The 72,089-nt window shown below is 38.9% G+C and overlaps 1 protein-coding gene, 2 long non-coding RNA genes and 1 other non-coding gene across 4 annotated transcripts in view; 3 read left to right on the top strand and 1 right to left on the bottom strand.

Annotated features, from left to right (window-relative positions):
- Positions 1-32,349: 32,349 nt before the first annotated feature.
- Positions 32,350-32,456, bottom strand: LOC118486094. Its single transcript, XR_004877950.1, has one exon. It is a non-coding gene; the product is annotated as a small nucleolar RNA R71 (small nucleolar RNA).
- Positions 32,457-45,200: 12,744 nt separating this feature from the next.
- LOC110901683 lies at positions 45,201-46,267 on the top strand. Its single transcript, XM_022148489.1, has 3 exons — positions 45,201-45,649; positions 45,731-45,812; positions 46,238-46,267. Exons 1-3 carry the CDS (start codon positions 45,201-45,203, stop codon positions 46,265-46,267), a joined length of 561 nt encoding a protein of 186 aa, XP_022004181.1.
- A 1,573-nt stretch (positions 46,268-47,840) lies between these two features.
- LOC110899260 lies at positions 47,841-50,095 on the top strand. The gene is made up of 3 exons (XR_002570043.2): positions 47,841-48,188; positions 48,283-48,355; positions 49,557-50,095. It is a non-coding gene; the product is annotated as an uncharacterized LOC110899260 (long non-coding RNA).
- Positions 50,096-71,338: 21,243 nt separating this feature from the next.
- Positions 71,339-72,089, top strand: part of LOC110903231 — a 1,229-nt gene continuing 478 nt past the window's right edge. Inside the window, exon 1 of the long non-coding RNA XR_004877591.1 lies at positions 71,339-71,749. This is a non-coding gene — a long non-coding RNA (uncharacterized LOC110903231). The remainder of the gene's footprint in view (positions 71,750-72,089) is intronic.

Genomic DNA, 72,089 nt, shown 5'->3' with positions numbered 1-72,089 from the left:
AAGCATGTCTTCTAGGGTTTGGATGGTACGTTCAGACTGTCCATCCGTTTGTGGGTGATAAGCAGTGCTCATGTCCAAACGTGAGCCAAAGCATTTGTGCATAGCTTGCCACAGTTCCGAAGTAAATCGAGCGTCTCGGTCGGAAATAATTGAGGTTGGCACTCCGTGCCTCGAAACTACTTCCTTTAAGTAAATCTCTGCCAAGGTAGAAAACTTGTCCGTTTCCTTAATAGCCAGAAAGTGCGCGGACTTGGTCAATCGATCTACTATTACCCAAATAGTATCATTTCCGCGTTGAGACCTAGGTAGCCCTGTAACAAAATCCATGGAAATTTGCTCCCATTTCCATTTCGGGATTTCTGGTTGTTGGAGTAGGCCTGCCGGCTTCTGGTATTCTGTCTTGACTCTCGCGCAAGTCAAACATTTGCTGACGTATGTTGCTATGTGGGCCTTCATACCAGGCCACCAATATGTAGTCTTCAAATCGTGGTACATCTTGTCCGAACCAGGATGTACTGAGTAGCGGGACTTGTGGGCTTCATCCATCACGAGTTCGCGTAAATCTCCAAAGAGTGGAACCCAGATACGCCCTGTTACATAGTAAGCACCATCTTCTTTCTGTTCCAATTGCTGTCTCGATCCTCGCAGAGACTCAGCCCTGATGTTTTCCGGCTTCAATGCTTCGACTTGAGCATTTCGGATCTGGGTAGGGAGGTTAGACTGTATGGTAAGTTGCAATGCCCGCACGCGCTTTGGTATAGTGTCCTTTCGACTGAGGGCGTCTGCCACGACATTGGCCTTGCCCGGATGATACTTGATGGCGCATTCGTAGTCATTCAAGAGTTCGACCCATCGACGTTGTCGCATGTTCAATTCCTTTTGCCTAAAGATATGCTCGAGACTCCTGTGATCGGTGTAGATAGTGCACTTGGTACCGTACAGGTAATGTCTCCATATCTTAAGAGCAAAGATCACTGCTCCCAGTTCCAAGTCATGCGTCGTGTAGTTCTTTTCATGCGTCTTGAGTTGTCGAGAGGCGTAGGCAATAACTTTCTCACGTTGCATTAGCACGCAACCGAGCCCATGAATAGACGCATCGCAGTACACCACAAAGTCGTCAGTGCCGTCAGGCAACGAGAGAATAGGAGCGCTACAGAGGTTATCCTTAAGTCTCTGAAAAGCAGATTCCTGCGCTGCATTCCACTTGTAGGCGACGCCTTTCTGAGTAAGAGTCGTGAGGGGTTGTGCAATCTTCGAGAATCCCTGAATGAATCTGCGGTAGTAGCCCGCCAAACCCAAAAATTGGCGAACTTCAGTGGGAGTCTTAGGCGTAGGCCAGTTCTTTATCGATTCGATCTTAGCGGGGTCGACATGAATTCCGTTCTTATTAACCACATGGCCGAGGAAATGGACTTCTCGAAGCCAGAAGTCACATTTAGAGAATTTGGCGTACAGTTGCTCGTTGCGAAGAAGTTCGAGGATAAGGCGTAGGTGCTGTTCATGCTCCTCTTGACTTTTCGAATAAATCAGGATGTCGTCGATAAACACAATCACGAATTTATCGAGGTAAGGCTTACATACGCGGTTCATAAGATCCATGAACACTGCAGGTGCGTTAGTCATTCCAAAAGGCATAACGAGGAACTCGTAATGACCATAACGAGTCCTGAATGCAGTCTTGGAAATATCTTCATTACGAACTCTCAGCTGATGATAGCCTGATCGCAGGTCAATCTTTGAATAGTAGCTCGATCCTTGCAACTGATCGAATAGGTCATCGATGCGCGGGAGAGGGTAACGATTCTTGATGGTAACCTTGTTCAACTCACGGTAGTCGATGCACATTCGGAATGTGCCATCCTTCTTCTTGACAAAGAGTACTGGTGCTCCCCAGGGTGATGAACTAGGACGGATAAATCCTTTATCCAAAAGTTCCTGTAATTGCGTGGAGAGTTCCTTCAGTTCTGCAGGGGCTAATCGGTACGGTGCACGAGCTATGGGTGCTGCTCCAGGAGCTAGCTCGATTTGAAATTCGACCTGACGATGAGGAGGGAGTCCAGGTAGTTCCTCAGGAAATACCTCGGGATAGTCGCGTACTACAGGAAAATCTTCAATCCTCTTTTCCTTTTCGTGGGTGTTGGTGACAAGTGCTAGGATAGCGGTGTGCCCTTTCTGCAAACACTTCTGGGCTTTTAGAAGCGAGATAATGCCTGTGACTTCTCCACCTTTGTTGCCTTGAACGATGAGGGGTTGACCGGAACGACGAGGTATACGAACTGCTTTCTCTTGACAGAGGATCTCAGCGCGATGTTTGGATAACCAATCCATACCAATGACGACGTCGAAGCTTCCAAGTTTGACAGGGAAAAGATCGATACTAAACGTATGGCCAGACAATTCTAGGGTGCAGTCGTGGATCACATGCGTGGCCTCGATGTTCTTACCATTAGCTATCTCGACGGTATGCTTAGAACTTAATAATGCGGGCGAGTGCTTAAGTTTCTTACTAATGCGAAGGGATACATAACTGGCATCGGCACCGGAATCAAATAACACAGAAACATAACGATCATCAAGTAGAAACTTACCCGCCACGACGTTGGGGTCGTTCCTTGCTTCTCCAGCTCCAATCACGAAAGCTCTGCCCCTTGCATTTCCAGCATTGTTGTTCTGCTCATTGTTCCCAGCTCCCTGATTATTGTTGCGATTCTGATTCAGTTCAGGGCAATCCTTTCGCATGTGCCCTGTTGCCCCGCATTTAAAACATGCTCTGTTGTTTCCCTGCTGCTGTTGCTGTTGGGGTTGTTGCTGATTCTGCCTTGTCGGGAACTGACTTCTACAGTCCTTTGCTTCGTGCCCCATCTTGTGGCATCGCTGACACTGACCCTTGTTGCATGCCCCATTGTGGTGCCTGTTACACTTGTTGCACTTAGGGTAGTTTCCCCGGTAGCCACCCTGTTGCTGAGTGCCTTTGTTGTTGTCAGTTTTCCTTTGCTGAGCTGGGGCTTGAGTAGGGTTAGCATCCTTGCCCTGATTTCCATCCCACTTTCGTTTACCATCACTAGAACTTCCTTCCGCAGCACTGATCCTTTTGGGCAACCTGCCCTCTTCCACGGCCTGATCAGTGAGTTTGTGAGCAAGTCGAACGATCGGCTGAATGGTAGTGTGGTTGGCTGAAGTTACATGGCTTCGAATTTCTGGAGCCAGACCCTTGATGTACAGTTCGATTCTTCGATACATAGGTCGAGACATGTTTGGACAAAGAGCAGCATAGTCGTTGGACAGCTTGGTGTAGGTCTCAATCTCTGACCCAACCATCTTGAGTTCATAGTACTCATTCTCCAGCTTGTGGATGTCATCCCTGTGACAGTACTCTTCCTTGATCATATCCTTGAAATCTTCCCACGCAGTAGCGTTTGCAGTCTCCAAACCAAGCATTTGAATTTGCGCCTTCCACCATGAAAGTGCGCTTCCCTCTAGAGTACCAGTAGCAAATTTCACCCAATTAGCAGGGGGACACTCGCAGACAGCGAAAACAGCTTCGACCTTCTCAATCCAGTGCAGAAGGCCTATGGCACCCTCCGTGCCATTGAAAGGAAGAGGCTTGCAATCCATAAAGGTCTTGAAGGTACAGACACGTGGTTGCACAGGTGCAGGCTGACCTATCGGGTGAGCTGCGAAAGCTGCAGCCACGGTGTTGAGCAGGCTAGTGAACTGAGCCGGGGTCATGTTGACGTTTCCTCGTCCGCGTCCACTCATTGTCTTCATAACCAGAAAACATAGTATGAGTGTGTGATAGCGAGAATAAGATAGAAGAGAGAAGATGTATCTATCTAATCAGATAAACTAGTACGTATAGTAAAACAGAAAGCATAAGACAATTAAGCAAGTAACTATGGGTCCGAGCTATGAGGTCAGATAAGTCGAGCCTTGTACTTGGAGTGTAGTGTCGTCACGAGTCACGGGTTATAGTCTGGTTTTTCTCAAAAAGATTTTTCCCCTTTTTAAAACCAAGTTCACTATAACCAATGGCTCTGATACCAATCTGTCACACCCCCAAATTCCACCCGCGGATAACTCCCGCTTCGAGGGCGTGACTGACCAGGATCCAGCCACCAATTATACTAAGCATTGGTTAATATCAAAGTAATACTTACTAACCATGAGATTAGCAATATCCAGTTCAGAGTTTAAAGTTTTAAAGTTCAGAGTAAAAAGTAGCGGAAGCATAAGTAAACAGTTTTAGACAATGTTCATAAGGTACGCATAGTAAATGCCCAACACACGGGCAGACGACCACTACACATCCCAAGTAGCTGCTCCAGTCACTGGCCACCTGCAAAGCATGCAGTAAAGGGGTCAACAATAATGCTGAGTGAGTTCACTAGTTGTCCAGTTTTAATTACCAAAAACTTGTTTCACCAGTTAATTTATCCGTTTATACATGCCATGGGGAGCTACCCCAAAAGTTAGCGACTAAACTGTTTTCCAATACCGAACACTAGGTAACCGAATGCGTTTCCGCAGGATGCCCCGATGTCAATGTTCTATCATCATTGACGGATGCCTGAGTACATTAGTTCACGACCGATCCCATACCATGGCACGGTGTGAGGCTGGTAAAACCTAAATAGCGCTATCAACTAATAACCCGTTCGCCTGGCACCGGCGACTAATCGGTATTATGTAGTAGGGACTTGAGTGATAGAGTTGCGTTTAGTGCCGTTAGTTGCATTCCGTATAAACAGTAATTAACTAAAAAGGTTTCCCAATACAAGGGAAGATAAAGTAAGTTTGTTCCCAATAACTAGGGAAGGAATGTAGACGGTATCCCCTTTTACAAGGGGATAGGGTTGTTTTAGTCTCGTGTCCCAAACCACCGGGACGCATGCTTTTAAGTTGTGAACTCACCTTGGGTTGCTCGGTATGACACGTTACTTGGTTAAATATGTTGGTCACCACGTCCTAGCATGGTTACCAAGTATGGGTCAAGTTGGGTACAAGTAAACACGTATAAAACACTTATGACAATACACAAAGCAGTCACGTATAACATGCAATATACAAACAGTGGGGTATTGGGCCTAAACAGTTACACAAGAAATCCAGTTAACAGACAATCCAACAAGTACATCGGCCCAATAACAGTCCAGTCGAGACGGAGGTGACTCGCAACCAAGGTTGCGACTCGCAACCGAGGTCTCGGTTCGTCATGCTTTGGTTGCGACTCGCAATCGGAGATTCCGACTCGCAACCGGCAGTTCCGACAAAGTAGTTGTGGTTACGACTCGCAATCGGATCGATACGCGTTGATTACGACTCGCAACCGGGCGGTCTCGACAAATCTTGGTGCGGTCTCGAGTAGCAACCAAAGGTTGCGACTCGCAACCGTGATTACGTGCACAAGAAGACCTTCTAGAACCTGCAAACTGTACTATCCAATGATATTGCAATTTCATGAAATCAGGTTGTACTATGCCACTAAAACATGTTTTCTTGTCTAACCTTTGTCTAAAATGGATCAAACAAGGCATTTTCAAATATTCATGAGACATTCATCTTGTTCATCATTATTCAAGCAACATTCAGCAACACTCATCATCATTAACCCAAATACTATGCATAAAACCCACTAACCAAAATCTTATATTTCTCGGACAACATTAAAACACACAAACAAGTTATCAAAACAACATTTTTATCATGAAAATCCTAAGAATCAATTCTAAACCAAACCGATTCATATGGTGTCACACATATGCAAACCGATTTTCATGAGCATCATAAGTCAATGGTTTGCATCATTTTTAGCCACAAAAATGTCATGAACACATTAGCAACTTATCCGAAACTAGAAACATGTTAGCCGATTATTCATTTTACACACAAAACCACATCACCAAGTATACAACTATACTAGCTAAATTATGTCCTTCATGCTATCATCTAACAATCAACAAATATTTTAAAGACACTAACCGGTTGGTGAGGTTCAAGGGTGAGTATGAAACTTCTAACGGGTGTGTGTGTGTTGATCCGAGAGCTCCTAGTGGTCACCGATTTGATCCGAGAAGAAGGAGATGAGAAGAGGTGATCTTGGTTGCTTAGGGTTTTAGGGTTTTAGTGAGAGAGATGAGAGGAGGGTGTTAGAGTGTAGTGAGTGTTGTAAAAATGGATAAGGGAGGGGTGGGTTGGTTTATATAAGGTTCCGAATGGGCTTAGGGGGTTTCCGGGTTGGGTTCAATTCCTACAAGGCCAAGGCCTAGCCGGCCCATTACTAATGTTCACTCGAGACCGTGGTCTCGAGTCGGGTTGCTTGTGGTTTCGGCTCATATGTATTACACGCACACATATATATATATATATACATATCTAAATACACCAACACGTAGATACACATAACATGTAACACGAAAGTTCACGGGTTTTCATTTAATAAATATACACACGTAAGTTACATCGAAGGATTGTCCGGGAAATTCCGAAGTGTCACAGTCATGCTCGTGAATCATTTGATCGTTAATTCTTCAGATCCTTGTGGTGTTGATGAGTGGTCAACTGCAATCCGATCATCTTTATCTTTTGAGTGCCTTCACGTCGTGTCTTCATTCCAAAGCTTGTCATCAAACATGTTCTCCTCGCCTTTAGCATCTGCACATGCAAGAAATCTAAACGCATAATGAGAACAATCGCTTGGAAAATAGTTTTCCATAAACAAATGACATATGTGAGATCACATCTCAATCAAACACCTACCGACAACAGTTTGAAAGTTTAAAAAATTGTTCAATTTTAATCCTTTAACTTTCAAAACTCGTTAACTTCGACTGTTTATGAAGGTGCAATTGTTTTCGGCTTTCGATCAGGATTTTGGGTAGGATAGACTCGAGTTCCAACATCAGTCAATCAAAAATAAACTAGAGGCAAAATCTTTTTGGCTTTTATAAAGTTTATATTAAAACACACCTAAAATCTTTTTGGAATTTTTCATTTTTCAAATTTAAAGACGGAAAAAAATAAATAAATATATACAAAGATGCAGAAACTGAAAACAGTAAATAAATATTTACATACATTCTTTTTGCGAGTTTCGAGGGTAAGAGAATCATATCAGTGTACCGTCATGCCAAAACGCTCTTGTTGTTCAGTTAGTTAACATTAAGATAAGCATCCTATAACGATTATCGGTATTGTTGTCCACTTAAGCTCAACTTATCAGATGTAATCATGGCGAGGGGATACGTTAAGGTATGATTTATACTTACCGACCGGTGTTCATCCACACACGACACATTCCCGTATCAAGGTATGCACGAGGGTTCATCATACCGGTGAGTATACTGATTATCATCTGTTTGACCGTATATGATGTGAGATTCTCACTTATTTTGATTGAAAACAAGCCATATGTGATAGAATCACTTATTGATGAGGAACTTGATTTTCGATGCATGAGGGCACAGGAGTAAGTCCATGAACAGGTCAGTACTTTTGTACCGCAGAGAGACGAACTTGAGTCCTGGATAAATGTGATATATTATCACTCATTTGTTTGGACATGTGATTGTTGATCACTTTATTGAGGTCGTATGCAGTATGTACACGTATGTATAGTATCATGGAAGATCTAGACTTGCGTCCCCGTTATTTTTCGGTAAAAGAAACAACCAGGATACCCAGATGATAAGCAGCATAAAGACCGAATATCTCAGAACCTCGGCAATCTCTCAAACGAAATTTCAGTACTAAGACCATATGCCAATGTGCGGTTCCCACCTGGTCTTCAATCGATTTAAGATTTATATCACCCTGCACACTTTAAAATGATTGTGAGCCTACCGATACATCTTATATAGAGCTGCTTATCGCTTTTCATTTTAGGTTCAGTTTAATGAGGTTTAGACAGACCACTGATGTACTATCATATTCTCTTTTTCTCGCCAGGAAACTCATTTTTGATTTTCTATTGTTTTTGTGTTTTCAAATTTTTCGATGTTTTTGGATTTTTCAAATTTTGGATTTACTCCCCCTAAAATCAACAAACTAAGATAAATTTAAAAGACACAAAGATATTTACAAAAACGATTTCCCGATGTCGGTTAACTCATGTTTTACCTCAATGCCGTTTACCAAAATTAATTTTAATCAAAAATGATTTTATCGAATTTTGGGAAAATCAGTTGGCACGTCGGTAAGCGGTGCGGACCATGACAACATTGATGAGTTTCATATTGAAACAATCACGTGTGAGGCGATATTCGAGATCAACGTGTCTGGTCAAAGAGTGCTGTACGAGAGGATAATAACTCATAAAGCAGCTTAAATATCGACAAGTAAAGGAGAGATTAGAAAATCAAAACCGTATCCTGCCACTGTTTCATGCATTGCAAGGAATCTGAGCGCTCTCCCAAACTGGATATCCACCCGGTGTGGATTTCAAGGTTGATATTTCAGCTACTTCAATTAATCGAGAAATCTCTTCACAGCAACAAGATCAGAAAACTTCAGGTCCGGCTTGTCTTCCACATTGCACCAGCGAAGGTCTTTGTCTTTTTCTTTGAGAAGTGGTGTGCGGTGGTTCAATCCACGCCAAGGCATCCGCACACCTGGTTGGTTTGTTCAACGAACACATTTTCTTCAATCACACCGCGAAGAAATGTACACTACACGTTCATTTTGTCGATTGTGAACTTCAGACGTGCTGCAGGTGAGTACATTTTGATTTGAATCTATCCCGGGGACCCGATTAAAGCCTTGAACAATCACATTTTTGGAATGATTTTCATTTTGTCGAAGCATTCAATTTCTTTCAACAGACAACTTTGTTTCCCCTTTCTTTTTCTCTCCATCAAAGGCAACAATTTCTTCTGTCGCCTATCTTGTGCAAGGACGCTCCACCATCAACAATCTTACAACTATCGAAAGTTCCTCCTGGAACATCCTACACACTCACTCAGAGATTAGTTGGAGAGGGGGACCCAAGCCTTCATAGACTTGGGTTGCCCCTGAGAATCAAGAGATGTAATTTCAATTTCCTGATGATTTTCAAAACCTGCACCTCCCCCTGAACTTTCACCCGTTTTAGGTTTCCAAGTTTGTTTTTGTTTACCAGTTTGATTCTTATAAATAGATTTTGAAACTTCTGGTTTTAATGATTGTGAAGAACTTGGTTCCCTTTTAACCGTTTTGCCTTCAGATTTTAAAGCTTTTTCAACTGCTTTGAGGTTTTGACGTCGTTGTTTTGTCTCTTGTTCTTTAACAGTTCTTTTGTCATGTTTTCATGAAACAGGACGACGTTGTGGGTGAACCTTTTCAGGTGGGGCTCTTTCAACAAAATTTGGTTTGGGCGAGTTTGTGCAGTCTTTAATGATGTGCCCAAATTTCCCACATTTGAAAAAAGTTCTCCTTTCAACAAACTTAGGAGAATCTGATCGACGACCTGATGTAGAAGTTGTAGACCCAGAGGTACTAGCTTCACACCCGTTTGTGTGTTGGGTGTAATTGTTATCACTATTATGTTTCAAAATGTTGACTTTTTGTACAAAATCGGTATTTGATTTATTTTCAAAAGTCTCCACTTTATCAGTACCTTTGGAGGCCACAAACTTAACATCTTTTGTTTTCTTCTTGTAACGAGCTCCTTTAGAATCAACCTTAGCCTTTGGCTTTGGAGCTCGTTGTTGTTGTTTACCCTTAAAAGCAATTGGTTGTTGCTTTGTCGGTGATTTCTGTTTTCCAAATTGTTTTCTGATTTCAGCTTTTGGAATTGGGTCACATTGAGTTACAATGACTCCTGGAATTGTCAATCAAAGATTGATTGAAGTTTTTGATTGGAAAATCTTTGTCTGAATAAATTTTACTATCACCGACTAAAGTATACAACAAGTTATTACTCTTAACAGCAGACACACATTCCTTGTCATCTTTGACATCCTTGACAGGATCTATCACTTGCTTGGTAACAGGTTGCACGGCAGGAGTAGGAGGATCACAAAGAATATGATTCTCAATTGGAATTTCTACTCCTTTCGTCTCATCAAGTGATTCATCCTGGTCATTCACATCTGATTCATCATCTGAAGAATCATAGTCCTCAATGGTTGAAGGACTTTGATTTGAAGCACATGATGACCTTTCTTTGTTATCACATCAGCCCTCCGATGAATTGTCCGGTTTAAACCATAGGCCAGTAGTAACTTCCTCATAATCAAGAGGCACACTGCGTTCATACCGAGGCATATCCTCTTCATCGGGAATTTTGGTATAGTTGTGTCTCAAAGGGGGTGGACACGCCTTATACCCTACGCCTTTCACGTTCCCTTTCAGTTTTTGAACGTCAATTATGTGATCGAGCACAAATCGGGAGTTAGAATAACTCTCCAATTTTTGCTTGATAGCATCATGCTCACATTTGGCAATGGCTAGTTCCCTTTTGGTTTCCTCAACAAAGTTAATGTAATCGTTAATGCTAACTTGTTTATGATAAACAACTTTGTTCACTTCCGAAACACTTTTCTTTAAGGTTTCAATAACAGATTTAAATTCCTTTTCATTGTCACACCCCGACCACGTAAAACAACAAATCATGGCGGAAACGTCGGGGAGTGTTGTAACAGAATCATTGTTTCACAACCATGGATCAAATGGTTTTGTTTTATTAAATTATTGAACTCAATGTTTTGGTACAATTCAGATAAATACAAATAACTGTTTCTCAGTTTTAAAGTCGCTAAGGCACAAGTCCATCCTATGTATAGCATGCATCAACAATCATCACAAAGCAGTACCTGAAACATATATGAAAATAGGTACGTCAGCATAAAAATGCCTGTGAGTAACATAGGATTTTATGAATTAGACTCATGGCTTTGGATAAAGGAGGAAAAGGTTTTATGTTTTCAAAATAGCCATGAATCCAATGTAAAAAGTTTTGTTTCTGAAAACGTGTCGTTTTGTAAAAGGGTTTATAGTATATACAAAATATACTTTGGTTTTGGAAAGTTTGTATAAATAGTATAACAAAGTATACTTTAGTTTTGAAATAGTTAATAGGTAGTATATCGAAATATACTTTAATAATTAAAATATTAGATTTGGCAGTATATCTCAAGTATACTTTAGTTTAAGGATAAAAGTATTGGTAGTATATCAAATTATACTTTGGTTTATGAAATAACAAAGTAGGTAGTATATCAAACTATACTTTAGTAAACAGTAGCATATCAAACTATGCTTTGGATAGTATATCAAAATATACTTTGGTTTAAAATAACAAGATTGGTAGTATATCAAACTATACTTTGGTAAACAGTAACTTATCAAACTATGCTTTTGGTAATTAACAAAGTAGTATGTTAAAACATATGTTGGATTTTGTACTTAGTATATCAAAATATACTTTGGTAGATCACATTTGAGAGTACATCAAACTGTACTTTTGTAGTATATCAACATATACAAAAAGAGTGTGATTTGGTATTCAATCATGCCTTAGTGTATCAAACTACACTTTGGAGACTATAGAAACACCACAAAGGCAATTTCTATTTGGTTAAAATTTGGTTTCTGACATTCCATACAACAGGAATGGGGTGTCTAGTCCTATAGCGCCATATCATACTACCAATCGGCTGGGTGAATGTATAAAAATGGTACAATCCAACAATTTGTTTATTAAGTTTTGGAAAATCAGTGTTTAAACCATAGGTAATTGTTTAATTTGTCAAAAGAATATATATTAAGCATGTGTAATCATATAGTTTAAAATCAGGAAAATAACAGATAGGCATATATGTTTCACCCCAAAACAATTGAAAACAGTAAAAGAGGGGACTATGTACTCACTTGAGATTGCAAGTATCCTTGATTAAGTGTCCTAACCAAGTTCGGGAAATCAAGGAATCAAGTAGCACCTAGTATGGATCACTATGTTAAACAATCGGATCCTAAATCGAGAGATAGGATAGAATGAAGTTCTATAAATCAAATGAGTATTGCAACTCATATGGTATGATTTAATAGAGCTAGCATTCTGATTTGGAAGGTCTACCTAAGTGCTTTTGACCCGTTTCAACCCATTATGGTAGTATAAGCCACTATAATGCGTCGTTTGCGTAAAATTATGTTCGGATGGTTAATTATGTGCTATGTCAATTCTTACATGCCCAATTATCCCTATACATGTTACTCAATCAGATTATATGTCGAAAATATGTTCACATAATCAAAATACGGATTTAGCTTCAAAAGGGCATTTTGGTCATTTCCTATGGGCATACAAGCTAACTAGCAAATGACTAACCAATCCTAGGTGATCATAAGGTTATAACCTCAGTGGTTATTCCCTATGAATCTATGATCACTTACTAAGCTTGGTCGGATCCTAAAGATCGACCCAACGGGTTGGGTTCGGAAGTGTAAGCGGTTGTTTAGACCGCTTACCTTACGACCCTAAACAAGCACAAACTAATAGTGTCGAGTTAAACATGTCAAAACATGTTTAACCTACTGATTTGGTATCAAAACAAAGTGTTTTGATACCCTAAAGTAGTTCCGTTGCAAAATGCGTGCTTAAACGCATTTTGACCGAAACTTTGACTCGACACTACAACTAGTTAACGTGGTAATCAGCTGCTTAATCACGAAGGATTATAACTATCGTGATTACAATCACGTTTCAAAGTTAAATTGAACTTTGACTTGACCAATTGATGGTCAAAACCGAAAGTCAAACTGTTGGCCAAACGTTTGACTTTCTGCACTACACCAAGAAAAAGCAAAAAAAAGAATGAAAGAAGCTCACTAAGGGTCCTTGCTATCTTTTCAACAAGAAGACAAAGTCCCAATTCAGCTTAGGAGAGCTCCAAAGCAGATGTGAAGGAGAGAAAGAAGGAATGAGCAATGAACAAGTGAATGGAGTGGCCTATTTATACTTGTTGGTGATCAACAAGATCATGACAAGTGGTTTGTTTAGCCATTAAGCAATGAATCACAACCATACAAGTGTTAGGGACAGCTGGTATTACTTGGAGAGCACATAAACTTGCCCATCACACAAAGAAATTACAAGTTTGGTCCCTGAATTAACAAACTGTTGCTGAAAACAGACTTTCTGCCCAGATGTGATGGTCGCGTAGCGCGACGGCATAGGCAGGGGATGCTCGCGCTACGCTACCATGTGTCTGATTCAGCAAGTTTCAAATAATTACAGTTTTGGTCCCTGCACGTGTTTAAAGCCTTTTTCGATGCGTTTAAACCCCGTTAACCTCATTTCAAGGCTCTAAAATGAAGTTAAAGTATAGGGGACTCAAAACATGCTCAAAAATATCTCGGATGTCGGTTCGTTTGATCGTACAATCGCGTTGTTCGGTTAATTACGACGGAAGTCGTAACGAACGCAAAATCGATCCAAATTAAGCGACGAATGGAATTTTTGCATGCCGATCACTAAAATAAAAATATTTTAGTGTGTACAAAAATTTTGGATGTCCAGATGTGGTCAGAACGTAAGATATGCGCGAAAATGCAAACTTATGTCGTTTTTGACACTTTTAGCCCCTGTAAGATCATATAAGCATGTTTTCGCACACCGAACCTATCAAAGCTTATTTCTAAGCTATGTTTAGGTTATATATGGTATGTTTAGCTTATGATCAAGTTCCGGACTATTCGTTACCTTACGAATCGGTATAGTTTCGCAGTTTGACGCAAATAGTCCCTGCGATCGAATAAACTTGTTTTTGCCATACCAAACCTTCCAAAACTTATTTCTAAGTTATGTAAAGGTCATTTAAAGTATGTTAAGCCTATTTCACTATTCCGGAGTGTTTTTCGCGCTAAACTGATTATGTTTACGCACCAGTGCGCGTATAACTTTCCAGAAAGCGATTTAAAGCTCGGAATTGAACAAGAATTGATATGTGCAAAGGATACACATATTTATACACATCCCAGGTATGAAACACAATGTTTCATAGGTTTGGAATTTGTTTGGTGTTCGTGGTGACACAGGTGTCACAGTCTCCCCTACTTTAGAAAATTTCGTCCCGAAATTTAATTCTAGAGGAAACTTGTGAAGACAACTGTGATCGTTTCACTTTCAAATGAATCCTTCGTTTCCCAAGTAGAACTCTGGGTCACGTTTGGATTCTTAGCGAATCTGTTAACTGCCAGAATGTCGTTGTTGTAGTACCGAAAACATGGGGTTTTGAACAACGGATAGGAGAATGTTTCCTATGAAGACTATTATAGGAAACTTGTGTGTGCTCGAAATCAGAGTCGGGGAATGCAAAATAAGATTGACATTGGTCAAGGTCCAGGACTTCTAGCAATTTAAATAACGCTACTTTCGCAATGTAATAAGGAACACTTATATATAGCAAGTACCAGCGGCGTATCCACCATGCCCTTTTTACATTGTTCTCGTCTCGTTATTCTTATCACTATAGGTCTTAACACATGACAAAACTTGCTGTGGTTTCTGTGCACTGAATTCCATAATTACGTATGCATCCATAATTACGTAATTCCTTGCACAGTCCGCACAGTTCATCTCATAATGTGTAGGGTAAAATCAATCGAATAACCATGAAATGACTTGACTAGACCACCAAAGGATCTTTTTAACTAGATCAATGAACGATCCTTTTAACCAGATCAACACATGATCTTCCTTAACTAGACCGTTGTATGATCTTTTTAAATAGACCACTTAAGGGATCTTTATAACTCGGAACCAAATAATCGTTTTGAATCAGCACTTTGGAATCCAAGGTTCTTACTGTTTGCATAGAAGCCCCTTAAGGATTTAAGACAGTACTTTGAGTATCCTTCTGAGAATCTAACATATGAAAATACGGAAGGTTCTACCAGGACTTAAATAACGAGCTTTGGAGTTACACATAAACACAAAATCACCAAATTGTGTATTCGTTAATTTAATTATTAGCTCGTTTGTGAATTTGAAGTACACTAGAAATCCAATCACGGACTTCAATTAGCACTTTAAAATATCCTCAAGAATCTAACTATGGAGATAGGAAGATCTTATAAGGATTTGGAATTTGTTTCTGTCGTGTTATAACATTCGTATTAGGATAAATAAAGAATCCAATTAAGGACTTACGACAGTACCGTTATCAAATCAAAGATTTGAAATGGTACTTCAAGTATCTGATTAAGAATTGCACCTGTACTTTGTTTCTTAAAAGAAACTAGTACTTAGGATTTGTGGGGAGATCACAAATGATCATAGAATAAAGGAATCACACGAGAAGTTTGTTCTGAAAAGAACATGGTTCTTTGGTGTCGATATTGTAGAGGTATGCCAACACATATACAATCGGATCAGTTTTGGAAATAAAATTGGAACAACCATTTTATTTATAATAACTGAATTGTCTCAAATGTCAAAAGATAACAAACAAAGGAAATACAAAAGACTAATTGTTCACTGCTGCATTGTCGTTCGCGTTTGCCTCGTTTATGTTAAATACTCGTCCGCGTGCTGGATTTGCATTAGCAAGTCTTGGGCAATTGTTCTGGTAGTGAGTAAGATCACCACAGTTATAGCACGATCCAGGTGGAAACTGTGCTCGAACAACAGCAGGATTTGCAGCATTTTGGTTTTGGACAACATGACGGCAGGTTTCGACCAAATGTCCCAATCGCCCACAGTGGGTACACTTGAGACACGGTGTTTGATTCACATGATGACGGTTGCATTTGTTGCACAAGGGTGCAGTACCAATATAGTTCTTCCTAGCACGAGGCTGTGCTGGCTGATTTGGTGCAACCTGATCATTCTGAGCGACTACTGCGAAGTTTTGTGAAGCCTTACGCTTCTTCGACTTCTTAGAGGACTCGGTCTGTTTATCCTTTGGTTTATCTTGTGCTGTCTTGTCAGATGGTCTCGGATCGCCTTTTTGGAAAAGCTTACCCTTCCTGATTTGAGATTCAGTCAGGGTGGCAGATAGTTCAATGGCTTGTCTGACGGTAATAGGGTTGCTACCAGTAACAATATCCTGAACTGGGTCAGGAAGACCATCGATGTATCTTTCAATCGCCTTATCCAAGGGCGTAACCATGGTAGGACTTAACAGACTCAATTCCTCGTAACGATCAGTGTAGGCTCGATGTTCACCGTTGTCTTGTTTGAGATCATCAAATTCCCGTTCCAAAGCCCTAAGCTCATGACGAGGACAGAATTCCTTCATCATTAGAGCCCAAAGCTCTTCCCAGGTTTGTGCCATTGCTACATCGGCACCTCGATCCCTCATTATGCCATTCCACCATGTGAGTGCTCTTTTCTGGAATACACTCGACGCAAACTCAACTTTTCGCTCGTTTGGGCATTGTACATGACGAAACGTGCTTTCGAGACTCTCGAACCACTGTAGGAGCCCAGTGGCCCCTTCAGACCCAGTAAATGTAAGTGGCTTAGCTGAGTTGAATGTCTTAAAGGTGCACTGAACATTGTTATTGTTATTGTTTGCCTGATTTATCTGAGTGATAAGGTTCGGGAGTACAGCGAATTGCTGAGTGATTAAGGCTGCCAAAGCGGCATCCTGAGCTTGATCACGTCGAGGAGGCATATTCTAAAAGAGCAAAGAAACACGAGGGAAAAACAAGTGAGATGTCATTGGATATTCAAAACTGGATGTTAAGAATATCGACAAGGCATAAGGATTGTGACCATTTGTTCGTTACTTAAAACAAACAAACGACACTGTGACAAATCAAAGTAAATGGGTCAACATAATGTATCACTGAAGACATGCTCGCCTATAAGTGAACACTCACCCCAAGAGTTCCCAGGTAAGAGTGACTGGTCCGATACTACGGATTTGTACGAACACTCTAGCCTTAGACAGAAAACTCAGGGTACAGGCATTCACCCTTCCAGTTTGCACGTGTTCACATTATTTAGACCCAAACTTTGACGAGATTTTAAAAACACCAAAGGCTTAAAAGCCTAAAAACAAATCATCTAAGGATAGATGACTTCTTGTGATGTTTTGAAAAATTTTGACTTGAGAGAACGAATTGTGTTTTGTTTTTGTTAATCACCTAAGGATAGGTGAAGTGTATTGTTTTAAGACTAAACACAAGATAACTTGTGTTAGGGTCCTAGGAAGGTTATAGTCTAGGTCAAAGCATTACTAATAACCTAATTCCCTATAACCATTGGCGCTGATACCAACTTTTCTGTCACACCCCGACCACGTAAAACAACAAATCGTGGCGGAAACGTCGGGGAGTGTTGTAACAGAATCATTGTTTCACAACCACGGATCAAATAGTTTTGTTTTATTAAATTATTGAACTCAATGTTTTGGTACAATTCAGATAAATACAAATAACTGTTTCTCAGTTTTAAAGTCGCTAAGGCACAAGTCCATCCTATGTGTAGCATGCATCAACAATCATCACAAAGAAGTACCTGAAACATATATGAAAATAGGTACGTCAGCATAAAAATGCCTGTGAGTAACATAGGATTTTATGAATTAGACTTATGGCTTTGGATAAAGGAGGAAAAGGTTTTATGTTTTCAAAAAAGCTATGAATCCAATGTAAAAAGTTTTGTTTCTCAAAACGTGTCGTTTTGTAAAAGGGTTTATAGTATATACAAAATATACTTTGGTTTTGGAAAGTTGTAAAATAGTATAACAAAGTATACTTTAGTTTTGAAATAGTTAATAGGTAGTATATCGAAATATACTTTAGTAATTAAAATATTAGATTTGGTAGTATATCTCAAGTATACTTTAGTTTAAGGATAAAAGTATTGGTAGTATATCAAATTATACTTTGGTTTATGAAATAACAAAGTAGGTAGTATATCAAACTATACTTTAGTAAACAGTAGCATATCAAACTATGCTTTGGATAGTATATCAAAATATACTTTGGTTTAAAATAACAAGATTGGTAGTATATCAAACTATACTTTGGTAAACAGTAGCATATCAAACTATGCTTTTGGTAATTAACAAAGTAGTATGTTAAAACATATGTTGGATTTTGTACTTAGTATATCAAAATATACTTTGGTAGATCACATTTGAGAGCACATCAAACTGTACTTTTGTAGTATATCAACATATACAAAAAGAGTGTGATTTGGTATTCAATCATGCCTTAGTGTATCACACTACACTTTGGAGACTATAGAAACACCACAAAGGCAATTTCTATCTGGTTAAAATTTGGTTTCTGACATTCCATACAACAGGAATGGGGTGTCTAGTCCTATAGCGCTATATCATACTACCAATCGACTGGGTGAATGTATAAAAATGGTACAATCCAACAATTTGTTTATTAAGTTTTGGAAAATCAGTGTTTAAACCATAGGTAATTGTTTAATTTGTCAAAAGAATATGTATTAAGCATGTGTAATCATATAGTTTAAAATCAGGAAAATAACAGATAGGCATATATGTTTCACCCCAAAACAATTGAAAACAGTAAAAGAGGGGACTATGTACTCACTTGAGATTGCAAGTATCCTTGATTAAGTGTCCTAACCAAGCTCGGGAAATCAAGGAATCAAGTGGCACCTAGTATGGATCACTATGTTAAACAATCGGATCCTAAATCGGGAGATAGGATAGAATGAAGTTCTATAAATCAAATGCGTATTGCAACTCATATGGTATGATTTAATAGAGCTAGCATTCTGATTTGGAAGGTCTACCTAAGTGCTTTTGACCCGTTTCAACCCATTATGGTAGTATAAGCCACTATAATGCGTCGTTTGCGTAAAACTATGTTCGGATGGTTAATTATGTGCTATGTCAAGTCTTACATGCCCAATTATCCCTATACATGTTACTCAATCAGATTATATGTCAAAAATATGTTCACATAATCAAAATACGGATTTTAGCTTCAAAAGGGCATTTTGGTCATTTCCTATGGGCATACAAGCTAACTAGCAAATGACTAACCAATCCTAGGTGATCATAAGGTTATAACCTCAGTGGTTATTCCCTATGAATCTATGATCACTTACTAAGCTTGGTCGGATCCTAAAGATCGACCCAACGGGTCGGGTTCGGAAGTGTAAGCGGTTGTTTAGACCGCTTACCTTACGACCCTAAAGAAGCACAAACTAATAGTGTCGAGTTAAACATGTCAAAACATGTTTAACCTACTGATTTGGTATCAAAACAAAGTGTTTTGATACCCTAAAGTAGTTCCGTTGCAAAATGCGTGCTAAACGCATTTTGACCCAAACTTTGACTCGACACTACAACTAGTTAACGTGGTAATCAGCGGCTATAATCACGAAGGATTATAACTATCGTGATTACAATCACGTTTCAAAGTTAAATTGAACTTTGACTTGACCAATTGATGGTCAAAACCGAAAGTCAAACTGTTGGCCAAACGTTTGACTTTCTGCACTACATCAAGAAAAAGCAATAAAAAGAATGAAAGAAGCTCACTAAGGGTCCTTGCTATCTTTTCAACAAGAAGACAAAGTCCCAATTCAGCTTAGGAGAGCTCCAAAGCAGATGTGAAGGAGAGAAAGAAGGAATGAGCAATGAACAAGTGAATGGAGTGGCCTATTTATACTTGTTGGTGATCAACATGATCATGACAAGTGGTTTGTTTTGCCATTAAGCAATGAATCACAACCATACAAGTGTTAGGGACAGCTGGTATTACTTGGAGAGCACATAAACTTGCCCATGACACAAAGAAATTACAAGTTTGGTCCCTGAATTAACAAACTGTTGCTGAAAACAGACTTTCTGCCCAGATGTGATGGTCGCGTAGCGCGACGGCATAGGCAGGGGATGCTCACGCTACGCTACCATGTGTCTGATTCAGCAAGTTTCAAATAATTACAGTTTTGGTCCCTGCACGTGTTTAAAGCCTTTTTCGATGCGTTTAAACCCCGTTAACCTCATTTCAAGGCTCTAAAATGAAGTTAAAGTATAGGGGACTCAAAAAATGCTCAAAAATATCTCGGATGTCGGTTCGTTTGATCGTACAATCGCGTTGTTCGGTTAATTACGACGGAAGTCGTAACGAACACAAAATCGATCCAAATTAAGCGACGAATGGAATTTTTGCATGCCGATCACTAAAATAAAAGTATTTTAGTGTGTACAAAAATTTTGGATGTCCAGATGTGGTCAGAACGTAAGATATGCGCGAAAATGCAAACTTATGTCGTTTTTGACACTTTTAGCCCCTGTAAGATCATATAAGCATGTTTTCGCACACCGAACCTATCAAAGCTTATTTCTAAGCTATGTTTAGGTTATATATGGTATGTTTAGCTTATGATCAAGTTCCGGACTATTCATTACCTTACGAATCGGTATAGTTTCGCAGTTTGACGCAAATAGTCCCTGCGATCGAATAAACTTGTTTTTGCCATACCAAACCTTCCAAAACTTATTTCTAAGTTATTAAAGGTCATTTAAAGTATGTTAAGCCTATTTCACTATTCCGGAGTGTTTGTCGCGCTAAACTGATTACGTTTACGCACCAGTGCGCGTATAACTTTCCAGAAAGCGATTTAAAGCTCGGAATTGAACAAGAATTGATATGTGCAAAGGATACACATATTTATACACATCCCAGGTATGAAACACAATGTTTCATAGGTTTGGCATTTGTTTGGTGTTCATGGTGACACAGGTGTCACATTCATTTCGAACTAAAGCCATATTTGCCTCTTTGCACTTTGACAGTTCAACAACCAAACTCTGATTGTGACTATGAACCGTTTCAGATTCACGTTTCAATTCAGCACATTTAAGTTTCATATCAGCACAATCACTACATATGCTAGGAGTTTCAGATTTTACCTGACTCGTAGAGGCTGAAACATTTGCCATAAAGGCAGTTTGACAAGAAAAAGATCCATCTTCAGTGAGAATCTTCTCCATTTCTTCTGATGTAACATCAGCTTTCTTGATCAAGTCAGATTTTTGACTTTTTGTCTCCTTGGCATCATCCGACAAACTATCAGCTTCAGAATCCATTTCCTCCTTGACGTCCGATTCTGAACTGCAATCACTCACACCTGAGCCATCTTCATCAGTACCGCCACTATATCCTGAACTATCATCATTTCCCGAAGATTCACCATCGCTAACATTCTTGACAATTTCAGCATAAAACGCAGTTCTTGTTTGATCACCATTTCCCAACTGTATGGCCGGACCACAATCGACACTTGGATCGAATTGAGGTTTTGAAAGGGCGTGAGCTTGAGCAATAACATGCGGTGGAGGTAGATAGGCATGTGGATCGAAAACCGGAGGTGGAGCTGATTGTGGAAACGGAAAAGAGCTTGTATTTGAAATAAACGCCGTTTGTAACTTCGGTTGCTGAGCTGAACTGGAACTAGCTAACTGGTTAAAACCTGCAAGATATATTTCGGTGTTTTGAGTAGGTGCAATCCTTTTAGCTTTCCGCATTTCCTCTTCGTTCTTGTGTTCCAACTTCTGAATGAATTCATAGATATTAACATTGACAGCATCTAGAACACCCGTATGCTTTAAAAGCTCAATGAATGGGCTCCACTTTGGAGGTAGAGCATCAGCAAACCGTGCTACCATTTCCTGTTGAGATGCAAGAACACCAAAATAATACATTTCACTCATCAAATGATAATAACGAGTAGTTATATCATTTAGGGTTTCATTCTCTAAGAAATGAAATGATTTGAATTTCTTCTTCAACAGATCATGACGTGTCTTTCTAGTAGCTGCATTTCCTTCTCCTCTCGCTATCAAAAGATTTTGTATGTTTTGATTCTGATTCGACACCAAAGCCCATTGACTTGCACTTATTGACTGTTGTTGTCGAGGTATGGTATTCGCTAAATGTTCGGCCATCGATGTCGGTTTTTCAACTGGTTGTGAGTCCGTACTCCAATCTCATGGACTTGTGCAACTCATGATTGGTGTATAGAAGTGAAAAATCTGGTTACACACTTGAAAACAAACTGTTAACTTAGTTTTGCAAAGCTTTTGTGAAAGAAAAGACACAAGTTTCTCGACGACACTCTTTTTTATGAAACCGTGATATTTAGAAGCGCGATTCAAATCAACTCCGCGAATACCCGACCCCACTCCCACTAGTAATTTGTTTACTCAAACAAATAAACTACTGAAAATACCCATTATAGGTAGATCCATTAGAAATCAAAGACCCCGTAAAAAATGTGACTTCAAAATTTTAGGAACAATCATATGTGCCCATATGTGGTAATGGTTATCTAGTAGGCCCCAAGTAAAATTCTAATGCCCATGATAGAAAATATTCTTGATCCAATCTTTGGCCCATCATTCAAAAAGTCTGTTGACAAAACATTCCCACCAAACACTTTTCAAGCAAAACCTAGACAAACACACTCCAGCCGACAACTCTATCTAATTTTTTTTTTTAATTAGACCAAAATGTTACTGGACCTTTATCACTGACCACCACTTATAGAAAATCTGATTAGACCAATCCTTTGTCCAATAATCTTCAAATGCACATGGGAGTAACTGATGTCATGTGATTTCAATGGCCCAAATGTGGTATCCCACAAGATTATGTCTGACATCTTCCTTTTACAGCTGCCAAACTTTGTCTTCTTCTTTAATAAACAACTCCACTTACTGCCCTTTCTCTCTCTTCGATTAACACCCTCCAACAATCCCAAAAAGAAATTCAACAATCAGACGCTAAATCCAATAACAACAGCAATCAATCGTATCTCGATCAGCATTTGCAGATCTAAATTCATTTCAGATTTCATCGTTTGAAGCTTCATTAATGGCGACGAAACTGTTTTGTATAATTGAGTTCGACGAGACTGGATTTTGATCGACGAAACTGAAGTGAACTTGGCGACGAAACCGATTCCAAACTGAATGTGAATAATGATGAACGACGAAACACTAGAATGTGGATCTGATTGACGAAACAGAAGGTGAGATATGGACGACGAAAGTGAATGATATGTTTGTTCAACGAAACTGAAGTGTGAATGAGAATCGAAGAAACAGAATGATGATTGAGTGTGCAACGAAACTGAATTCCTTTTGACCTCCGACGAAACTGAATTGAATCTTTATATCCACGAAACTGATTTGATCTTGACGAAACTGAATGATGAATGATGATTGACGAAACTGAATTTTGAGATGACGAAACTGGTTGATGATTGACGAAACTGAATTAAAGTTGGATGACGAAACAAATGGAGTTGATATGCGACGAAAATGATGTTGAGATCAGACGACGAAACAGAAAGTTAATAATATTGACGAAACTGTTGAAGCCCAATGGTAAAGCCCAATTCACGTCAGGTTCACCAGCCCAATTCAGTTTGAAGTTGAGTGTTTGTGATCGACGAAACAAAAGGATGATTAATAATGTTGACGAAACTGAATGGATAAGGTTTGGGAGTTGGTGAGTTTGGTGAGATTTTTCAAAGAAAACTTATCTTTTTTTGACAAAGGACATAATTTTTCAAACTTTCAGCATGTCTATCTTACCAAACCGTATGGTGACACAATATTTTAATCAAACCTTTTATCCTTTAACTTTAAATTCATCAACAACTTAAACAGTTAGTTTACAAAAGATCAAAAAGTGAATGATTTGAAGAACACATATGAACCTTTTGAAGATCTGATGAACTGATAAATTTTCAAACACTATTTTGCTTAAAACTTTCAATAAAAACCAAACTCTAAACATGCACACATGCAATAAAACAGGGTTTTCACTAAAACTATAGCAAAACAACACGATTTTGACAGATTTTTAAGAGTTCATTTTCCAGAAAATTATGACTTTTCAAGAACAATAGTTTTCAGAAAATGAACCACAAACAATTCTAACACTTGATAAAATCCAACGATGTTTGATTTTAAACAAGGATTAGAGCCAAAGCTCTGATACCAATTGTAGGTCCCGTTTTTCCGGTGGATCGATAACGAAAACCTATCCTTGTTTATCACAAACACGGTAACGGGTGCGGAATCCCCGTGACGGTGCAAACCAAACAAAGTGCAAAACACACGGAATAACCAAAGATTCAATATCTATTGATTATGGATGAGTACAACCACAAACATATACAAACAATGTTTTAACGGACTCTCACTAAGTCTCTCTGTGCTCATCAGTTTCACACAGAAACTATGAGGGGTTATATATACTATACTGACACAGACTATGACGAAACACATACATAACTCTGCGAAACAACTTTTGGGCCAAACATTGGGCCTGAAGAAGCCCACAGACGACGAAACAGGCCAAGTCCACTAAAGAGATGAATTGTGTTTCGTCATATTTCTTCACATATTCATAATTTCCAACATAAGACAAAATAGGTGACATCATCATGACATCACTAAGGTGATGTCATGGTGATGTGTCGGCGGGAAAGGTCGCGGCTCTCCGTGCTTCGCGTGTCGAACTCTGGGGCGCACGACGGAGGAATGTCGTGACGTCGGGCTTGAGCCGGACCTAACCGTGTCGAAAGCAAGTCGAACCAAGCCGAGTCGAACCGAGCCGAGTCGCGTCCACACAAAGTGTATCAACAAAATTCCTAGGATGTGTAACCCCTATTTTTATCTTATAGTATGTTATATAAAAAGGGATATATTCACAAATATATTAACATTAAATTTTGTGATATATATAACATGCCTATATATTTACGTAAATACAATCCAAAATAAATTATAATAATAATTATGATATGGGTATTAATCAAAGAAATAAGATAACATCCATAAGTATGATATCACAAAAATATCAAAATATGAAATATTATTCGCTGCAAGCAGTATATTTTATGATTTGTGATATAATCCAAAAGTTTTCCTCGATTTAAAAGATGTATTTGTCAAGGTTTTGATAAAACATATAATTATACTAATTTTGTTAAAATATAATGTATCAACATTATTTAGATACGATAATTAAAGTATATAATTCTTTATTATTTCTTATGGTATTATTAAATATGTAAATTTTTAATCAAAATTTGATAAGTTATGTAATATTTAGAAATTATATATGGTCAATATTGATGATAATTAACATGCTAGAAATTTTTTTAATACACAAACGCTATCTAAGAAAAGTTTTTAATATATATTATTATTATTTATCATCATTATTATTAATATAATACCCTAAATTAAATATTATTAAATTTTGTTCTAAAATTAATAATATTATTTTGGGAGAATAAAATATTTGGCTCTTGAATAAAGTTATGTTAACTAATATTAAAACATGGGTATTGTTCCATGAATTTGTCCCTTTTGAAAGTGAGACCAAATGGAAAGAGAGGAGGGAGAAATCGAAAATCTTGGTGAGAACTCAAAGTAACACAGCAACCAGCAAACGGAAGAACAAATGAAAGAAAAAGCAATAACCTTCTATATCGCAAACATACATCCCCAAATCTCTGATGGTGAGCTATCGACTGAATGTAGGAATTATGGCCAGATTGTTGATGATTATATAGCGAAGAAATTGGATAAAAGGGGTCAGCGATTTGGTTTTCTAAGATTCATCAAGATTATCGACCCCGAAAAAATGGTAAAGGCTCTGAACCAGATTAGTTTCTACGGATGGAGAATTAGAGCAAATGTGTCAAAATTTGTGAAGATTGTGAAAAATGATAAGGTTAATAAAGGTAAGAGATGGGTGGAGAAACCGGCACAACAAGTAAACAACGAACACATCAGGCCTGAGGTGAAAGATGGTGCAGCCTTAAAAAAAGGAGTGAGTTGGGCAGGGGTGGTGGCTGGCAAGAAGATACAGCAGGAGGAACAAATTGGACTCAATTTTGCTAATGAGTCAAAAGCCTATATTAACTGGAGAGGAAAAGTTGTGCTGGGTGAACTACAAGAGCTGGAACAGATTAGAAAAATAAAAGAAATAAGGAAGCAGCTTGGTCTCAGGAATGACCAAGTGAGATATATCGGAGGTCTAAATGTGCTCATCGTCTTTGATACAGAGGAACACATGGATTTCTTGATGTCAAGAAATGAAGAAGTGTGGAATATTTGGTTTAAAAGCCGGAAAATATGGAATGGAGAGTATATTCCGTTTCAAAGAATCGCTTGGCTAAAAATCAGGGGTGTTCCGATGCAATTATGGATTGATGGCGTCTTTAATTGTATTGGTGAAAAATTCGGGAGAGTGGTAAGACCCTCTGTTGCAGATGAAAATGATCTTAGCTTCAACTACGACTCGGTTGGTGTTCTGGTAAATCATGGGGCTACAATAAATGAAAAAATCTCAATTAGGTGGAAGCATTTTCTGTATGAAGTCTGGGTCACGGAATCCAATCAATTCTGGGATCCGGATTTTGTTACGGAATTGGATACATATGATACTCCAGGAAAACCCACTCCACGAATCTATTCCAATGAAGAACAGTCGCCGGCAAAGATGGTGACAGTTGATGGAACAGCAGGTGAACCAGTTCAGGCAAATAACTCCCCGGAAATCGACGTATGCATGGATGAAGGAAGACGGAACGACGGAACTCAAAGGAAACGAGGAGCCGTTAAAGTCAGTTGAAGAGTTACCGTTGAATAATGCGAGTTCCGAGGTAAACATCTTAAAAACGACATTTAATAAAGGTGGTGATGTAGTAAACGAGGCACATGAAGGAAATAACTTAGATGAGGTGAACATTGCGGTAAATAACGGGCCCAATAACCAAGCTGGGAGCTCCAGTGGGCCAAGAGTAAAAACCCACAAGAAAAGTAAAAGGATTAACTTAACAGAAGCCCGTAATGCAAGCCTAAGGCCCAATGCGGATATCGGCAAAGGCAGGTTACCAGATCTTAACATTGAGTTGTCCGACGAATCAAGAATAAGGCCAAAAAGGAGAAATATAATTAAAAGAGGTAGGGCTCACAGAAGAAGGAACAACATTAAAATAAGGGTAGCAGAGGAAGATATAGAAAACGTAGGAACAACGTGAAGGGGGTCTGGAAGACGATCTTAAACCTGATTGGGAGGAGAGTTCAAACCAGGAGGAGACATAATCAGGGACGGAGTTGCTAGAAACACAGGCAGAAAACGACCAGAATGGGAATGGAAAGGAGGTTCTCGAGGAGGAAATTAGGGCTACAATGAAGTTTGGGGAAAAATTGGGATTGATTTGTCAAAAGCAGAAAACTTGGTAAAGGAAGTTGCTGTAGAAGAACAGGAGGATGCAGGGATACAATGAATTTCGGATCTCTAAACATTAAAGGTGCAGGTGGTGCTGGGAAAGCGGCAGGAGTAAGAGCTCTTTTATCAAAATTTAACCTTTCGTTTATAGCCCTACAAGAGACTCAGTTCAGGAATTTACCGGATAGTGGGATTAGAAAGTTTTGGAATAACTCAGAGTTTGACTTCTCAAAAGTTGATGCGGACGGGAGATCGAGAGGCTTATTATCATTGTGGAATCCAGGTTTGTTCAAAAAAGAATTGGAAATAAAGAAACAAAACTACTTATTAGTAAAGGGCAGAGTAGTTGGGGAAAACATTGATTTGGTTATCGTTAACGTTTATGGCTCGACGATTTTAGCAAACAGGAGGAGAATGTGGGATGAATTGTTAGCTATTAAAAGCGAAATAGATGGACATTGGATTTTGATAGGTGATTTTAATGAAGTCAGGATACCAGAAGACAGATTGAACTCAGTTTTTGACGCAAACGGAGCCATAAGTTTTAACAACTTTATAAGTAGTGGAGGCTTTCAGGAGTACAATATAGGGGGGGGGTATGAAATACACTTTCTTATCAGGAGATGGCTCTAATTTAAGTAAGCTAGATAGAGCTCTAGTTTGTGGTAACTTTATGACGAAATGGCCGAATGCAAACTTATTGGCATTAAATAGGGAAATTTCAGACCACAACCCTATTATATTAACGACAGTAAATAATAGCTTCGGACCATCCCCGTTTAGACTATTCAATAGTTGGTTCACAATGAACGGGTTCGACGAGGCGGTGAGAAAAGGTTTAGAAAATTTGTTTGAGTCAAGGTTTAAAGATGAAGTGTTGGCTGAGAAACTAAAGGCAGTAAGAGATGAACTTAAAGCATGGCGAAAACGGAAAAAAGAAGAAGATGAAAAGGAAATGGCGATAGCACAAAACAAGTTGAAAATTCTGGATGGTCAAGCCGAAAGTAGACCACTAACTGTACCAGAATTGGCATCTTGGCAGGATTGTAAGAAAAGAATAAAAGAATGGCACGATGTTCAGGCAATGGATATGCAGCAGAAGGCACAATCACGCTGGGTGGAATTAGGAGATGAGAATACCAGCTATTTCCATGCCATTGTAAACAGTCATGTGGCGAGGAATAGAATCAATGGTTTATGGATAGAAGGGGAGTGGGTCTCCGGCCCCATTTGTTATAAAGAAGCAATTCATGAAGGCTTTCCAAGTAAAATTCAAAGAGCCGGTAAGCACCAGACCTAGAATCGGACCGGATGGTTTCAAACGGTTAAGCTCTGATCAAGCAAATCACATTATAACAATGTTTACTATGGAGGAAGTTCGAAAGGCTGTCTGGGAGTGCGGTGTAAATAAGGACCCTGGGCTTGATGGTATTACGTTCAACCTAATAAAAACTTATTGGGAAGAGCTTAAGGAGCCGATAATGCAGGTCATGGCACAGTTTTTCACACATGGATCAATTCACCATTCTTGCGGAGCATCGTTCATCGCAATCATCCCGAAGGTAACTGATCCTATGACTTTTTCTGATTTTAGACCGATATCACTAATTGGTGTGGTAAATTAAATCATATCGAAAGTTTTAGCGAATCGTATGAAAGGGGTTATAAAAAGTGTGGTATCGAATGTCCAATCGGCTTTTGTGTCCGAAAGGAATATTGTAGATGGCCCCTTGGTAATTAATGAAGTAGTTGGGTGGGCAAAAAAGACTAAACGTATGGTTTTTGTGTTTAAAGCGGATATAGAAAAAGCTTACGATACGCTAAATTGGAAATTCTTAATATCTATATTAACACATATGGGATTTCCACCAAAATGGAGAAATTGGGTTATGGGGATCCTATTTGCCGGGAGAGGTTCGATATTAGTAAACGGATCCCCAACGGGTGAGTTCCATTATAAGAGGGGTTTAAGACAAGGGGACCTTTTATCCCCTTTTTTATTTATTGTGGCTATGGAAGCACCACACGTCATGATGGAAAGGGCGAAAAATATAAATGAATATTCGGGCATAAAACTACCAAATAATGGCCCATACTTAACCCATATGTTATTTGCGGACGATTCAATATTTTTGGGGGAATGGGAGGAAAACAATGTAAAAAATCTAAGGAGACTACTTAGAATCTTTTATCTTTTATCGGGATTAAAAGTTAACCCACGTAAGAGCCAAATATATGGTGTCGGTACTACCGAAGGGGAAGTCACATACATGGCATCAATTTTTATGTGCAAAGCCGGGAAACTACCATTTATCTATCTCGGGTTGAAAGTGGGTGCAAACATGAATAGAGTAACACACTGGAAGGAGATAATAGAAACTTTTAACAAGAGGTTATCTAGTTGGAAGGCCAGACACTTATCCTTTGCGGGTAGGGTAACTTTGACAAAAGCAGTTCTGGGTAGCCTGCCAAACTATTATCTGTCTATTTTTAAGTGCCCGGTAACTGTGTTGAAAACACTGGAAGGGATCAGAAGGAAGTTCTTGTGGGGTGGGTGCAGTGCGAATAACAAAATCAGGTGGGTGATGTGTGTAAAATGCAACATATAAAACACATCAATTAAGGCATAAAACTAACCCTTTTTAAGTACTAATGTTGGAAAAAGAGTGTTTTTGTCTTCCTTTTGTATTTTCAGGATGAAATGAGCTCAAAATCACAAAAGAAGCAAAAAGACCACTAATTCTACCATAAATACAAGAAAAGGAACAAAAGTAGACTGCCCGGACCCTCAACGGCACCTCCCAAAGCAAAAAGGAAGAAACAGAGTCTGAACACGCCCCGTGTCCAGCGAACACGGGGGCGTGCCCAGGAAGCAGCAGAAAAGACAAACCAGTAGAAGCTTCCATTGCCCACCACGGGGCCGTGTCCAGCGAGCACGGGGGCGTGGTGAAAGTACAGCAGGCGCATTAATTGTAATTCGCAATTACAATTAATGAGGAGAGAGAGTGTCAGGCGGGCACGGGGCCGTGTCCAGCGGACACGGGGCCGTGTCCAGCCTTCTGTTCAGCCTATAAATAGAGGAGCTTGGCTTCATTCTCTCTCATCCCTTGGCACACCACCTCTCTCACACCTCATCCACCACCCACCACCACCATAACACCATCATCCACCACCATCATCCATTGTCCATCGTAGAGTGTGTGAGTCGTCTCGGGATCCAAGATTGATCGTAAGAGTTCTTGACAATCAAGGCCATGTTTGCCTAAGTCTCTTACATCACTTGGTGAAGACAAGTGTTTAGTATAATACTTTTTATTTTTAATCTTTTGCACTTTTTATTTGGTTTTGTATTAATGACTTTAATAACTACTTACTTATGTTGAAGGTGATCTTTCCTTATCGTTTGTCCGTGGTGTCTTGGCGTTATTTTACTGTCTATATAAAATAAAAGATTTTCACCATTCATATCTCCACGGTCTATATGGAGGTATGTTGGCTACCTGGTCGGGGGTTAAGGGAACGGTTTGGTAAGGGTCTTGCCCTTGTTCAGCGTTTAGAGGTCCTGCTTGGGACCTAGGTCAAATTTAGTAGGATCTCCTTCAATGCCCATAGGTATTGGATGGCGGGGATCCAAACTCTTTGACCCCCTCATAAGTTAACTACTATTAATACTATAACCCGGCTATTTAGGACTGTATCCCTGCTGACTCAGACTACTTAGCAGAGGGTAACGTCACCGCCAAAAGCGGGGCCTACCATAATTTGCATTAATAACTTAATTCATTATCTTTCAATAATCCGACCCTTTAGGATTGTATCCTTGCTGACGCAAACTACTGGGTTGAGGGTAACGTCGCCTTCAAAAGAGGGGCCTACTACAATAACTAAGATAATCTCTTAAACAAGCGCAAAAGTGCGAAAATAATCAAAGGTTATACTAATACACGTGTCGGATCCAAGTGATTCATCTTGTCTATCTGTTTTTATTTTATTTTTATTTTTCAGCATTTAGTTAGTTTTTATTTTTCTTAGTTTAAAATCATTTTTCTAACTTTTTGATTTGATTAGACGTTGAGGATAAACCGGTATTAAAAGCTCTTGTGTCCTTGGACGACCTCGGTATCTTACCAACACTATACTACGTCCACGATGGGTGCACTTGCCCATATGTGTGTTTAGTGTTAGTAAATATCGTGTTTTATAAATTTAAAACTTGGCTAAAAGTGTAAAAAGGGCTTAAATATATATCTAAAAACATATATACACTAACACGCATCAAGTTTTTGGCGCCGTTGCCGGGGACACAAGGATTTTAAGAAAGTTAGGAATCAACGGCCTAATCATATTTTTATTTTTCTTTAATTTTTTAGGATTTTTTCTTAGATTTTCAGCTTCTGCAGAGCTCAGCACGGGGCCGTGCCTGGTCGGACACGGGCCGTGCTCAGCAAAGTTACTGGCAGTTTTTGTTTTTCAAGTTACAGAAGGCTGACCACGGGGCCGTGCCGGTGCAACACGGGGCCGTGTCCAACTTCCAGTAACTGGGATCTGAAAAACAAATCACTGTATTTCCGACCACGGGGCCGTGTTCGCTCAACACGGGGCCGTGGTGAACCTTCTGACCGACATTCTTTTTTGTTTTTATTGCAGGACTTGGAACCCGACACCATCCTCACGTAGTGTATGAGCTCCAGTTCCAATAAAGACATAAAAGAACCGCTAGAAGAACCCGAACGCTTTCTCAGAAAAAGGTTAAAAGCCAAAAACCAAGAGAAGGTTTCGGGTGATCCACCCCCAATGGCGGACCAACGTACCCTTATGGATTATCTACGGCCCACCGTAGGTAATCTTGGCGCCGCTATCAATGCTCCGAATGTCGAAGCCAATAACTTCGAACTTCGACCGCATTTGATACAAATGCTCCAAAACTCCGCAACCTTCCACGGGCTTGCGGACGAGGATCCTCATCTACATATAACTAATTTCTTAGAAATATGTGATACCTTTCGGATCAATGGAGCATCAAACGACGCCATACGCCTCCGTATGTTTCCGTTCTCACTAAAAGACCGAGCGAAAGCTTGGCTCAACACCCTCCCAGCTGGTTCGGTAAACACCTGGGATGAACTAGCCCAAAAGTTTCTATATAAGTATTTCCCTCCTTCTAAAACTGCTAAATTAATGGCTGAAATTAACACATACTCACAAGAGGACGGGGAATCTTTATATGAAACATGGGAAAGGTTCAAGGAGCTATTACACAAGTGTCCCCATCATGGCCTCGCAATATGGCAACAAGTATCCACTTTCTACAATGGATTGTTGCCACACACTAGGCAGACACTTGATTCTAGCTCCGGGGGACTTTTAGGTAATCGACGCCCACACGAAATATATAATCAGATTGAGGAAATTGCTCAAACCAATTTTCAATGGCACACTCCCCGGGGAAATAAGTCTATCGCCCCGGGCGCCCATAAGGTCGACGAAAGCACCTCTTTACAAGCCCAAATCGAGGCCCTTTCTTCAAAAATAAAAAAATTAGAAATGACAAAAACAGTCTCGGTTATGGCTTGTGAAGGGTGTGGTGGGTCACATGAAAATTGGAGTTGCATGAAAGAAACGGACAATCAACAAGAAATGGTAAACTACATTGATAATAGACCTAGGCCGTCGGGTCCTCCAACGGGAGCTTACAACCAAGGATGGCGAAACCACCCAAACCTTGGTTGGAGGGAAACCGGCAATAGTAGTAACCAACAAACCCAACGAACAAACTTTCAGCAATCAAGAAATGAGTCACAAAATTTCACTCAACAACAAGGTGGACGAGAAAGGCTCGAAGATACTATATCTCGCCTCGTCTCCGACACTGATAAGAAAAACTCGGAAAGATTTCTACAATTAGAATCTAATTTTAGGAATCAACAAGCTAGCATTCAAAACGTAGAAAAACAAATAAATCAACTAGCACAAAATTTTTCCGAGAGACCACAAGGCGCATTACCTAGCAATACCGAAACAAACCCAAAGGCGCAAGTTCACCTCATCACACTACGAAACCGCACCGTAGGGCCTGCAGAAGTACCTCCACCAACGGAAGAAACAATGCCAACACATCTGCAGGAAAAGAACTCTCCCCCATCACCAGAGCCTACCAAGGCTCCTCGAGTTCCGTACCCCGGTAGGTTAATTCGTCAAAAGACCAATGAGCAATTCGCAAAATTCGAAAGTCTGTTAAAACAATTGCATGTCAATATTCCTTTTATCGAAGTCCTAACCCAAATGCCCAAATACTCTAAATTTATGAGGGACTTCCTTACACATAAAAAGAAAATTGAAAATTTGCAACTAGTTAATTTAGGCGAAGAATGCTCTGCCCTCGTACTCAATAAACTACCCCAAAAGAAAATCGATCCCGGAAGTTTCACGATTCCATGTTCAATAGGGGAATCACCCGTTCGCAATGCCTTGGCCGACTTAGGGGCTAGCATTAACCTCATGCCCTCATCGATGTTCAAAAGGCTTGGCTTGGGAACCACGAGCCCTACAAAAATAAGCATACAACTCGCTGATCGATCAGTCAAGTTCCCACAAGGTGTCATCGAGAATGTCTTGGTAAGGGTAAGCAAATTCGTTTATCCCGTTGACTTTGTCATACTTGACATTGACATGGAGGAAGACACCGAGGTCCCCCTTATCCTAGGGAGACCCTTCCTTGCCACAACACAAGCAGTGGTAGACATGAATGAAGGGACACTGACTTTAAGGTATGGGGACGATGGGGTGAAGTTCGGAGTTGGGAAGAAAATAGAGGATGACGACCCAGTCAATTACATGAAGGTTATTGATTCAAGCTTGGATGCCGCTCTCCGACGGTGTAACTTGGGAAGCAAGGCACTCCACCCAGAAGATATATAACCAGGAATCGGGTCTAGCCAAGGACCCTTATAAACGTGGCGCACCACGGAGGCATTCCGCGGATCTATCCTTAGTTTAGTTTAATTTAATCTTTTAGTTTTTGCAGAACAAAAAAAATTTATGGTGGTAATTGGTAATGGATGAAAAAGGGAACGAGAAAAATGGAACCATGCACGAAGAACAGAGCAACCCGACAAAAATCTCCATTACAGAAGGCTCAACACGGGCCGTGCCCAACCAACACGGCCCCGTGCTGAGCCCCTGCAGAAAAATCACCCAGTTCAGGTAACTGGACACGGGCCGTGTTCAGCGGACACGCCCCCGTGTCCAGGCTTCTGTTTCAATTCTGTAATTTTTGTTACTGGCACTTGACCACGGGGCCGTGCCCGGTGAACACGGGGCCGTGTCCAGGATGCCAGTAACACAAAACTTTGCTTTTAAACCCACTTTTACACATTCTAATCAACCAAAAACATTATTTTTTGGACACATTGAGGACAATGTGTAATTTAAGTGTGGGGGGATGCTAAAACCTTGAAATTTTGCAAAATCCTAAACACAAGCCTTACACAAAACTCTATTGGAACCGCTAAACACCCCAAATTTTTTTTCAAAAACTTTTTCATTTTTTTTATTTACTTGTCTTAGTTTAAGTTGGGAAGAACAAGTTCTAAAAAGGTTATATTTTTACAAGTTTACAACCGATAGCGTCGTGATAAAAAAGGAACCAACATAAGAAAATTATGAAACGGCATAACAAGTCTAGTTTAAAAGTCGATTATATATGCTTGGTCACATTAAAAACCCATTCCCACAAAAGTGAGTTTTGAGCCTTTATTGAGCATAAAAATACACATATTTAGATCAAATGCTCATTTTTCGTTTCTTGTGTGAATAGCCGCTCGGTCCTTACGAATCTAGAACTTGCCACGACGATACATTCCCGGTCCTTACCAACTTAAACCCAAGTAAGTAAATGATGGAGGCATTAGGACTAACCATTTTTCTTTCAAAACCATTATTTTTCAATTTTTTTTACCTACCCAAAATCCCCCTAGATAGCCCCTTTGAGCCTAAACCTTTCATTTCATTACCCCAAAACCCTTTTTACCCACCAAAAACCTTTTTATTTATTTTTTTTAGTAACACGTTCGCTTTTTCGTAAACTCACCTTTTTATGTGACGAAAAAAAAATATATATATATATGATGAAGTCAAAAACAAACAAAAGCTATAAAAGCTTGTTTGGAGAAATACTTCAAAATAAAAAGTCACTAAAAAAAAGGGTACTTCACGAAAACCGACGCTTGTTACGATTTTCGCCCTTTTTACTAACCAACCACCCACCTTTAAACCCAAGCCTTCACCCAAAAAGTCCTCTTGATATTTACAAAGGTAAAAAGTTAAAAAGGAGGAGGATTGATTGCTTGGCAAGCCTATGGAAGACATAAGTTCCGTGCCGCTCTCGAGTGATTCACTAAAATATACACCTTCGGCCGAGTGTTGAGTGATCTCCCGTGAGGTATGTGAACTTGTATATAAATGGAATTTTAATAAGGCATGCTATGCCCAAATAAGTAATTCATCTTATGAAAAGTTCAAAATAAATCATAACGAATAGGATTGTAAATAAATAAAAATAAAACCTATAAAAACCTTGGATTCCCGACACTCTAGGACAAGCTAAAAAAAAAAAACTTCTCTTCTACCTATTCCATTTGGGAGTGTAAGCCACATTTAAAGAGTTTTGCTTGAGGACAAGCAAAAGTTCAAGTGTGGGGGTATTTGATGTGTGTAAAATGCAACATATAAAACACATCAATTAAGGCATAAAACTAACCCTTTTTAAGTACTAATGTTGGAAAAAGAGTGTTTTTGTCTTCCTTTTGTATTTTCAGGATGAAATGAGCTCAAAATCACAAAAGAAGCAAAAAGACCACTAATTCTACCATAAATACAAGAAAAGGAACAAAAGTAGACTGCCCGGACCCTCAACGGCACCTCCCAAAGCAAAAAGGAAGAAACAGAGTCTGAACACGCCCCGTGTCCAGCGAACACGGGGGCGTGCCCAGGAAGCAGCAGAAAAGACAAACCAGTAGAAGCTTCCATTGCCCACCACGGGGCCGTGTCCAGCGAGCACGGGGGCGTGGTGAAAGTACAGCAGGCGCATTAATTGTAATTCGCAATTACAATTAATGAGGAGAGAGAGTGTCAGGCGGGCACGGGGCCGTGTCCAGCGGACACGGGGCCGTGTCCAGCCTTCTGTTCAGCCTATAAATAGAGGAGCTTGGCTTCATTCTCTCTCATCCCTTGGCACACCACCTCTCTCACACCTCATCCACCACCCACCACCACCATAACACCATCATCCACCACCATCATTGTCACACCCCAAATAACTGTCACACCCCAAATTTCCACCCAGAGCGTGTCCCTAATGGAGGTGTAACGATTCAACAAAGAGCCACCAATCATATCAAACACAAGTTATAAATAATTACCAAATCAATAGAAATGTATTGTTTGAAAGTTAAACCAAAACCAAAGTACTGAGCGGAAGCATAAAAGTATAAATGTGTAATTGCATCAAATCCAAACCAAATATCTGTTTGTTACGACCATAACCACTCTAGCAGCATCAGACAGCAAGCTCCCCAGTTCCTTCAATAATTACCTACAAGCATGTAAACAAGTGTGTCAGACTACGCTGGTGAGTTCAAGGTTTCGTTAACGTGTTGTGTTACCAGATATATGTTAATGCGATTCAATGATGCGTTACGATGTTGCTCAAGTTAGTTACCCTAGGGACTACGCCCTTACGTAACCGAGGAGTGTGCCTCTTAGCAACCCACTATGTTGTCCAGTTAGTTACCCTAGGGGAACCGCCCTTACGTAACCGAGGAGTGTGCCTCTAAACAACCATAGTGAAACCCAGATAATTAGTACCTATAGCGCTATCAACCAATTACCCCCATTGCCCTCCAGGCAATAACCAAAACCGATTAAGTTGTTTACCCAAAGTTTCCCTTCCAAATGTTTACCAGTTGTCCCAAACCATCGGGACGCATGCTTGAGAAAAGTGCAGTGAACTCACCTTTGGTTTGCTCGGTTAGACTTAATTACTTAATTACCCGTTGATCAACTGCGTCCTATCATGGTTACTGGTAACGGTCAGTTTTATATGCACATAGATTGCGTATCACATATACAATTAATTCACGTATTCATCGTGTTTACATATCACTCATTTATTGAACGTGTAGCATGCAGTTCGAGTCATACATTCAAGCTAGCAATTCAATACCCAAAGGCAACCATCTAACACATAATCGGTTCAACACATATAATAAATCCTATCAACAATTATTTATTAATAATAACCAAACCTCACATAATTATTAATCCATAATAGTCACATGGCTTCTTATTGTGGTCTAAATAATGAGATCTACACCTTATTGGTGGCTATTGGCGGCTCACCATCAACAACAGACATGATGCAACCTAATGAACACATCACGTGAAGGGTTAACTTAGTATTTATCACTTGCATACATGTGGGACTTTTGATTGGACCGCTAATATAAGTGGTCGACCATAAAGCTGCAAACTGGTAACAAATTCATGCACAATTACATCATCAATTAGTGTGGGTTGTGTTGTCATGCAATATATGGTTGAACATGGGTGGCAACTAATTCCAATTGCTATGTTAATGGCCGACTCATCAGGATGCACATTTATCAATTTCACATATTAATCACCCATGTGTCAACAACACCCAAACCGCCCTCCCCCATTGGACCTTCGCTTGGTCCAATAGATAATCAACATCCCAACTTGGGCGGCCACATGTCCATTCAGTTTAACCTAACACAAGCTTCAGCCAATGATTTAGTTACATAAATTGTAATTCACCAACATCCCCACTACTATGCACTTAACCCGAGAATCCCCCACACACTACCCTAATGCACAAGAACTCTTAAATGATGACTGTTCCAGTCCTTTAAATTTCGTGTATGCTCGGCCATGGGTAGATCCCCAGGTCCTCAGACTAGCATGCATAAATATTAACACACATGCACTTCTTCTGTTAACCATGATATACTAGAATTAATATATGCAATTCATACATGCAATTCATCACAGTTCAACATGCCATCGAATCCATGTCACACACTTATCAAACATCATGCAACCGAGACCCTAGTTTACGTAACATACAAGTATGGTTTCCAATACTCAACAGATCACAGGCAAGACATCACAACCAGATCATCATTCATAGTCGATTACATTAAATAGATCTACATCAGTCGAGAACACTTAGCATAGTCAATAGAACTTTACACGTACCAGTCAAAAGATTATAGAGGGTGTGAAAACGAGAGAAAGGCTTCGAAGAGAAAGGCCAGCCGGATATCAGAACTGTCGTCGAGTATGTGGGGTTTCGATCAAAGTGGCTGCCGATCGTGCATCCAGGGAGAAGACTCAAGGGTTTTCTTTTGACTTGCAATGTAAGTTTAGTTTAATTATTATCCCAATTACGTACCCATATATAATTGCTATTGAGGCGGTTTGTTTAATAATCCAGAATGGGCTCAAATTAAGTTGAGTGTGGCCGGTTGGGCTTGAGTGTGGCCGGTTGGGCTTATGCCACTAATTAACTCCATAGGCCCTTTAATTAACATCAATGTATCCGCCAATAATTAAGGAAGATTAGACCGCAAATAATTAACTAAGGGAGATTGCAATTATGTGGCGGCTCAGTAGCATCGCATAGGTACGGCCCATTACATAAATCTATAAACTTAACGGAGTTATCATACGTTTACATTCTCAGAGAGGGTTAATGATAAATTAAAATCACAGGGTTAAGCGTTACTAACTTGAAAAGTTCGGATTGTCACATCATCCCCAACTTGAAAGAAATTTCGTCCCGAAATTTAGCAAACAGTCACTGAGGGAGCTAGTTTTGTTAAGCGTTTTCGCGGGGTGTCACATCATCCCCAACTTGAAAGAATTTTCGTCCCGAAAATTGATCTAAAACAATGGCTTGAAGTGAGTTCCGACGAACTCGATCTATAGATACTTTACAACGCCTGGGGGCTAATCTTGTGATCAGTGGAAATCATGGTATGGTGGTTAGCGTTTTGTTATATCAGTTGCAAATTAAGGAGACAGGGAATCAAATGAGGTTCGTACAAAGAGTCGAGCGAAACAGGGGTCCGTTAAACATCCGAAGGATTTGGCCAACAGATTTGTTGTCTAGAAATAATTCCCGGTAGTGATGCATGGCGGCATGGCACGACAGGGAGGTTCGTTACATTGCGGTCGCGCGAGTGTATTGTTACGATGATCTTAAACCGATAAGGATTACAAGAGTGTCGCATCAACCGATAGAGGCATTGCATCAACCAATAGACACCGGATAGTTCAAAGGCCAGCGAGGGGTTTACCATAATTAAGGTAACTATAGTGGAGTCAAAGATGGGACTCTTGTGGTGCAAAGAAAAGAAAAGAGGTAAGGTGACGACTCAACACAAGAAATACCCTTTAAACGATAAAATAAGAAATCCATTCAAACCAAACCATATAAGTCACTACATCGAACATTCATAAAAGTTTTTAATCATCACGATTGTTTTTACGAAAACAACTGAAAGAAAAGAAAGAAAATAACTAGATAAACGATTGAAAGACAAGTCAGTCATCCACGTCACCATCCCCGAAGTCACTACCATTATCATCGTCTTCGTCATTATTCGGAACCTCCTCTGGCTCTTCTTCCTCCTCCTCCGGATCTTCTTCCTCCTCTTCGGGTTCTTCCCCAGGCCCTTCCGCCTCTGGTTCGGGAGGTGCCGGGACTGGGGCTGGTTCGGGTTCAGGTGCGAAGCGGGCTTCCTCCAAGTGATGGACCCTCCAATCTATCATACCTATCAGATGAGCCTGCGAGTTAAGCCTTTCATGATCCAATCGAGCGTCTCTCAGTATCAGACCCTGCACCTCACGCCCTCTTAGGGCTTCTGCCTTCAAGTCATCAGTCCTCCTAACAAGTTCCTGTATCTGCTTCTCTTGAGCTTCCAATCGCCCTCCTTGGGTATCGACCTTTCTTTGTAATTTCTGATTCTGCTCCATTAAGACTTGGTTTTGTTCTATTAGAATCTGGTTATAATCTCGGAGAGCCTTACTCACAGCCGCCTCGGCCTGAGCGCTGAGGGAGTTAACTGGTAGGGCATGCGTAGGTCGGGAGGACGACTCCCCGCCCTGTGCGAGTCTCTTCCTATAAGCAGCACGCGTCTCCATCTGACGCGGGGGTGAGTGAGGATCAGCGGGTGCCTTCCCTGGCGCCCGGGATTGGTCGGAAGATGCGGACGATGTAGACATGCCTGTCGAGTTGACGACGTAACGCAAGTTAAACGAGAGAATGCACACTCGCAACGTTTCAAAAAGAGGGTATTAACGCAGAAAGGAAAAATGACAGAAAGAGTAAGCACACAAGGTTTCAATCAATAGTTGCTACGTCCGTTTCCTCGTCCACTCATGTTTCTATATATGGGAAATGAACTAATTTAGGGGTCGAAAACGAGGAAAGTGTTCAGGTTTATCATGTTAAGAACGATTAGCTACCATGTTCATACACAAACATGGAAGAACCCCTCTCACACTCGTTAAGCCTCATTGGGATTTGCATGCACCACGCGTTATTATTATGTGTGCACCCATGATAATAAGGCGGTTTGCATGCTCCTCTCGATGCTTCTTAACTTATGTTTGAAGTTTCTCCCACTCCAACCAATGCAATATAAGTACTACCAACAAGATTAAAATTTACTAGATACAAGGGTTATGTTGCACTAACAATGTGTCATGATGCCTACCATGTCGTATCGTGCATGCTATAGATATAGTTACGTTTACTAGGTATATAAAGCATAAGCTAAGGAGGAACGAACCTTGCAGTCTGAAGCTGAGTGTCATGGTCAACGTTTGGATCAATTCGGTTATAGTCTGGTTTTATGAAAACGTTTTTAAAACCGAGTTCTCTATAACCAGTGGCTCTGATACCAAACTGTCACACCCCAAATAACTGTCACACCCCAAATTTCCACCCAGAGCGTGTCCCTAATGGAGGTGTAACGATTCAACAAAGAGCCACCAATCATATCAAACACAAGTTATAAATAATTACCAAATCAATAGAAATGTATTGTTTGAAAGTTAAACCAAAACCAAAGTACTGAGCGGAAGCATAAAAGTATAAATGTGTAATTGCATCAAATCCAAACCAAATATCTGTTTGTTACGACCATAACCACTCTAGCAGCATCAGACAGCAAGCTCCCCAGTTCCTTCAATAATTACCTACAAGCATGTAAACAAGTGTGTCAGACTACGCTGGTGAGTTCAAGGTTTCGTTAACGTGTTGTGTTACCAGATATATGTTAATGCGATTCAATGATGCGTTACGATGTTGCTCAAGTTAGTTACCCTAGGGACTACGCCCTTACGTAACCGAGGAGTGTGCCTCTTAGCAACCCACTATGTTGTCCAGTTAGTTACCCTAGGGGAACCGCCCTTACGTAACCGAGGAGTGTGCCTCTAAACAACCATAGTGAAACCCAGATAATTAGTACCTATAGCGCTATCAACCAATTACCCCCATTGCCCTCCAGGCAATAACCAAAACCGATTAAGTTGTTTACCCAAAGTTTCCCTTCCAAATGTTTACCAGTTGTCCCAAACCACCGGGACGCATGCTTGAGAAAAGTGCAGTGAACTCACCTTTGGTTTGCTCGGTTAGACTTAATTACTTAATTACCCGTTGATCAACTGCGTCCTATCATGGTTACTGGTAACGGTCAGTTTTATATGCACATAGATTGCGTATCACATATACAATTAATTCACGTATTCATCGTGTTTACATATCACTCATTTATTGAACGTGTAGCATGCAGTTCGAGTCATACATTCAAGCTAGCAATTCAATACCCAAAGGCAACCATCTAACACATAATCGGTTCAACACATATAATAAATCCTATCAACAATTATTTATTAATAATAACCAAACCTCACATAATTATTAATCCATAATAGTCACATGGCTTCTTATTGTGGTCTAAATAATGAGATCTACACCTTATTGGTGGCTATTGGCGGCTCACCATCAACAACAGACATGATGCAACCTAATGAACACATCACGTGAAGGGTTAACTTAGTATTTATCACTTGCATACATGTGGGACTTTTGATTGGACCGCTAATATAAGTGGTCGACCATAAAGCTGCAAACTGGTAACAAATTCATGCACAATTACATCATCAATTAGTGTGGGTTGTGTTGTCATGCAATATATGGTTGAACATGGGTGGCAACTAATTCCAATTGCTATGTTAATGGCCGACTCATCAGGATGCACATTTATCAATTTCACATATTAATCACCCATGTGTCAACAACACCCAAACCGCCCTCCCCCATTGGACCTTCGCTTGGTCCAATAGATAATCAACATCCCAACTTGGGCGGCCACATGTCCATTCAGTTTAACCTAACACAAGCTTCAGCCAATGATTTAGTTACATAAATTGTAATTCACCAACATCCCCACTACTATGCACTTAACCCGAGAATCCCCCACACACTACCCTAATGCACAAGAACTCTTAAATGATGACTGTTCCAGTCCTTTAAATTTCGTGTATGCTCGGCCATGGGTAGATCCCCAGGTCCTCAGACTAGCATGCATAAATATTAACACACATGCACTTCTTCTGTTAACCATGATATACTAGAATTAATATATGCAATTCATACATGCAATTCATCACAGTTCAACATGCCATCGAATCCATGTCACACACTTATCAAACATCATGCAACCGAGACCCTAGTTTACGTAACATACAAGTATGGTTTCCAATACTCAACAGATCACAGGCAAGACATCACAACCAGATCATCATTCATAGTCGATTACATTAAATAGATCTACATCAGTCGAGAACACTTAGCATAGTCAATAGAACTTTACACGTACCAGTCAAAAGATTATAGAGGGTGTGAAAACGAGAGAAAGGCTTCGAAGAGAAAGGCCAGCCGGATATCAGAACTGTCGTCGAGTATGTGGGGTTTCGATCAAAGTGGCTGCCGATCGTGCATCCAGGGAGAAGACTCAAGGGTTTTCTTTTGACTTGCAATGTAAGTTTAGTTTAATTATTATCCCAATTACGTACCCATATATAATTGCTATTGAGGCGGTTTGTTTAATAATCCAGAATGGGCTCAAATTAAGTTGAGTGTGGCCGGTTGGGCTTGAGTGTGGCCGGTTGGGCTTATGCCACTAATTAACTCCATAGGCCCTTTAATTAACATCAATGTATCCGCCAATAATTAAGGAAGATTAGACCGCAAATAATTAACTAAGGGAGATTGCAATTATGTGGCGGCTCAGTAGCATCGCATAGGTACGGCCCATTACATAAATCTATAAACTTAACGGAGTTATCATACGTTTACATTCTCAGAGAGGGTTAATGATAAATTAAAATCACAGGGTTAAGCGTTACTAACTTGAAAAGTTCGGATTGTCACATCCATCCATTGTCCATCGTAGAGTGTGTGAGTCGTCTCGGGATCCAAGATTGATCGTAAGAGTTCTTGACAATCAAGGCCATGTTTGCCTAAGTCTCTTACATCACTTGGTGAAGACAAGTGTTTAGTATAATACTTTTTATTTTTAATCTTTTGCACTTTTTATTTGGTTTTGTATTAATGACTTTAATAACTAGTTACTTATGTTGAAGGTGATCTTTCCTTATCGTTTGTCCGTGGTGTCTTGGCGTTATTTTACTGTCTATATAAAATAAAAGATTTTCACCATTCATATCTCCACGGTCTATATGGAGGTATGTTGGCTACCTGGTCGGGGGTTAAGGGAACGGTTTGGTAAGGGTCTTGCCCTTGTTCAGCGTTTAGAGGTCCTGCTTAGGACCTGGGTCAAATTTAGTAGGATCTCCTTCAATGCCCATAGGTATTGGATGGCGGGGATCCAAACTCTTTGACCCCCTCATAAGTTAACTACTATTAATACTATAACCCGGCTATTTAGGACTGTATCCCTGCTGACTCAGACTACTTAGCCGAGGGTAACGTCACCGCCAAAAGCGGGGCCTACCATAATTTGCATTAATAACTTAATTCATTATCTTTCAATAATCTGACCCTTTAGGATTGTATCCTTGCTGACTCAAACTACTGGGTTGAGGGTAACGCCGCCTTTAAAAGAGGGGCCTACTACAATAACTAAGATAATCTCTTAAACAAGCGCAAAAGTGCGAAAATAATCAAAGGTTATACTAATACACGTGTCGGATCCAAGTGATTCATCTTGTCTATCTGTTTTTATTTTATTTTTATTTTTCAGCATTTAGTTAGTTTTTATTTTTCTTAGTTTAAAATCATTTTTCTAACTTTTTGATTTGATTAGACGTTGAGGATAAACCGGTATTAAAAGCTCTTGTGTCCTTGGACGACCTCGGTATCTTACCAACACTATACTACGTCCACGATGGGTGCACTTGCCCATATGTGTGTTTAGTGTTAGTAAATATCGTGTTTTATAAATTTAAAACTTGGCTAAAAGTGTAAAAAGGGCTTAAATATATATCTAAAAACATATATACACTAACACGCATCAGTGGGTTAGATGGGAAAGAGTGGCAGCGTCAAGGGATTTTGGCGGACTTGGCATCGGTAACATAAGAGACTTGAATCTGGCCTTATATCTAAAGTGGTGGTGGAGACTAAAAATGGAACCAGATTTTATGGGTAAGAACTATAAACTCATTACACCAAAGTAAAAGAAACTTAGCATCAGTACCTGTTAAAAAATCGCTAGCAGGAGTATGGAGAAACATTGGGGAGATAGACAAAGAATTCCTAAAGAATAATGTGGTCGTAAATTCAAAGTTAAGAAGTTGGGCAGGGGGAAAGGACGATGTTCTGGGCAGACACATGGATTGGGAATGAACCTTTAAGTAAACAATTCCCAAGCCTGTATCAGCTAGCATCAAATAAGAAGATTAGAGTCATGGATTATTATCGGTCGAACAATGGGAATATCGTGTGGGATTGGGCGTGGACGAGGGTACCGAATAGTGAAGAAGAAAAAAGTGAGATGGAAGAACTGGTGAACATGTTACAACAGTGGCCAATTTCATCAAATGAAGATGTATGGTTTTGGAGCGGGTCCGAGCAAAATGATTTCCAGGTAAAGGAGGTGAGACGGTCACTAACCCAGCAGGTGGATCTAAACGAATCTGTATTCAGTTTCTTTTGGAACAAATGGACAACAAAGAAGAGCTTAATGTTTGTTTGGAGAGCTATAGAGGAAAAAATCCCAACAGCCTCGGCTTTAGCACATAGAGGCATGAATTTGGCTGGAACAATATGTAAAACGTGTGGGGCAGCAGAGGAAACAGCGGTCCACATTCTGTTACAGTGCAACTTTGCGAAGCGGGTTTGGGAAGAAATGACAAGGTGAATGAGGATACCTATGGTCAATACCGAAGGGAACCTAAAGGAGACGTTAACAGATCTGAATGAGGTACGATGCTGCAGAAAGAGGAGGAAAGCTATTCAAGTAATGTGGCATTTGTGGAAAGCCAGAAACGAGAAAATCTTTGGTGATGGACACAACACGGTACAAAAGATGATGACAATCATAAAGGAGGCAACCTATCAAGGAATGAGGATGAGGTCAAAATATAAAAGCATTACGCGACAAGAGTGGTGGGATTTTAACGTAATTTGGTAGTTAAGAATGGTGTAATTGTTAAGATTTTGTTTGTTCTCTGTTTGCTTTTTGTTTTTGGACTTTTTGTTGCTAGCTCCTGGCTGGTAATTTTGATGGAGTAATAAAAGGTTTCGTTGGCCATTCAAAAAAAAAAAAAAGAATAAAGTTATGTTAAAAGAGTTTTATAAAACATAATTCTTAATTTAATTTATAATGAACAAGAATTATTACAGTTCATAATTCATAGTTTGACGATTCTAAAATTTAAGCACATATACATATACAATGGAAGATATATAATATTTTATATAAAAACTGTATCTATGAAATAGGAATATGTACAACAAATTGGTACCGTGTAATTAAATGATTTTTTTACATAGCACCTATATATCAACAAGAAATAGCTTAAACTTATTTCTTAAATTATATGTAAGTCAAACATATGTATATTCTATATATAACTTGTATCTATATTATAAATGATATTTCATTCATAAAGTAAAAATATGTACAAAAACATTTAAGTATGGTATAACTATATGGTTTAAAATATATGTACGTATATCTCAAGAGGAAACAATTTTTAGCATTTGATAAGTTTAATTTATTTCTTAAACAATATTTAGAGTCATATGTATATATATTTTGATACGAGAATAATACTCCATTACTTAATATATTAAGAATCAAATTTAGAAACGCTAGAACTTTGTATTATCTATTATGATTTTTAATAAATAAATATGATAAATTAGAATCAAGTCCTAAGTCCTAAATACGTTATAACAGAAATTGGGTCAACCAGTCAGTTAAAGGTAAATTATTCTAAAGGAATCCATAAAATTTATATCTTTATTAAATTTATTTCTTTTGATGAAATTACCCTTTTTATTCCAAAATATGATGTTCAATAAAAAAGAAATTTATTTTATTAATATAAAGGACTAAAACAAAGTAATGTATAAACAATTATGAAATTTGATTCTTATAAATTGATATTATATGTTACAGGAAATTGTTAAAACTTTATATTTATATGTATGTATATGAAGGATGCAAATTTCCTTGATAATATATATACAATGTAATAATCAAAACGAGCTTTTATATAACTAAAGAAACAAACCTACATGTTTATCCAAGATCTATTTTGATACCCAACTTTAATTCAAAAGATAACTTAAGAATATCTATACTAACACCACTTCTTGAAAAACAATAGTGGGTCAATGACGGAGAATATCAGAATTTCATATTAAGCCCTTATCTTTATTTTCTGAATTTCTATCCTGCCATGAGCTCTATAGTTGAATATAAACAATATAAAAGAAAAAGTATTAGGCCGCCTGGTATACTCTAACACTCGTAGGTGTTAATCCTAGTTGGCATGCGTTAACACTTGTCATACCGCGCTCCTGGAGAGTGTTAAGGGGCATTAAAACTTTAACGTGTTAAGATGTTAACTAGGAGAGAGAGTGAGGGAATCAAGCATATGAACATTTGCACACACACAACATGCTATATATATATGTATTTTAATTAATGTAAGGGTGTTAATGGGGGTTAAACCAATTTCTTGGTACGAGGTGAAGTGAAAGAGTGTCAAGTGGATGATGTAGCGCCTACGTGTAGTTACGGGGCGTGAAAGTATACCCCATGGCCTTACAACAAAGGGGAAAACGGCACATAATATAATATACACACTTACCTTATATATTTTGGTAAAATATATAGCGAAAGAAAATGTTAAAACACAATATGTATATCTATATCTATACTATATTAATAAGCATATCCAATGGATAGAAATGGTCATTTGCCATGTACAAGTCTTGAAAGCACATGATACAAGCATTTGAAGCTTAAGATCTAAAAAGCCTTTAAATCAAACATATTCCTAAAATCTTGAGCGGTATTTCAAATTTTAAAACACACTTTATTTTCAGATCTGAACATTCTACCCCTTCCTCCACGTAACCAATTCCCCCTTCCCTCCCATGAAACCAATCCTCCCGTCTCTCCACTTATTTTCTGTTGAATTTTGCTTTCATTCCCGTCTCTCCCCATATTATCTGTTGAATTTTGCTTTCTGGATTCCTGTAACATGCTTCTCTGCATCCATATAAACACCTTCCACTCTTACAAAACCCTACATCATCTTTGATTTCGCTCTCACACACTTCAAATTTGTTCTCAATTGCTTACGACAAGGTAAATTGAAGGTCTTCACAGCTGTTGATACTGAACGGAGATGTGCATCTGATTGTAATCAACAAACAGGTTTGTTTTTGATTATCTGTATTCTGAGTTGAAATCTTCTATTCTTTGTAAAGTGATTTGGTTTGTAACTGTGTTGCTTTGATAATTACAAAAGAGTTAGGGCAAACTTCAAGAGAGATCGAGCAGGTAAAGTGTGCCAGAAGTCACCATATTCCCCTTCCATTGAGGTAAAATTCGTTAATGTTATTAATCAAGTAAACCAGAGTTCATTAGGGCTAATTCGTTACAAAATTAGGGCTAATTTTGATACTACCAAGTTTAGGGTTACACACCAAATTGTGGTTTAGAATTTGAGATTGGCTCTATTAATGTTATTAATCAAGTAAACCAGAGTTCATTAGGCTTTTATTTTAAAAGTAGTTGTTGCACCTTTCTATTTTAATATGTAGCAATAGTGGTGGTCAGATCAGACGTTTTCCTAATCTACTACCAGCTGAATGTCAAGCCACGGTTCTCATGCTGCATTAAGGCGTTCTTACAATTGTTTCATTAAGATCTTTTATAACAATTATTAATTATTACATAAGTGTTCGATTTAAGTGCTTACTGTAACAAATATATTGTGTTTTTTTTTATTATGTAATGGTTGAAGAAAAAGAAGAGTTACCACTGATGCTGTTTTTGGTGATGTTGAAAATACACATATCAAGTGTCTACCTAAAACAGATAAACATGATGTTTCAAACTAGATGGTGAGATCTTTGTCATGATCCCCATGATTCAATGAGTGTTAGAAGCAAAAATGATGGGGAAAGTAGTTTTACAGTAGAGCGATCTTTAAATACCAACACTCCATGTGCTGAGTTTTCTGATGCTTGGGAAGGGAATAATGTTTCCTTCTAATTATGTTTAAATATAGTTAAAGGTGAAAATGGGTAGGTTGGGTAATGTCTCTTATATATATATTTTTTAAATTTTTTAATCTTTATTTTATTTAGAACCAAAACAGTCCTGATGCTAATAGTTTTATGTGGGTTTATAAGAGCCATTGCTGCTTTATCTTTAACAACAGTTGGCTGGTTGTGCCAAAATGGCTTTGGGTTGAAACACGCCTTTTTATAGTACGGGTGGGTTGTGTTGGGTTGGGTTGACCCACAAACTCTTTTCTGTCCATGCTTCAATTTTTGATAAATCATGTTTATTATGATTGCCAAAACGTATATGAAATTGCGAATCTTATACTGTTGGAGATTGTATGCCTTAAATTGTTATTTATGATTGCCAAAATGTAAATGAATCTTAAGTTGTTGCATGTTGGAGATGTATGCCTTACGTTGTTATTATTCTTCAGAATTCGCTGTAATTTATGTTCGTTTGTTTTTTGTTCTTCAAAAAAGCCATAATTATGTTTTCCTCCGGGTTCTGTAGCTACGGACGTGAGTTGTGAGGGGACGGGATGACGGTAGTAGGCATCACTCAGGAGCACAATTCTGAAAGCAGATGTCTATTGTCATGTTAAAGAGGCCAAGCAAAATCTATCAAGTTACTTCTGCACATAAAGCGCAATGAGGGAGGCAACTCTTATCTTTTGATATCCGAAAACTTATCTTTTATTATTTAAGAAAGACAAAGTCATAAAACTAGATCATTTAATGTGGTTAACTATATAGTGGTCAAAAGCGCGCTAGAGTCTAGGTGCAAGCCTAGGCTCTCGGGACGAGGCGAGGCACAACTAAAACGCCTCAAACACACTCAAGTGCTAAAAACGCTTTGCACCAGCCTGAGTGGGTCTGAACCAGCCTTGTGGTTTCTTTATTTGAGTTGAATCCACTCTATAGTCAATCTCCCTTGCCATATTTCATTAAAACCACATTAAAAATACAAGACAGTTTAAAAAAATATATTAGATCTTCTATTATATTTGTAATGATCAGTATTTTACCCATAGTAAAAGATGGTTCCAGTCATTGTGCTGACTATCACATTGGTAACTGAACCATTTATGATAAGTAGTATCCGGAAGTAAGAAGAATTAACTTCAATACGTTATTGAAACCTTTAACAGGCTTTGGGTGTGGGGTTGTTTATGTAGGTAAGTTGTGTGCTTGGTTTTAAAAAGCGCGCCTCATGCGCGCTTAAGCGCGAGTCGCAACAAGGCTCACACCGAGCTAAAACCCATACACTAATAGCAGCAAGCAAAAATCTTCCCTGTTAACCTTTAAAAAATGATTAATTAATATAGTTTGCTAAAGAAACACAGCTCTACCACCTTAACAACTTACATTGGCATCTTCGGAGTGAAGATTGAATTATGGCTCGATAACATTTTCCATGAAACGGCAAGTGCCCTCTTCATCGGAGTCATCAAATCCATGTTTGTCTATCGATTAACCAGATAAAAGGATTAAAATCTTACATTAAAGTCCATGTTTTATCTCAAACGGGCCAGAAAAATTTAGCTAAAAGCGGAATAGGATATGTTTGCCAAACACGTTGAAAGTCCTCCAATATCAATTTTGAGTAAAGTACACGGATGGTAAACATAAGTACACGGATGGTAAACATAAGGACCATCCACCAAAGACTTGCACCACTTTAGTCCTAGTTTTTTTTCCAGCTTCACATGTTTACTAACATAGAGGAGGTCTTTCACTGAAAAAGCAATGATATCCGGTATGTTGCATTGACTTATCTCCTTCCCCACATAGTCTACATTCAACGGCTCCAAAATTGATATTCCTCTTCGAGAGGAATGATAGGAACTGGGAATTCAATTGATTCAAATAAACAACGAACAAGATAGTTGGCCAATTCGAGAAGGCTAGTCTCCGATTACAAGGTATAAAAACCTAATTTAGATGAACAAAAACACAACACTAAAACTAGACAAATCTGGAAACCTAAATAGAAAATATTTGGTAGTTTTCTGCGCACGTCTCCACCTCCTGATTTATCGAATCACTCCCTTATTTCTTGGTCCTGTTTCCCTCCATTCGATTTCCTTCCAGCACCTCCAGCACGCTTCTTTTCATTTAGTTTCAATTGGGCCTGGCCCAATCCAGGGTGACCCAATCCCAGAATTGGGCACGTATCAGGGCTGTTAGTGTAGGTAGTCTCTCCATTTCTGCCTGCCATCCAAAAATATCAACCTTCATTAGTAGCCTATTGTTCCACTCCATTATGTAATTGTTTGACGACTAGGATACACCAAGGGCCTTTTTTATAGATTTAACACTAAAAGACCCATCCCAATCGAGGCCCCAACTCCATTTGTCACTTTCTTCTAGAGGGCTGAAACTATTGAGGAGACGTAGACATTCATTCAGTTTGTTTTCTTCTTGTGGTTCATCCGGGTCATGAGACCACCTCCAATGCCAATCAATTACCACATTTTGTTCTGTAAACAGTCATAAACCACAGTCTTTAACCACTTCCAGATGAAATAGTTCTGGAAATAAATCTTTGAGTGGGGATATGAAGATCCAGATATCTAGCCAGAAGCGGATTGATCTGCCATTTCCGATGATGCCTTGTATCATATTGGGCAATTTGACATTTGAGCTTTCGAGCTCCAAACCTGATTTTACTATGGAACACCAGGTTCCCGGGGCTGATGATTTGAATGGGAGAAACCAAAAGTGCCTTTGAGTGTGATGAATGGCTGAGATAACCCAAACTATTGCTAACACTTTGACAAAGTTATTAATATCTGGAGTGTTGGTTCAGGCCCCGAGATTAAACAGACTCAAAACTTACGAACAAGAAAATATTTAATGATTGAACTTTCGTAATATTAGAATTGAGAGTACATGTATCAAAATGACAGACCTACTGCCGTATTTATAAAAAAATAAAACAAGCACAGGCTAATTAAACCATGATCTCTGGCTTTCTAGGAACCACGTACTGCCATGCAACGTTCACATCCATAAACTCGGTCAAACATGACTATTTCTCATCAACGTGCAGCTAATAAAGCATGTGAATAATTCCTTTATTCCAGCTCCCACAATCTTGACTGTTAGCTTGACCCGACTCGTATCCAACTTGACCCGTACTCGACCCATACGTCCCGCAAACAAACCCGATTAACCCAAAAATCACCCCTTAATTGTTGTTTGTTTACATCATTCATCCACAGCAGCCGAATCACCATCACCAACTCGAATCATCTAGACTTTTCACGGACGCCCAAACTTCACCTAGTTCACCTCCAAAGTCTTCAAATATACTACACTTGCAACATCTCACATGGCATCACGCTGGAAACGTTCACTAACATCTTGACTCATCACGGATCAACGACCTCTCCCCATACTTTTAATGTCAATGCACTTTAAGGCACATGTCTTCTTTGAATAAGAAACGCATAGGGGCTAAGTTATACTTGAGAACTATGTGGTATTACACTTATCCTGTAGGTAGTTACGGTAACCTTTTGGTTTTTCCCCATACTTATTTAATATTAATATGATCATAATTCTTAAATACATAATTTGTTGAAGTTTGTTATATTTTCTCATGTTTTTATTGCTTTTTTGGAAATCATTGATTGAGATAAAACGGTTTGGAGACGATCAAATTTATATTGACTTGCAAGAGAATGTCCGAAAGCGTGATGCGTATCTTGTGTGACCTACAATAATGAAAACTTGGTGGAGCCTCTAATAACATTGGTGCCATCCTTTACTTTGTTACAATAGAGGAGATATATCGATGTATTTATGTATTTATGTTTTGTTAACATGTTTCTGACTGATTCAAACTTTGACCAAGGACTCTGGAATGGACATGAGGTCTAGATATGACCAGTGGAATGCCAGAGAAGAGGATCGATATAAAAATGTTTTCAGATGTTGGTGCACTTGTGTCTGTACTTTGTCTGTATTCGGTCTGATATAAACGATGTCCTGATTTGTGTTGTAAGTTGACCAAGTCAACCATCCTCCGGTTTGACTTGGACAACATTTGAAAGATGTTCTGATCGAAGGATAGCCTCGAAGGATACACCTGATCCTTCGAGGTGATCGAAAGATATGGTTCGACCATGGTTCGACCATTAGACCTCGAAGGATGATCCTTCGAGGTCCATGCTGATCTTTCGTGTGAACTATGATCGATAGATGATCCTTCGGACCATCTATCAGATCCTTCGATCCAGACCTGCTGAGCTGGGTATATATACCCATGCATGTGTTGAGTTTCGGCAGACAGACACAAAACAGAAAGAATATACACACACAGACTGAGAGCATTCTGTCCAAACTCACACACACACTTTAGAGAGTTTATAGAACATTTCTGTAAACATTGAGCTTGTAACCGAACCCTCATTGCATTAATACAAGTTGTGTTAATCGGTGAACTTGTGTGTTTGTTTCTCTACTTGCTACTAACTCGGTTTGCTTGCTAGCTTGGATTCCGCACTCGCTAGTAGGTTTGTATAACAAGGTTTAGGTTCGTAATCCTCCGCGAAACAGGGACCTACAAGTGGTATCAGAGCCTCGCTCTTTACCTTGTTTAAAACCGGGTTTTTACAAGTTTTGGTGTGTTGAAACACTTGGTTTTTGCACCTGTTTTTACTTGGTTTCTTGTATTTTCTTTGAGTAAAAACGTGTCTAAACTAACCAGGGGTGTTTAAAGTTGGGTTGGGTAACTTGGAAATTGGTTTTTAAGAAACTTTGTGTTTTCCGGCCAATTTCCGGTGTGTTTCCGGTGACCGGACTTTGTGGATAAAGTTTGCCATTTTTGGGCATTATTTTTGAAAGTCAAAAAGTAGGTGAAGATTTGTGTGCAGAACATACCTTTCTGCCGAAAGTACTTCACCAACCCATCACCTTTTTCACCAACCTATCACATCAGATCAGTCTGTGTCAGAGGTCTCGAAAGATATCTTTCGACATCGAAAGACTATCCTTCGACATCTGTCGATCAAGGAAGGTTCGAAAGATTGTTATCCTTCGACCCATCCTTCGGAGTCTGAGTCATATCCTTCGAGAAAGGAATCTAATCGAAAGACAAGTGTCCGAAAGATAAGGATCCTTCGTATTGGTGAATCTTTCGAGATCTGTTGTTCGAAAGATAAGGATTTAACACGAAAGATAAGGATCTTTCAAAAGGGAATCTTTCGTGTTCTTGAGTCTTTCGAGATCATTGTTCGAGAGTCAACAGTAATCTTTCGAGTACTGTTGATCCTTCGAACAAGGTTGTATCTTTCGATTGTGGTCTGTTTATAGTTAACAAGTTTCTGTGATTTCAGATCTTTCGACCAGGATCTTTCGGTTGTGTTATCTTTCGGATCATTCTTACTTGGCATTTATTTTGCTTATCTATCATGAATCCGAGTTGGTGGGGAAGTCCGGCTCCAGACAGTGGAAAATATATGAATACCAGTCAATCTCCATCATGGGCCGAATCTCCGGTATCTACATCCTCACAAACAAATGCCACTCAAGCTGGTCAATGGGCGTTTGTTTCAAATCAAACTCCGAGTATTCAAAGTCTTCTTCTAAGCGAAAGTGAAACCGGAAGTTTAAACAGGCCTCCAAAATTGATGCATCTTAATGAATATCCGGGATGGGTTGATCGTTTCCATACATATATTCTTGGTCAAAATACAGAGTTGTGGTTGCGGTTCACTACGGAATTCGATCAAACTATCGAGGTTGCTGCTTCTTCGACAGCTACATTTGCCGATCTTCCTGAGGATCAAAAGAAGACGTATGACTTAGAAAAGAAAGCATACGCTATTCTCACTCAAGCACTGAGCAAGGATATTTATCATCAGTTCGTCAGTTTCAAGACTACGAAGAAGCTGTGGGATGCATTGAAGACAAGAGGAGTAGGTAATGAAGCCACACGTCAACTACGACGAGATCTACTGAAGAAAGAATTTGATGGCTTCACATGTATGGATAAGGAGTCCTTGGGAGATATGACAAGCCGCTTCTATCATCTACTTACTGAGCTGACCAACTTTGAAGTCACAACGACTCCAACAGAAGTGGTAAAGAAGTTTGCCGATGCATTGCCTCCTCAGTGGAATAACTTCCTGGAAATCTTGAAGTACAACGGAACGTTGAAAACTACAAATATCAACGATTTCGTGCAGCTTCTGGAGAACAAGGATCAGGAAGAAACGTTGAAGGCAAAGAGAGTTGCAGTGCCACAGAATCCAGAGATGTATTATGGCACCTCCACTACTTCATCTGCAAAAGCCGGTTCACATGCTCCACTTCAAACGGCGTTTGTCACAAGCACGGATATGTATGGCAATCCAGTGCAAGTTCCTGTAAAGCCGCCTCCAACCACAGATCTGTATGGAAATCCAATACAACCACCTCCTCCTCCTCCTGCTCAACAACCACAATATGCGTGTTATGGAGGAACATCATCTGCTGCAGGTCAACAATCAAAGTCAAATCCAGTACAGCTTGACACTTCAAGTTTTTCTAAAATCAGTGTAGAAGTAGCTAAGGAACACATGGAGCTGCTTAACACTGTAGTGAGCGCGTACTGTGGGTTGATAGAAGGTCAGATTGGAAACATTAATCTGACACAAGAAGATTACAGGCAGATTGATAAGGAAGAGATGGACTTGATGGATATCAAGTGGGCCTTTGCGAGTGCTGTGAGAAGAGCAAAGGATTGGATGGAAAGTACTGGCAGAACCAGCTTGGAAAGTAAGCGTGACACCAAGTATGGGTTCGATAAGCAGGCTGTTAAATGCTTCAACTGTGGTGAACGGGGCCACTTTAAAAGGGAATGTACAAAACCAGCACAGCACGGGAATCAAAATCCCTTCAGAAACCGAGGCAACCAGCAGAATCAGAACAGAAACACTGAGCGTTCATTGGTGCCTGCAAATAACCAAACCAACCGAGCACTTGCAGTTCAGGTGGATGAAGGTTGTGACTGGTCAATCCAGTTGGGTGGTGATGCTCCTGATGAAACAGCATGTTTTGCTCAGATTGTGAAAGAGTTAGTTCACACCAGTGGTAGAGAATCTTCTGCCAGTGGTGGTGAATCGTCTGAAGATGAAGACTCTTCTGGTTACAGCAGAAGTGCTGATGAAGAATCATCCAATTCTGGTGATGATTATGTGGGTGAGACATCAAATGCAACAATCGATGCAGATATTGATGAACTCTTGGAGGAAGCTGCAGCAGAAACTCAAAGAAGATCTATTTTGGTGGATCAAGCTGCTTATACTTCGTCTTCTCTCCATTCAGCCTTTATGGCTAATGTCGACGGTTCATCAAGTCAGGTATGTGTCGATGAACCCACTGCTGTTAATTGTGATGAATGTGCTAGGTTGCATGCTAGATGTGCTGAAATGGAGAAAAGTATGTCTGAGTTGCAAGGCAAACATGATGCTTTACAAGCTAGTTTGTTTGACTTGCAAGACAAACATGCTACTGTGAATGAGAATTTGAGTGACTTGCAAAGTAAGCATGACGCTTTGCAAGAAAAATATGATGTGACCTTTCTCCACAATCAGAAATTGACTGTGGATCTCTCAAAATGCACAGAAGCCAACATGTTTCATGAAAACCATGAAAAAGAATTTAAGTCAATGATTGAAACATTAAAGAAAGATAAAACTGAATTGACAAAAATGGTTTCAAGAAAACAGACGGACATTAATTTGTATATCTCTCGTCTTGAAACAATGCAAAAAGAGATGGCTTGTGTGAAAACCGAAAGTGATGCGATCCGACTCAAGCTAGACAGTTATTTGAGCTCTAGTTATGTGTTAGATCACATCATTGACGTTCAGAAGGAAAAGAGAGATGTCACATGCATAGGCTACAAGAAATGTCCACCACCAGTGAGACATAATTATGATGCTATGCCTGATGAAGAGGACAGGGTTTTCTTTGAACCTTCTGTGCCTCTAGATGTTAAGGAGTTTGCTGCAGGACTCGGATACCAAAAGGAAGTATCCTCAGATTCAGATGTGTCAGCAGATACATTTGTGAGTGCTGAACAGAATCAAGATCCTCCAGTTGTGATTGAGGATGCTGATTCGTCTGATGATGAATCTGATGATACTGTCCCAGCAAAGTCTGATGCGGTAGCCAAAAATGAGGACATACCTCTTGAGAATCACATTCTATGTGATCCCCCTGTCAAACCCGCTAAGACTGTTGCAACTGAGTCCTCGTCTGAGAAGGAGTCGGAGAGTGTGAATTTGCTGTACACTCTAGTTGGTGATGATAAAATTTACTCAGACAAAGATTTTCCCATTAAGAATGTTAATCAATCCTTAATCTGCAAAGTCTTTGAGAATTCGACGAGTAAGTTCTTGGGAAAGGCAGGACCTAAAGTTACAGTCACACAGTGTCCTCCAATCCCAAAGGCTGAAGTTCGAAAGCAATTTGGCAACAAGAAATTGCCAACAGTGCCAACACAGCAAAATCACACCAAACCCAAAGGTAAAGCACCGGCTCCAGTGCAAAAGAAGCCGAATCAAAAGAAGAAGAAGAATGTTAACTTTGTGAAATCGACGGGAACAGACAAAATTGAAAAGTTTGAAAATCAATCTAACTTGGATTTTGTCAAGAAAGCTATTGTCGAGAAAAGAAATGAACCAAGCAGTTCAAAACCTAGTACCTCGGGTTCACAAAGTTCAACATCATCGGCTAGACGATCACATGATTCTTCGGGGTTTGTAGAACGAAGATCATGTTTTGAGTGTGGAACCATTGGGCACATTATTAGAAACTGCCCATATCTTCATAAGCAGAAAGGAAAGGTTGATGATCCCCGTGGCAAAACTGACCGTAAGCCAACTGTTTCCACAAAACAAGATCCCCGCCTTGTAAAAGAAAGGGAAAAGAAACAGAAACGGCAACAGGTCAAAAAGGTGGAAAAAGCGATTAAAACTGATGTGGTTCAAAAACAATCTGTTGCTGTAAAACCAGAAACTTCTACAATTTCAAACAATCAAGAAGTTAAAATTTTAAAGAAAGATACTGGTAAAACAAAACAGACTTGGAAACCAAAAACGGTTACTGAATCAGGGGGACCATCACAATTCACCAACCATCAAAGACAAGAAGTGATTGTCATTGATGAAAATGGAAGACCCAAGACCACAATGGCTTGGGTCCCCATCTCCAACTAATTCATTTGAGTTCATGTGCAGGGTGCTTCAGGAGGAACTATCAGTAGTCATTGGATTGTTGATAGTGGGGCATCCAGGCACATGACAGGCGACATGAAGCTTCTCTACGACGTTAAATCTATTAGAGGAGGTTATGTTGCTTTTGCTGGAGATAAAGGTGGATATATAACGGGTGAAGGAATGATATCTAACGGGATTGTCAGCTTTGACAAGATCAATTTTGTGCAACAACTTGATCACAATCTTCTTAGTGTTTCTCAAATCTGTGACAAGAAATTTTCAGTACACTTTGATGCTAATGGATGTTACGTGCTGAAACCCGGCTTCAAAATTCCAAAAGAATGGATTCTCTTGTCGGCTCCAAGGATAAATGATCTGTACGTCCTTGACATGAGCCAGGCTATTACTACGTCTGCACAAGCAACATGTTTCGTTTCTAAAGCCACAGAAAAAGACACTATCTCTTGGCACAGACGAATGGGTCACATTCACTTACGAAAAATGAATCATTTGGTTTCAAATGAGTTAGTGAATGGTGTTCCCCTCAAAAATTTCCATCTTCAAGACGTCTGTGTTTCGTGCCAGAAAGGAAAGCAAACAAAGAAGAAGCACCCTACAAAGAAGATCAACACAGTGGCAGTTCCTCTTGAACGTTTGCACATGGATTTGTTCGGTCCTGTGAAGCACAAGAGTATTCGGGGTGATCAATACTGCCTCGTAGTTACTGATGATTATTCAAGATTTTCTTGGGTTGCGTTCATGGCACACAAGAGTGAAACCTTTGGTATTATCAAAAACTTAATCATTCAGATTGAGAATTTGTATAAGTTGAAGGTTAGGCGGATACGTAGCGACAATGGTACTGAATTTAAGAATCATTCCATGGCGGAGTTCTGCACTTCAAAGGGTATTCTTCATGAGTTTAGTGCAGCTTATACTCCTCAACAGAATGGTGTCGCTGAACGTAAGAACCGCACATTGATCGAGACTGCTAGGACAATGTTGGTAGAGTCACAGTTGCCTATTCCATTCTGGACTGAAGCTGTGGCCTCTGCATGTTACACATTGAACAGAGTCCTTACAGTCAAAAGACACAACAAGACCTGCTTTGAGCTTCTTCAAAAATGGAAACCAGATTTGTCCTATCTCGAACCGTTTGGAGCTCCATGCACAATCATCGATCCTAATGGAAAGTTTGGGGCAAGAGCAATTGATGGATACTTTCTTGGGTATGCCACCCCTAACTTACGAGTCTGGAATCTAGAGACTAAAAGGGTCGAGGAATGGTCTGAGGTCAGAGTACAAAGGCACACCTTGCCAGTCAAAAATCCGGGTCAACCTTGGATGTTTGAGTACGATGACTTCTTCAATTCGATCAATGTTGAAGCCGTTGAAGAAAATGCTGCGGCTAGGATGTTTTTCGAGAGTGACAATGCAACAGTTTCACCGGTGGTTCGTCCAATTCTTGTGAATCAAGAACCATCTTCTTCGGTGAACAACAATACTCTCAACAATGAGGATTTTCATGATGCTAACGAATTGAACGAATCTTCAGAGGATGATGAATTTCTAGATGCAGATCAAGAAGCGCCTACAACAGCAGTTCATGGTACTTCAGAGGGTACTCCTCCAGTGGAAACACATAGAACAGCTGAGACTACTGCATCATCCTCTTCGTCAATTCCGGGTCTTGAATTGGTTGTTGACCTTAATCTTAACAACCTGGGTATAAATGTTCTAGTTCCAGATAATTCAGAAACAAGGATTCATAATACCCATCCTCAACAAAACATCATTGGAAACGTGCAAAGTGGCGTACAAACAAGGAACATGTTGCGAAACAACAACAATGCAGGCTTGTATGCAGCTATTCGAGAATCCGGGCAACAAAACGACTGGTCCTTCGCGTGTTATGTCTCACAAGAAGAACCAAGAACGTGGAAAGAAGCCTTGAAGGATAATGCCTGGGTTGAAGCAATGCAGGAAGAACTGCAACAATTTCAGAAGCTGGGTGTCTGGAAACTAGTAGAGAAACCTTCTGGATACAAGAAGATTGGTACCCGTTGGGTTTTCAAATGCAAAAAGGATGACCGCGGAGTTGTTATCCGAAACAAAGCGCGTTTAGTCGTTCAAGGTTTTCGTCAGATTGAAGGAATCGACTACAACGAAGTCTATGCACCAGTGGCACGTCTCGAAGCAATTCGAATCTTTCTAGCCTATGCGTCCTTCAAAGGATTCAAGGTCTATCAGATGGACGTGAAAAGTGCATTTTTACATGGTGTGGTTGAAGAAGAGGTGTACGTCGAACAGCCTCCAGGTTTTGAAGATCCTATCCATCCCGATCGGGTTTGGTTGCTCAACAAAGCTCTTTATGGTCTTCATCAAGCACCACGAGCTTGGTATGCAACCTTATCACACTATCTGCTGGAGAACGGTTTTCGAAGAGGTCTTATCGACTGTACTCTTTTCATCAAAGAACAAGATGGAGATCTTCTTCTGGTACAGGTATACGTTGATGACATTATTTTTGGTTCTACTAATGATGTCTTGTGTAGGGAATTCGAGCGCATTATGCAGGATAAATTCGAGATGAGTGCTATGGGGGAAATGACCTTCTTCTTGGGCCTACAAGTACAACAAACGGAGTCTGGGATATTCATCCATCAGACTAAATATGTTGGTGACATCTTGAGCCGGTTCCAGATGTCTGATGCAACGCCCATTGGTACCCCATTGCCAACTAATCACGGAATTACTCCAGACTTGAAGGGAGAAGCTGTTAGCCCTTCAATCTATCGCGCTATGATCGGATCTCTTATGTACCTCACAGCATCAAGGCCAGACATAATGTACCCGACGTGCCTGCTTGCCAGATATCAAGTTAATCCGAAGGCCTCACATCTTGCTGCTGTCAAAAGGATTTTTCGTTATTTGAAGGCGTACCCCGACACCGGTCTGTGGTACCCTAGGGATAATAACTTTGAACTGGTAGCTTTCAGTGATTCTGATTTTGGCGGATGTAAAATCGACGGCAAATCCACAACGGCTGGATGTCAGTTTTTAGGAAATCGCCTAGTCACATGGCAGTGCAAGAAGCAGACGTGTGTAGCTACATCAACATGCGAAGCTGAATACATTGCTGCCTCAAGTTGTTGCTCCCAAGTTCTTTGGATCCAACAACAGATGCGGGACTACGGTTTTGAATTCCTAACTACTCCTATTTACGTTGATAATTCTGCTGCTTTAGATATCACTAGAAATCCTGTGCAGCATTCAAAGACCAAACACATCGAAATCAAATATCACTTCATACGTGATTGCTTTGAGAAAAGGCTAATCGATGTTGTTAAGGTCCACACCGATGACCAACGTGCCGACCTATTTACCAAAGCTTTTGACAAATCAAGATTTGACTTTTTATTATTGGTAAACGGCATTAAGGTCAAGCAAGAGTAAAACCAACATCGGAAAATCATTTTTGTAAATATCTTTGTGTGTTTTTAAATTTATCTTAGTTTATTGATTTTAGGGGGAGTAAATCCAAAAATCTGAAAATCCAAAAACATTGAAAAATTTCAAAAACACAAAAACAATAGAAAATCAAAAATGAGTTTCCTGGCGAGCAAAAGAGAAAATGATAGTACATCAGTGGTCTATCCAAACCTCTTTAAACCTTAAATGAAAAACGATAAGCAGCTCTATATAAGATGTATCGGTAGGCTCACAATCATTTTAAAGTGTGCAGGGTGATATAAATCTTAATCGACTGAAGACCAGGTGGGAACCATTCATTGGCATATGGTCTTAGTACCGAAATTTCGTTTGATAGATTGCCGAGGTTCTGAGATATTCGGTCTTTATGCTGCTTATCATCTGGGTATCATGGTTGTATCTTTTACCGAAAAATAACGGGGACGCAAGTCTAGATCTTCCATGATACTATACATACGTGTACATATTGCATACTGCATTCGACCTCAATAAGTGATAAACAATCACATGTCCAAATCAAAATAAGTGATAAAATATCACATTTATCCGGGAGTCAAGTTCGTCTCTCTGCTGTACGGAAGTACTGACCTGTTCACGGACTTGCTCCTGTGCCCTCATGCATACGAAAATCAAGTTCCTCATCAATAAGTGATTATATCACATAGGGCTTGTTTTCAAATCAAAATAAGTGAGTATCTCACAATCTATACGGTCAAACAGATGATAATCGATATACTCACCGGTAAGATGAACTCTCGTGCATACCTTGATACGGGAATGTGTCGTGATGTGGATGAACACCGGTCGGTAAGTATAAATCATACCTTAACGTATCCTCTAAACATGATTACATCTGATAAGTTGAGCTTAAGTGGACAACAATACCGATAATTGTTATAGGATGCTTATTTTAATGTTAACTAACTGAACAACAAGAGTGTTTTGGCATGACCGTACACTGATATGATTCTCTTACCCTCGAAACTCGCAAAAAGAATGTGTGTATATATATATTTATTTATTTACTGCTTAACCTTTATTATTTCTTTTAAACAGTTTCGTCGTTTGGTGCATATCAGCACGACATTAGCGGTGATGTCGTTTGATAACACTCAAAGGATTTTAAATTGTTGTCTTTTACTTACAAAAATACCAAAAAGATTTTAGGTGTGTTTTAATATAAACTTTATAAAAGCCAAAAAGATTTTATTTCTACTTTATTTTCGATTGTACGATGTTGGAGCTCAAGTCTTCGTTACCTGAAACCTGACGGAAAAACCGAACTGACTAAATCTTCATAAACGGTCGAAATTTGCATGGTTTTGAAAGTTAAAGACTTAAATTGACAAATTTATTAAACTTTCAAACTGTCGGACGGTGTTTGGTTGTGACATGGTCATTCATGTGTCATTTGTTTATACTATATTCCAAGCAGTTGTTCTCATTACGCGTTTAGATTTCTTGCATGTGCAGATTCTAAAGGCTAGGAGAACATGGTCGATGACAAGCTTTGGAATAAAGACACGACGAGAAGGCGCTCAAAAGATGAAGATGATCGAGTTGCTGCTGGCCATCATCAACACCACAAGGATCTCACTTCATAAAGATAAAGTCTTTTCACGAGCATAACTCAAGGGGGAGCTTATGCCAAGGGGGAGTTTGTCAACACACTTCCTACATGATACGGGTAGTTTGTTGATACACTCTCTGCTTTCAAGACGTGAAGACTTTGAAGATCCTCCGACATTGAAGACTTGAAAGGACATCAGAGTTTTGATAACTCGAAGACCAAAGACCGTCGAAGTTCAAGACGAGTCTACAACCATAGAAGATAAAGACAAAGCTACAGCCAAGGGGGAGTTTGTTGGTGCACTTGTGTCTGTACTTTGTCTGTATTCGGTCTGATATAAACGATGTCCTGATTTGTGTTGTAAGTTGACCAAGTCAACCATCCTCCGGTTTGACTTGGACAACATTTGAAAGATGTTCTGATCGAAGGATAGCCTCGAAGGATACACCTGATCCTTCGAGGTGATCGAAAGATATGGTTCGACCATGGTTCGACCATTAGACCTCGAAGGATGATCCTTCGAGGTCCATGCTGATCTTTCGTGTGAACTATGATCGATAGATGATCCTTCGGACCATCTATCAGATCCTTCGATCCAGACCTGCTGAGCTGGGTATATATACCCATGCATGTGTTGAGTTTCGGCAGACAGACACAAAACAGAAAGAATATACACACACAGACTGAGAGCATTCTGTCCAAACTCACACACACACTTTAGAGAGTTTATAGAACATTTCTGTAAACATTGAGCTTGTAACCGAACCCTCATTGCATTAATACAAGTTGTGTTAATCGGTGAACTTGTGTGTTTGTTTCTCTACTTGCTACTAACTCGGTTTGCTTGCTAGCTTGGATTCCGCACTCGCTAGTAGGTTTGTATAACAAGGTTTAGGTTCGTAATCCTCCGCGAAACAGGGACCTACATCAGAACATGTTACAATCACTATGAATTTTTCGGTTATGTCCTTTGGTCTTTAGAACGTGCCAACGACATTTATGGAATTAATGAATCGAGTTTGTTATCCGTATCCGGATACATTTGTTATCGTGTTTATCACATTTAATGAATGTCTACCTGTAATTAGTGACCCGTTTATCATTTTTGCCCATTTACCAACTATCATGATGTAAATTCGTAACACGAAAAATAATTTATATACAAAGATGACAAAGAAATCCCAAAAGAAAAAAAATTATCAGTTTTGTTCATTCATGTTTGGGTTACTTATTCATTGTATTAGTGACCCATCTTTTTTCTTTAATTTTATTATTAAAAATATATTAGAGTAGTAAACTTTTCATATTTTTATTTAAAAACCACGTAGATTTTTACATAATATATTTCTATCCACGTCATTCACATCGGCACCAATGCCAGGGCTCCCTACAAGTCGCAATTGTACCAGGTGGGCAAAATCCGTCACAATCTTCTACATCTCTACAATCCCGCCACATTTTGGAGGCTCCATCTGGGCCTTCAGTCGAATTATCAACATCCATAATAGTTGGAGCCAATTTCTTAGTGTTAGCATCTCGTATTGCGGTAACAAATGCAAAACTACAAGTACCCAACACCAATAAAGCTAAAAAGGCAACCTTAAACGAAGAAGTCATCATATTTTTTTTGTGATCTTGAATTGGTACTGAGCTTCGAAAGGCCCTGTAGGCAGCATTTATAGTCATAAGATTATATTTCAAATATCGAAACATACAATTTAACATTAAATGCCATGCACGTTATGGTATTGTATTGTTAGTAAGTTTTGAGACAGCATTTATAGTCATAATATACTATACTTAAGAAATCAAAACATACAATTAATTAACATTAAATGCCTTATACATGTTATCCTATTGTATCTTAGGGTGTCCGGGGTGCCAGCGGTAAGGCCAATCGGTGACCCAAGTCACCTAGCGGGCACACCGCCGCCGTTGGTGCGGTGAGGCAAATCGGGGACTGAGCACGGTGGGGAGTTGCCGAAGAGAGGGGGAGGAGAGAGAGAGGAGAGAGGGAGAGGGGACCAATCAATGCTTTTCTTTTTTTTTTTTTTTAAAAAAAAAAAACCAATTCACCTAAGAGGGGAGTGCCGCCATCAATTTCGGGTGTTAGGGGAGTTTAAGAGGGGAGTTGACGTGGCACACGAGTATTGGTTTGGCGTAAGAGAGGGGACTCACCTATTAGGTATTAGGTGAGCACCCCTTACACCCTTATATATTAGAAATTGGCTATTCAATGTTGAATTAGGAAAACCAACATTTACCAGTTTTAATTCACTTATTAGACAACTAAACCTCTCGAATTGTTGAGTTAATGATTTTCCTTTAATGTGATAAAATGTTTCATGTTTTTTTTTTTTTTTTTTTTTTTTTTTTTTTTTTTTTTTTTTTTTTTGAAACGAGAACTTCATTAACACAACACCGAACCCAAAAACCGGGACGGCCGATAACAAACAAACCCTACATATTCACAAATTTACACAAATCTCCCCAACTAAACTTACCTTTCTTGGCCCTATGTTTAAACCACAAAAAAACTAACCACCCTAACATCGTTAAATAACTCATCAACACTACTCCTCTTCCCATTAAATCTAAGATCATTACGAGCCTTCCACAAAAGCCAGCAAGCCGTAATCACTATACCATGCAGCGCCTTTCTTTCCAGCCCCTTATTGCCCGAAGCTTGAATTTCCAACAAGTCACTAAACGAAAACACAAAAAAATTCATAACCCGGCACCAAAAGCTAATTCTTTCCCAATATCCCTAAAGCCAAAGGACAAGCTGTAAAGAATGTTTCAAACTGTTGTTTAGAACTTCTCAGTTGTTTACTTCGATAACTTCCTCTGTGCCACCAACCTACTCTTTTAAAGCATCCCACAACTCCTGTGCATTACATAGGTTGAATAAATGTAATTGAATATAATAAATAATAAAACAATATATTTTCAAAACCATCATTTATTACAAGGGTAAAATAAATGCAATTTTATATATTAAATAACAAAAAAAGTTATATCTTTAAGAACATTGTTCATTGTACAGGGTGAATAAATATAATTTTGTATACAAAATAATAATAAAAAAAACTATATCTTTAAACCTCGTGTATTACACAGGTTGAACAAAATTTATATGTATACTAAATAATAAAAGAAGTTATATCTTTAAAAAAATAACGGATATACTCGATACGCGATGGATAAAGTGATTGCGGAGATGGTTCTTAAAAAGAATAGACAATGGCCAAACACATTATTCAATAAACAAATCATTTGTCATTTGAGTGATAAAATGTTGGTACGAATTCCGAAAACTTGATTTATAAATTATGTAATAAAATAGATTATGAATATATATATATATATATATATATATATATATATATATATATATATATAGGGTAGGGTTCCAGCGTGAACTAATCTGGACCATTGATTTCCTTTTTAGTTGTTAAGGGTATCATTGTAATTATATAAAAAATTAGATTTAAATGATTATTTTAATAATTGAATTAAGTTACATCTTTCCTATTTTAAATCATTATCCACATTATCTTTTATTTCATATTTATTTTTTAGATTTCACCACTAGAATTCGGATTATGATTTTTAAGATTCACGTAACCTTCATATTTCAACGGTACACACATGTGTACTTTGATATGAATTGAACAGTACACATGTGTACTCAGCATGGTACATATGTGTAATTAGCTACACAATACATACATATAAACAAAAACTTGTAAACCTATATTATATTAAGCAAATAACAATTTCCATAATGTTCGCCAAACAAAAAAAACATACAATTACAAGTTCCAGTTTCGTGAAAACAATAAAACGCAACATAATCGGAAAAATAAAAAAGACAAAGTCTTTTACAACTATTCGCCGCGTTGTATGCTGAATCATCCTTATCGATTAAGCAAACAAACATACGTGAATCATCCTTATCGACCTCATACGTGAATCATCCTTATCGACCTTCCATCTCCACTTTCCTCGTTTACGACGTCTCCTATAATAACACAAAAAACTCAGCAATTAGTACTTTGCATAATTCACAAGTGTACATCAACAACTTTACATATTCAATACACACAAAAAAAATATGAGATATCACAAAAACAGACGCTATACATATGTGTACATCACGTTAAAAACATAGCAAAACCAGAATACACATGTGTACAGTGCCTTAAAAACAGAGCAAAATCAGAATACACATGTGTACAACGCCTTAAAACCAGAGCAAAAATCAGAATACACATGTGTACAACGCCTTAAAAACAAGCAAAATCAGAATACACATGTGTACATCGCCTTAAAGCAGTGAAAAAACTAATGACACGTCTAATAATGACGGTGTATAGTTATAGTCCATTAAAATAACACATCAAAACTGTAGTTCTAGTTAGAAATAGACTAGTACCTGAATTTCATGCTCGATGTAGTATAGTTCCCAACAGGCATTGCAACCTTAATGTTTTGACTTGAAAAGAAACTGAAATCATTACAACCCTGCAACAAATGAAAACTGACAAGAACCCATCAGAAATCATACAAGTTGGAGGATCTGGAAGTTTGGTTACAAATTACAAGTTCAATAAAACGACCTAAGAAATCGGTTTAAATGGATCTGCGAAGAACACCATCCGGAATGGTTTCGAAACGAAAAAATGAGTTGAAAACTTACAGATCTGGTGTTATCACGGGTTGTGGGAGTTCGCCGATACCCTAAAACCTCGCCGCCGCTGTCGGCACTCCTCTCCGCCGCGAGCCACTTCACCCCTATCGTCATCCATCACAATCACAGCACCACCGATTCCGGCACAAAATTCAATCTTATTGGATATTTCTGGTACGATATCGGCGAGCTCGGTGGCGGTGGTGCCGTAACCGTGGTTGGTGGCGACGCCGCACTGCCAGTGCCAGGGGTCTAGATCGTCGCATGTTCCGAGTAAATCAGAGTTGAACATGGGTGGGAGGTCGTAGACGTAGATTGTGCCGTCGGTGCAGAGGTTGTCGGTTGGTGGGAGTAGTGGTTGTGGCGGCGGTGAGTGGGAGCAGAAGAGGGTGATTTGGATGAGGAAAAGGGTGGGGATGAAGAGGGAGATTAGAGGGTGTGAAGTGATATGAGAGTGGATGGAGTGAATAATGGTTTTGGGTTTGTTGAAGTTGAGCATGGTGATTTTTCGATCTTGACAGAAAGATCCAGTCACAGCACCACCGATTCCCTACGACCCTCTCTCTAGATCTGGACAATGTGTTTGTTTGTGTGTTTGGATATTTGTGTGATTAGATTTTAATATAATGGAAAGAATTTAGGTTTCTTTTTTTGAATTATTTTGATTGCGTAATTACGGTTATACCCTTTTTGTATTTAATTAAATGAAAAAAATTAACCAAATAATTACGATCATACCACTCACTTAAATGTGAACAAAATCCCAAGAGTGAACTGCGTGAACTGATCTTGGCTGTTGATTTATATGATCTTGAGATTTAAATGAGTGGTATGATGGTAATTATTTGGTTAATTTTTTTCATTTAATTAAATACAAAAAGGGTATATGTGTAATTTCAATCTTAAATTGATTGCATAAATCTCTCACAAATCAAGTAATCAATTATCCTCTTAAATTGATTGCATAAATCTCTCACAAATCAAATCAAGGATTATGAAAGATGTAACTTAATTCAATTATTAAAATAATTATTTGTTTAAATGCGATGTACACATGTGTATTCTGATTTTGCCCTCTTTTTAATGCGATGTACACATGTATATATCGTCTGTTTTTGTGATATCTCAGAATTTTTTTTTGTATTGAATGTTGATGTACAAATGTGAATTACTGTACACATATGTACGATGCTGAGTACACATGTGTACTGTACTATTTATATTCAAGTACACATGTGTATATCGTTGAAATATGAAGGTTACGTGGATCTTAAAAATCAAAATTTGAATTCTGGTGATGAAATCTGAAATAAAAATTAAAATTAAAATATGGTGATTTGTTGTTTGTTTTGATAATTATCTTATTAATAAATAAACATAATGTGGATAATAAATTTAAATTAGGAAAGATGTAACTTAATTCAATTATTAAAATAATGATTTAAATCTAATTTTTTATATAATTACAATCCTACCCTTAACAACTAAAAAGGAAATCAATGCTCCATATCTGTTCACGCAGTTCACTCTTGGGAGGTTGTTCACCCTGGAACCTTACCCTATATATATATATATATATATATATATATATATATATATATATATATAGGAGAAGGATCCGTTAGGAACCACCATTTATTGCGAGAACGACGAGAATCAATGTGAACACAACCAAAAATACCTAAAATAGCTAAAAAACAGAGAGATTTTTTTAATATTTTTTATAAAAAATAGCTACTTTTAGTAGAAATTTTTTTTTGGCTACTAAAAGTAGCGATTTTAATGTAAAAAATATTAAAAAAAATATTTGTGTTTTTTTTTAAGATTTTTTGAGAGGTTTAGTTTTTAGCATGTTAGCTTGGGGGGGGGGGGGGTTAGTTTTTTTTTTTATTTTTTTTGGGGGGGGGGGGTGGGGGGTTTAGGGTTTTTTTTGGGTGGGGGGGGGTTAGGTTTTTTTAGCTATTTTAGGTTATGTACACATTGGTTCTCGCAATACGGGTGGTTCTCGCATGAACCTTACCGTATATATATATATATATATATATATATATATATGTAGGGTTAGGATCATGTGAGAAGCACTACGCTAAGTGAGAAACTGAAGAAGCAATCTGGACCACACATTTTACCTAAGCTTTTCGTAATATACATATATGTATAGTTTAAAACTGACTATATACATATATGTATATTGGATTATACATATATACATATATGTATATAGTCAATTGTAAACTATACATATGGTACATTACGAAAAGCTTAGGGAAAATGTGTGGTCCAGAATGTTTCTCAAGTTTCTCAAATAGGGTGGAATCTCTTAGGATCTCTACCCTATATATGTATATATATATATATATATAGGGTTAGATTAACGTACAAATGCCCTTAAGGTACAATACGTACGCGTCAATCTCAGCCGTCAGATCTTCATCCCGCATTCAGATCTTCATCCCGCATTCAAATCGCATGTTGGTTTTTTGTAACAATTTCACATGTTTTTTTAACATGCGATTCATCAAAAATTACCACATGCGAAATTGTTAGAAAAAAAAAAAACATGCTATTTCATCAAAATTATCACATGCGAAATTGTTACAAAAAACCAACATGCGATTTCATAAAAAAATATCACATTCGAAATTGTTACAAAAAACCAATATGCGATTTCAATGCGGGATGAAAGATCTGACGGCTTAGATTGACGCGTACGTATTGTACGTATTGTACGATAAGGGCATTTGTACAATACACTTTCTCTCTCTCTCTATATATATATATATATCTATACTACTTTATAATACATATAGGAAGGACTTCTTAAAGTCCACATAAATTCCCTTCAAACACCTCTAAAGCATGGTTTTCAACCCTCTAAAGCACAAAATAATTTACACTTACAATTATGCCCCTCCAAAACTTTTAGCATTTACCCGGATCCATCATCACCGTCCATTTCCTTTCACTTATTCACACGGATCGTGATCTGACGGGTGATATTGTTTTCACACGGATCCACCTTTCCCCTTCCTTCTCTCTCATCTCTCTCACAACTCACATCTCACCAGATCTCATCCGCCCCCAACTCCATGCTTTCTCTCTTCCAGGCGATTTCCAGATCTAGGGTTTCAATAACCCTGAATCATTTATTTTCTCTCAATCCGACAGAAGATCCAGCGGGGTTGACCTCTAGGTACCGTTTTAAACCACATCTAAAGTTTTTGTTTGTTATTCGAGTCTGATATGTTTGTTATTTGTGTTGAATCGTTCATTTTCTCTCAAATCTGACAGAAGATCCACTGGTTTTTTCTCTAATCGGCACAAGATCCACTGTGGATGACATGTAGGTACCGTTATAAAACCACATCTAATGTTTTTTGTTTGTTATTTGAGTCTGATTTGGATCTGGTTAAAATTCTGTTTGCGAGGCAATGCTTGAACGGGTCTCTGACATGATGGAAAAGGATTTGATTCTTGTTGGTGCAACTGGTATAAACCATCTTCTCCGAGATCGGTTGCTGCTTATGTTAATCCTCATCGTCTTTTGTTCAGATCTTGTTTTAATACCGGTAATCGTTTAATCTAGCTTTAGTTTACTTTGTATCTGTTGTTTTTGGTTGATTTTAGGTGTTAAAATCACGTTTTATATGATGAATTTGTTCAGATCTGCGAAAGTTTTGGATGATTCTGGATTTGTTATTGTGTTAGGAGATGTCGTGTTCCTCAAGCCTGAACAGGTTGGCTCTTAGTCTAACCCTAATTTTTCATAAATTTTAATTGTTAATTCTTGGTGAGATCGTTTTGTTTTATGTAAATCTGTTAGTTTGTAGGTGTTATGATATTGGGAATTTATCATTTTGTGAAAAAAATCATCATTACTTTTTTTTTTTTTATTAAAATAACTATTTCAAGATTCATATTCATGTTAAATTGCTGAGATACTAGGTTTGACTTACAAATAGTCAACATTTTTGCTCTTAGTTTTTTGTATGTAAATTATGCAGATGTGTTTTGATGGTAATACGAATGACATTTTTGCTATAGTTTCACCATGAAAATCTTCTGTTTTATCATGTG

This window comes from Helianthus annuus, chromosome 13 (assembly GCF_002127325.2).
Source record: "Helianthus annuus cultivar XRQ/B chromosome 13, HanXRQr2.0-SUNRISE, whole genome shotgun sequence".
In the NCBI taxonomy this organism is placed as follows: Eukaryota; Viridiplantae; Streptophyta; class Magnoliopsida; order Asterales; family Asteraceae; genus Helianthus; species Helianthus annuus.
The sequence above is the reverse complement of the archived record's forward strand: the minus strand, read 5'-3'. Positions and strand labels throughout refer to the sequence as shown.

Coding starts and splice junctions, on each gene's coding strand:
- LOC110901683 (XM_022148489.1), top strand. CDS start 45,201: ATGGATTATTATCGGTCGAACAATGGGAATATCGTGTGGGATTGGGCG. Junction 45,650..45,730: donor GTTTGGGAAGAAATGACAAG/GTGAATGAGGAT, acceptor ACGATGCTGCAG/AAAGAGGAGGAAAGCTATTC. Junction 45,813..46,237: donor TTGGTGATGGACACAACACG/GTACAAAAGATG, acceptor TCTATGAAATAG/GAATATGTACAACAAATTGG.